We start from the raw sequence: 72089 nt of genomic DNA, 5'->3' as shown, positions 1-72089 counted from the left end.
ACAGTAAAATTAGCAATTTTCTGTAAATTGTGCAGATGCTTGCAGTATTGGGTGTATATTCTATATGTCCATCCATCTTTAGAAAGTTAGTGTGGTATATGTACATGCTCAGTGGTGGTCTTAGAAGAAGGAAGAAAGTTCGCCGATGTTGTATTGGAGGAAAACCGTTAATATGGATTTTAACTATATGTACAACTTAATAACTTGTTGGACTCATTTTTCTATTAAACGCAGACCTCTCAGCAATGTTGGCCTTAGGGCTGTGGGAGAGTTTAAAGGGACATTCCTGAGTTTGCTGCATTGTAAGATGTTTCCGACTAATACAATATGTCTACGATTAAACTTACATAGTAAATATATTTTCTAGTTTAGAATATCAGTGTCAATTTGTTTCTGGTCGTCTTAATATTTGTAAGAAGCCCAAACTGGATTTTGTCTTCAAATAATTTCGTAAAAATTATATTTTTAGAAATGAAATGAAATTTAACCTAGTACAAATATTAGAACGATCAGAAACACGTTTAATATACAGCCACTAATATTTTATGCAGAAAAAATATATTTGATATGTAATTACAATCGTTAAAAAGTCTTTGTTAATCGATAACATTTTAAAAAGTGCAGCAAACTTAGGAATGTTCCTTTAAGTGTTAAATTTATTAACAACAATATTAATACAATCATGTACAAAGTGCACTTGAATATATCATTAAAATATCCAAACATTTGTATTTAAAACTTGTTATAGTAGACATGTAAAGAACTTGTCGGGATTTGACGTATTGCTGACGAAAATGATGCTAGACGCGACTGTAGTTTCCATAAGTTTATATCTTATCATTTTCTCTCTAGCTATCTGTGCTATTGGTCCGTCAGCACAGGGATTAACGGTTACTAAAGGAGAAATTACTGACTCGTGACCTGTCAACTCCTACACGATTACAGTCGATGTGCACACAAAACATACCAGCTTTAAAGTTGGCTGCTTATTCACTACACCATTTCTTTGAATACCCTTTTCAAAGATCAAGATATGCAACATTACTGTTGTGCTGTAAATACATGTACATGCACTGTATGCTTTTACTGAGGCCTTAGACACTTGAATATGGATAGCAGTCATTGCCCTGTTCTAACTAGTATATTTTTGTTTCTAGACTGTAATTATAGTCTGTTGTTATCCAATTAGTGTATGTTTATTCATGTCGCAGAATATTTCACCATTACCAATGTATCCATTGCAGGTTCCAATAAGAATGGTTTTTGTATTGCATCATGTTTTGTTCTACATATATCTTAACCACAAACCTTAACGTTAGCGTATTTATAAATTGGAAATCATAAAAATAAAGTGAAGCATAAACAAGTATTGTTAAGGTGCAGTTTTGTGAGCTACCCAAGGTGAAAAATCTCTTCCAGGTGGTAATTCACCGAATTCTGATACGAGTATTTGTACCACTAGTGTTGACTGTTATCTGTAGATGACTTTTAACCGCCGAGCAGACCTTGATCATTACATTTGTGGTTAGATCTTCTATAAACACTCGTTTCTCTTTTCCTGTGGTATTAGCCTCTATAAACACTTGCCTCTCATTTCTACAAATCCAACAGCAGCAAACCCCCACCCCATCCCACCGATATTCAATGAGCGTAACAGTTTTGAACCATGTTATACAGTAGAACATATGACAGATGATCGACGAGCCAATGTCCGATATGTGGCTGCATTAGCAAACAAATTAAGACTGGTCTGTTGGTTCAGCTAACAGAAAGGGCATTACGTGTGTAATATCAAAATATCAAGGACTATAGGTCTACTAGGTCAGATTCAGCGTGTTGAAAATGTATTTACAGTATGACATATCATTAATCTTCTTTGCTTTTTTATGTTAAATGTTGATGCTATCATTTAATAGGTTTGTTTATGAGATATGGCCAATTTATTTTTATCTCCATGTGCATGTTGTTAGAAGTGAGGAATGTTGCATCACATTACACGTCATTCCGTTATCTCTCTGGGAATGATGTATGTGTAAGCTGTATCGGTTGAAGTGCTCCCTTTGTGGATGTTTGCAACATATCAAGTGTCTACACAAAAATCGTGTAGCACAAAATCAGTTATTTCCATCCAAATCTTTTAGTTTGTACAAGGCAGAGTCGAAAGGAAGTTTCCACAATGTCGTGACTGGTTCCATGAATGATTGGCGGTGTTTTCTCTATAGGGCGGACACAATGTCGTGACTGGTTCCATGAATGATTGGCGGTGTTTTCTCTATAAGGCGGACACAATGTCGTGACTGGTTCCATGAATGATTGGCGGTGTTTTCTCTATAGGGCAGACACAATGTCGTGACTGGTTCCATGAATGATTGGCGGTGTTTTCTCTATAGGGCAGACACAATGTCGTGACTGGTTCCATGAATGATTGGCGGTGTTTTCTCTATAGGGCAGACACAATGTCGTGACTGGTTCCATGAATGATTGGCGGTGTTTTCTCTATAGGGCAGACACAATGTCGTGACTGGTTCCATGAATGATTGGCGGTGTTTTCTCTATAGGGCAGACACTCCCAAGTACACTACCTTTTATTACAGGTAAATGTTCTAAATACACCTTTGAGGATTTCGTCAAAAACGAAATGTAAGCGTGCAGCTGTTAGCACAATAAATATTTCGTACCCCCATTTTTACAAATTCCTTTATCTGCTCTTGCTGACAACGGACATACCATTGTGTTAAAGGATGCAGTTTTATTATATATATTTTTTTGTATTTTTAAACACCCTATAGACGAGAAAAAATGTTTCTTGCTGAGGTATCTTTAAATATTCATTCGTTTATTCGTTTACGCATCCTACATTAGCGATTTCCGTTTAACTGCACAAACACCATCATTATTATTATTGCTTTGTTGGATCGTATGACAGTATACGGAAGTGATGCAATAAGACAACACGGTAGACGTCGTCCATGAAGACGTGACCGCTACACTGATTGCGATGCTGCACACAACCTGCCCCAGGGGGCAATCTGATGTCAACGTCTCTGCAATGTTGATCGCAAATATTTCCACTCTGACAAATTTCCTTCTTAATTCAATTGCTCAGACAACAGGAACGTTTACTGTATTATGATCATTTCCTCGACCACTATTTGCGATACTGCGATGCTTTATTCTGTCACGGACTCTTTTTTTTAGCGTCTGATAACATACAGCTGCTTCTGGAGCGCAAGCTTAATCTAAGACGACGGACAGTGTTTGATACTGGTACATTCCGTAAATTGTAAGATAACGAGGAAAAAAAGAAACAGGAGGATATCTTGTTCTGATTTAACCAGTAATGGGTGATGTTATCATAACTGAAAGCGACATGCTCCAGCATACCTACACCAGAGAATTGAGTTATAAGCGGTGTTTTTTTTATATAATGCATTTTATACTGTATCTAATTAGTTGCTTCTGCATTTAAGCTTATAGATACTGTTATCTACGTTCAGAAAACCCACATACTCCCTTTAAATAAAACGTGCATAACGTAGAATTTACGATTGATGATTTGTACAAATAATCATCTAAAAGCAACATAAAACACATTAGTTGGCAAGCATGCCCTTTTTACCCCGCAATGTGGGAGGGCGGGAGGCTGTTACTTTTGTTTTATACGAGTATGTTTTATATAAAATGGAACAGTTTGTTTTGTTTAAAGACACCACTAGAGCACATTGATTAATTAATCATCGGTTTTGGATTCAAACATTTGGTCATTCTGACACGTAGTCTTCAGAGGAAACCCGCGACATTTTTCCTAATGCAGCAAAGGATCTTTTATATGCACTTTCCCACAGACTGGAAAGCCTTTGACCAGTTGTGACGAACTGGTTGGAACGAAAGCAAGCCAATCAGTTGAATGGATCTACCGAGATGATACGATCCTGTGAGGCTAGCACATCATGCTAACACTCAATCGACTGAGCTAAATCCCGCCCCGTGTTTTAAGTAAGCGAGACATACTCTACAGGTTGAACTATACCAAATAAAATCCCATAGGCGACCATGTTAACGTTTGTGTTTAAAAAAAAAAACCCACTATATGCAATATACCAACCAAACTATGACCCATAAACATCAATACTACAACTCCTACCTCAAAGTATTAACTGCAGAAAATGGTACCTTTCATGGCTCATTTTCGGTATAACCAGATGTTTTTACAACACCCCTAGTTTCGCACAAAACCTGAGTACGTTTCTGTTACAGGTACCCCATACATGTTCCAAGCACAAGGCTACTTGACACAGTGGTACTAGATAAAATATAATTGCATAAATGTTTAGCCCAGATGAAACTAATGTTTTTTACAACCAATACACTCACATTTATAACCAATCACAGGACTTCTCTATCAAAAGTTCGGTGCACCTCGAACTTTGACCCAGCCGCAAATTATTTGGTTTAGTGCTACGTACAAGGCGAGAACTTCACCGCGGGAAGGATTTCTCCAATATTTCATGTTGGTAAATGGTTTCAAGACGTGATATTTGAGAGGAAGAGAGGGCGAGATTTAGCTCAGTCTGTGGAGCTTCAATCGAAGGATCGAACCTTCTCAGCAGTCCCATTGGGGCTTTCCGCCTTCTCATAAGTTGGAAGGGTTCATCGAAAAAAATGGAGCTATTTGAGTAATTTTGACTTAATTTTCGCAATTGTAGCTCAGTAATTTCCTATAATACTCTTAGTTCTTAAAATAGCGTTAGTCATACTAATGACAAAATACATGGTTTTAAAATATAATTCAATTTTTGAAAAACTTTGGCGACGCTTTTCTCTGCAGTTCGGAGAGGATAACCAACAATTTTTATGCCTAATAACTACCAAAAAGCACGGGACACAGCTAGAAAAAAAACACGTAATCAGTGTAAATCCGTAATACCAGCTGAATCTATTGTATACCAAAGAATGCTTTCGAAAAATTAAAGCACACAAAATTCTGTTAATCTTTGTTTCATTGTGACTTTAATTCCTGTTTTATACAAGTTATGGGGCGACAGGCAAATATAAAAAAGGTGGCAGGACAAAAATATGTGTGACTGGGAAGGGGGGGGGGGGGGGGGACATGCCTACCCCCAACCCGGCCTACCCCAGATGTGAATAGGGTGTCAAGACTGGCGAGTGAAGGGTTTTTTGTGAGGTTTTTTTTAGAAGGGGTGGGGGGAAACGGGTCCTGCTCCTCCAGATTTTTTTTTTATTTGCTCGGAGCAGGGGGCATTACGACCACCCCCTCACTCCCTGTATACACGCGCCTGGAACTACATGCAAAATGTTAATTTTGTCTTTTGTAATTTTATTATTGAATTTAAATTGTGAAAATAGTAAATTGCGATATGTTATTCTAAGCCATTTTTCACAAAATGTTGGAATATTAATATTTTAATTGCAAAAGAAATGTTATGATTGGATGTAAATGATTTTTTTCCTGGACAAACAGTACAATGGCTAACTTTTCTACTACAAAACAAAACCTAGACTAGCACAAATTCGACCATAGAAAAATTTACGAAAATTGGTACAAAGCCTATTTTTTATATATAAGTACTGTACTGTACTGTACTGTAGAGCGTTGTTAGTACTTTTAAATTACCTTTGTGTTAATGACCCACAGGTTGTGGTAGAGGTGTCGTGTAAGACATTATACAACATGATATATCCAAACAATGGCCGCTAAACTGCGTTATGATGTATGATTTAATATGAAATGTATTGCTAATAATAATGACACACCAATCCTAACTGGTCATAACATCTACATAAGTGTTAAGTAAACCGCTGGTAGTCACGATGTTATCAGTGCAGTTCCGTAATACTATTTTAATGTACGGTACTGTAATACAAAACTGTGATTTGGCCAAATGAAAAGGTACAAAGTTGGGTTAATCTAAAGGAAGGAAGGAAATGTTTTATTTAACGACGCACTCAACACATTTTATTTATAGTTATATGGCGTCGGACAAGTGGTTAAGGACCACACCGATATTGAGAGAGGAAACCCGCTGTCGCCACTTCATGGGCTACTCTTTTCGATTAGCAGCAAGTCGTGGTGCACTGTCTGGAGCGAGAAATAGTCCAATGGGCCCACCGACGGGGATCGACACTTCGGTACATTGTAAACTTTGGATATGTGGTGTCCAGTATGGAGAGAGAGAGACAGACAGAGAGAGAGAGAGAGAGAGAGAGAGAGAGAGAGAGAGAGAGAGAGAGAGAGAGAGAGAGAGAGAGAGAGAGAGAGAGAGAGAGAGAGGTGGGGTGACAGAGTAGCAGATACAGAGAGGGGGACCTTCTCTCGCCGTCACTCGACCATGCAAGTTCACATTGACCTTGACCTTGATAATAATCACTGTAAATGGCTCTGAGTGGAGTTTGAATCAAAGTTAGCATTGACGAAACGTTGGTTTTGGCCTATAATTCATACTGTAACGGTTTCAATAATTTCTTTTTACATGATATTTCACTTGCCATATATTAAGTATTATATATATATATATATATATATATATATATATATATATATATATATATATATATATATATATATATATATATATATATATATATATATATATATATATATATATATATATAGGCAACCTGAACTAAGATTTTAATAGCAATTTTTTATATTACAAATAACGTGCCAATAGTGAGTTAATGTCTTTAGTTTCCATTAACACAGTTAATTTTTCATGTATGAAATTCTGAAAACTCAAATTTGTAAAGAACTTAATTTTATTGTCATTTTGACATATTTATAGGGTGCTAAGTAGTTATACTGTAGACAAATTTGTAGTCTTATGCAAAATTTTAAGTACATTTGAAGAAACACTTTACCAAAGACATAATTAAATTTGTTGTCACTATTGTGCCTTCTGTTGTTATTTATACATAACAATAAGCTTGTTAAACATATTTTAGATCTCCAGATCAAATGTTTTTTTGTTTTTTTTAAATAATCACTTAGTTTGCTCTCATGAAGAGCATTTTAAGTTTATACTAGATTCAGAACCAATTGTTTCAGATTTAATTATCTGCCTTGGAGTAAGTTGATAAACATGACACGAGACCATATTATAGCTCATTTTAAAAGAAAAATGATATAAAAATAATATACAAATAACTTTATAACAATAAAATACGTGTAGTTAACTTAAAATGAAGAAATTACGCTAATCAGTATCAAAGTACGATTTATGCATATTTCTTCGTGAGCGTTCGGAAAAAAAGGGAAGTGACGTCAGAGCCGCTGTACTCTTCCATTGTTGTTAACTGTTTATATATGGAGTAAGGGGCTTACGATCTTTTCAGTCCAACAGTGCCGTACTGCGCGGCCTTTGGGTGTAAAAATAAACACTTTAAACGATCGGGATTGTCTTTTTATGGTTTTCCAAAGGATTGTATCCGAAGAAAGACGCGTGTATTTTATCGCAAAAGAAAAGATTGGACACAAACACCGCATAGTACTTTGGTGTCAGCCTATTTACAGCCCGGAGCCCGAACGTTACCCGGAGACAAATATAGTACTCGGTTGCGAATGCCGAGGTGTACATTGTACATATTTGGCACAAAGATACACCTCAGCATGATGTATTTATATATGTTAAAACAAAAATGTAGAATTTTTTATTTATTTATTTTTTTTGAAAAAAAAAGATTTTTCATGTTAGGGCTGTAGGCCTACATAACAAAATCTGTATTCACCGTCCGAAGAAGGAAACGTCAATAAGTAATTAAATATGGCATATACAAACATGGGATTTGGCATGAGGATACATCTCAGTACGATGTATTTAAATATGTTTTTAAAAAACGTGTAGAAAACAATAATAATTTTAAATAATGTTTTTAATCTTCGGGCGGAATACGTCACAAAAACGTTCCTCATCGCCCGAAGCCCCAAAGCAACACGAAGTTCAATACAAAATAAACCACTACTGTCGGTGTCGAAATAACTATTATGTTTCATCCACGGGCTGACTTGAGAATCGGAGTGTTGTTTTAGTTAATTGGTCCTTTCTTTCCGTGGCCTGCACATGTGATTCCTGATTGGCAGGTGTATATTGCAGGGTATCGACCAGGTAAGTGATTACCACGGTCTAGACATACGTACAAAATACGTGCCAGTTTTTTAAGATCACATGGTATTGTGGCGTAACCTGTCGCGACTATAGTACAATGTTAATGGACATTATCAGCCGCCCTGCTTCATTACTGTAAATAATGCTGTAAAACCCTTGATTAAGTAGACTTTCCCATCTAAAATTACAAAATTGACCATTTACGTAGTACCAAAGAAAAGAAAATTATCACTTGGGTATCGTGAGTGGTCGTTTTTACTCTAACGCACCCAACCAATAGGCCTAATAATATGCTACTTTTTTTTATGAGAGAAAAATACTATAACCCCATTTTGTTCTATTGATGCAAATAGAAATATATTTAGTTTAAAAGTTGATTATACTCTCAAATCATTTATGTTGTTTTACAAGCCAGGTTAATTAAAGTGAAGCGCCTTGTCGTAAATTACAGCGTTTGTTTACACTGTGCATACAGATTTCATTATGTACAGCCCGAACATAAAAAATGCGATATTTTCTAAAAAAAACCCACCCAAAAATGTTTGTCCTACATTTATATTTTTTACATATTTAAATACATCATATCGAGGTGTATCTTTATGCTAAATATGAACAGTATACACCTCGGCATTAGCATCCGAGTTTTGGTTTTGTCTCCGGGTTACTTTCGGGCTCCGGGCTGTAAATTGGTCGACCGGTCTGGTCTGGCACCATCAGTTTCTCCACCCTCCGACTCGCTATCCGTTTTTTCTTCAGTATCACTGTTGTAAGTAAATGTGTGTCTTTCTTCATTTACTAACAGCTCATATTGATACGGCAAAACGTTTTGCGAACGAACACTCATTGTTTTGGTAAGCTGTGCAAGTCTTTGATTCTTTATGCGTGGTACGGACTAATGCTTTTAAGTGTAAGGCGTCAGATCAAGCGACGCGTCTCTGACGTCACGGACCTCGTGATTGCCCTGCTCATTAAAGATCGGCAATTTCCGCTAAGAGCTCGTATCTGGGGTTCTTTTATGGAGATATTTTAAGTAATTAATTTTTTTTTTAATTTTTTTTTAGGTGATTCAATTTATAATTAATTGTACATGGTTGGTGCCAAATATGGTTTACGTGACATGTTTCCTTTAAAGCTGTATTATCCATTGTTACTAGCTAAATAAAATGCTGGATTACAGATTGTAGGAATACATCCAATATACATATTGTATTCATCTGGATTAGAAAATAATGCAAGAAAATAGATATTCGGGTAATTATGTCATTTAAAAATAGAGGGTTTTTTTCCCAGTAATTAATGAAAAATAAATGTGTGAAAGCTGGATGATGATTCCAGATATCACAAATATTAAAACCTCGAACTACAGTAGTCTATAAATAAAATATAGTCAGGAATATTGGTGGCTGCCAATGGTTTTGATGGTTCATTATGAAAATCAGCATGGGCGATGGATTTGAAATTCCCACACCTTGCAACTTGAAGACACCCACACCCAGCATACAGGATTTCTTCCCAATACTAATGTTCAGGACATTGAGTCATTACTTCATACAGTCACAGTCATGTTGGTGTTTCCCTTCTCATATTTCTTTACACTGTGTTTTTATTTTACTCTTGAATTTTTATATTGATGTTGATCATCAGTTCATGTTGTGACTTACCATAGTTTGACACCCATTAGCCGATGCATTTTTCGTGCTAGGGTGTCGTTAAACATTCATTCATTCATTCATGCATTCATTCATTCATTCATGCATTCATTCATTCCTTTCTCAGACAGTTTATTTTTTTAATACTGATAATTCTTTGATGTGCCTGTTAAGATCTTCATAATCTAGGGGTCAGTCAAGTGTATGTGTTTTAATGGAATTCTTTAAAGGAGTAGAGGTACTCTATCTTTGTTGTCTCTACATATACAACTGACTACACACACCCAACAGACAGTAAATATCTTCAGGAGTTTTATTTTAAAACATTTTGTTGTTGTGACGGAACATGCTCTTATTTTTTCGCCTGTGGCGATGTTAATTGTTTTAGAGGGCCGTGTGCAGCTTGGTTACGTAATACCCCCGCGCGACGGTGGTAGATCTGCGTCCCAATATGCACTTTGACCAGATGTGGAGGCCATGTGGCCAGTAGTTACGTAATACCTCCGGTAGTGCGGTTTACGACCGGGGTATTTCTAGCGAACTGGCGACAGTAAGTCTGGCCATCTAAGAAAATATACCGTCTCTGGGTGTTGTGGAAATATCACATGATAGGTGAGGTACCGCGTTGTGCCCCCAGGCGATATTCGCTGTCTCTGAGATTTTTCAATAAATAGATAGGATTTTAGAGATATCGAGGAGAAACATTGGAAGGCTCCCGGGGAACGTTGTCCGACTGGACTGGTAAATATATTTTTCTGCTCTGTTGTATAACCTTGATGTGATTGATGTGACTTTAAATATTTTAATACTGTATTGTACCAATATTCTTTAGACAGTGTCTCCGGTAATCTGACGAAGTAAATTGTAGGCTTCACTGTTCTAATATTTTTATACGGGTATTTGGTAAGATAAAGCTTAGCCGGTCATCCTAGAGGACCTAGGTAAACTGTATGTTATTGTCTTTATTGTGATAGGTACCAATATTAATTCTGTATTACAAGGTTACTGAATGAGTATTTAAGGGTTAATTAAAAATTAACCAGTTAGGAATAGAGTTGTAATTCCTTTATTAATTAAGTTCCCCTGGCAGCGTTTCTCAATTATCACACGTGTGTGTGTTGTATCACGGTGAAGTGATTAGAATATTGTGTAAACTAGACACCTAGTGATTAACTAATTAAGTGATTAGCTCTGGGTTATTATTATATTATTGTTTTTAATTAACTACTGCGGCAAGTACATTTGTCAGCGTAGTGTTAATACAGATTCCAAAGTGTATTGTGTTTTGTTGTGTTTTGTAGTGAACTAAACGTGCTATATATATATATATATATATATATATATATATATATATATATATATATATATATATATATTTATATAAGATCTTATCTCTGATTATACCTAGAGCCGAGCCACTCGGGTATTAGACTGCCCGATACAGAGAGATCTAATAGATATACAGTTAGGAGAGCTATTTGGATAATCGTGTTTTATTCAGTTACGGGTATTATAGGATCCCCGTGACAGTTGTTTAATATGACATATTGCATTTGTACAAAACTGCATGCAATATATATGCCTTATGAGGTGTACATTATATTAAGTTGCACTGTAGAAACAACAGTTTCAGTGAGGTTGTCAGTTTATGTCAGAATACACCATATCCTGGTTGTCATAAAAACACATAGCTGGACAATTTTTGAAAATCGTATGGGTAGTACTAAACCAAATAATTTCCGGCTGGGTCAAAGTTCGAAGAAAAGGGCACTTCAAAGAAAATTGAAAAAAGAATAACCCCCAAAAACATTCTCAAACTGGACACTTTATTTGTTTTAGAGAGGGACAAGTAACCGGGCAATGTAACTAAGTGGTACAGCGCTCTCTCGGTGCGCAGTCGGTGTGGGATCGATCCCCGTCGGTGGGCCTATTGGGCTATTTCTCGTTCCAGCCAGTGCACCACGACTGGTATATCAAAGTCCGTGGTATGTGCTACCCTGTCTGTGGGATGGTGCATATAAAAGATCCCTTGCTTCTAATCGAAAAGAGTAGCCAATGAAGTGGCAACAGCGAGTTTCCTCTCTCGATATCTGTGTGGTCCTTAACCATACGTCAGACGCCATATAACCGTAAATAAAATGTGTTGAGTGCGTCGTTAAATAAAACAGTTCCTTTCTTTAAGTCGATTGATAGGTTGCAGTTTTAGACACATATGTTACTATTGTTGACTATGGGATTTGATTTGGTAGTATACCCCCTGTAATATATTACACTGTAAATAAGAAATTGCTGTACCAGACGGCTGGGTTTTTTGTCGTCCGCAGCGGAAACTGGCTTTAATGACATTGTTATTATACTAAATTTGATGGGATTTTTTTTTATTCAGCTCTTTGACCGAATTATTAAACGATAGCGTCGAATTCATGTATGCTTAGTGACAGGTGTCACGTGTCAGTGTGGATTGTATACATTCTGTGTTTACTTTAATAAAGTGAGAAAACGGTAGACTCCAACTGTGGAGAAGAAAAAGCAGATTAAGATCATTTGTTTAAACTAAAACTATTTCAGTGAAAATGTAATTCTGCAGTTTTATTTCTGAAAAAGAAAGGAATACTTTCTTAAAGACACACCAGGACCATGTCTAGCTGGAGTTTTGTGGCGTGTAATATAAGGCAATCTATTATACAATACGCAAGGCCGTTTTAAAAGTTTCCCATCGTTCCGACCGCTTCTCCGCTTTTGATTTGTACTGCCTTCATTATACCCGATGCCGCCGCATTCGTAAGGATCTTTTTGCTCTCGGGTCCAATCGACTACCGTACACACAACGTGCTAAATATTGCATATAAAAATTAATTCCATAACTACAACTGTAATGGAGGTCGCCATATTTGTTACTCAACACAGACGTGGTTATATACACGGCGGTCGTTTATATAGCCTCGGCTAATGTGGGCTGACTATATTACACGGCGGCCGTATGTGTAGGGGAAAGCCAAGCGCAAGGCCAACAAACCATATCTAAACTATCCCGATTACATCTACTAGTGTTATATTGTATAAATAATGAGACGAGAAAGCGATGTGCCTGCGTGAGTTATTGTAGAAAAAGATATTTTACATAAATATTGAGCGAATTTAGATTAGACAGACTTCAAAAAGAGACGTCGATCTTTAAATGCAATAACATTACAGAAAGTATACACACGATGGCATACAGATACAATGAAAGATCAAATCAAAAGACTTGAAATCTAATAATTCCGTGGCAGTCCAAGTGGTATTAGGTTATCGTTGAAATGGTTATATATTATTAGAGCTAACATGTTCGTGATTTGTGTTCGCAAGGTAACAAAATCACGTCTACAATGCAACAATTGCATTTCACTTTTTGTTTGAAATTTAATTATTGTGAGGAAGACTAATTATATATTAATCACTCAGAATGCGCTGTATTCGTTCATGATTTATCTGGCCCCAGCTAGTTTTGCAAAAACAAATGAAATATCTGAAGAACAAAATCATAACCGACAAATAGGTTATGCAATTTTTCACTTCTCAGAAGCCTGTATTGTATCGTATCTCTGCGCGAGGTAGAGTCAAAAGGATGTTTTGACAATGTGACTGTGAATGTGACTGAGAATGAGAATCAATGTCGTGTTTCGTCTATAACTGATCTCTAGAGAAGTGCAACATCCTACTACGCATGTAGGAGGCTTGCCATATTCTTCCTACTTCGTTTGTAGGACCGTCACATCCTTTCTACTTTGCCTGTAGTAGGCATGCCACTCCGATGACGGATTTGACAAATCTACAGTGATAATGTTTTAAAAGTAAATTACATAATGTACTTAATATATAAAAAAAAAATTTATTGAAGCTAAGTGTTGAATTTGATATGAATCGATTTGTTAAATATATGTACTATTCAAATTTCTTATTTGAAACGATTTGAATACAAACGCTATGGAGGACGAATTTCATCTTCTTTTGTGTTTTTGTTTTAATATACATGTGTATGTTTTAATATCAAATATTGAAAAAATAGTATTGTCCGTGACCCTACTTTACAACGTTATCACCTTGTTATCACTGGAGTTAGCGCGGCAAACAACATATTTTCACGAGTTGTAGTTTATATATTTCCTATGAAGTTTCGCCAAGTGACGATTTCTTAGTCTAGATGTCCTCAGTTTTTATGCAGGTTGCACAGTTGAATACGCTTAGAGAACTGCTTATGGCTAATGCGCTTTTGGAACAAGATGAGTGAGTTGATATTTTTACAAATTTTCGCGAAATATCTACGTTGCCTTTTTACCAACTGTAACTACAACAAAAGCAAATAAAATTATTTATATTCGATTTAGTAAGCTAATGTCATGTTCAGATCTAAGATTGAGGTTTTTTTTTATCATATTATGTAAAGGGATGAAAAGGTTGCATAACATATGCTAGATATGAAAATTCAATAGATTTGAAGGCTTTACTGATTCACAAGCAATCGTACAAACCGGCGTAGTCTACATGTAAATACGTCTAACAAGGTAAGAAAGACCAAGAACAGATATTTTGGACAATAAATTTAATTTGATTTAATTCTGAACTCTAAAACCATCCGAATTTAACATCTGTAAATATGTTTTACACTTAGGTTCCATGGTCAAGAACAACGATTTGCAACAGTCTGATTCGAAAATCTAAAATCATCCCAATTGAACACACACTTGAATAAGTAACGAAATGTTTTGTTAAATGTTTGGTGTCTACCATACGGTTATTTAGACAGTCTAGAGTGAGAAAAAACCTGTTGCCGCCACACGCAGAAATGCAGAGAAGCATTTTTTTTTACATTCATACTGTTTTATATGACAGAAAATATCACGGCCTTAGATGTACTAATTATGGACCACTCACTGAGACGGAACAACCCGCGGGTCCATCGGCGGAGGGTGTGTGTGTGTGCGGGGGGGGGGGGGGGGGGGGGGGGGGGGGGAGTCTTCGACGAACACTACCACTTAAAAAAGGAAATGCTTTTTTTAATTATTATTTAACGACGCACTCAACACATTTTATTTACGGTTATATGGCGTTTGACATATGGTTAAGGACCACACAGATATTGACAGAGAAATCCCGCTGTCGCCACTTCATAGGCTACTCTTTTTGATATGCAGCAAGGGATCTTTTATATGCACCATCCCACAGACAGGGTAGCACATACCACGGACTTTGATATACCAGTCGTGGTGCACTGGCTGGAACGAGAAATAGTCCAATGGGCCCACCGACGGGGATCGATCCCACACCGACTGCGCATCGAGAGAGCGCTGTACCACTTAGTTACATTGCCCGGTTACTTATCCCTCTCTAAAACAAATAAAGTGTCCAGTTTGAGAATGTTTTTGGGGGTTATTCTTTTTTCAATTTTCTTTGAAGTGCCCTTTTCAGGACGTTGGTTCATGTGGCTATAGGCGTATGGGTTTCCCATTTTTGTATGGGGCAGGCTGCTTTTTGCCTGAATTAAAGGAAAACGCCCGAATCTGGATATTCATAATAGAATTACTGCCAAACAGCTATATAGTGTTACAAACGAATCACCCCGCATTTTGACATGGATTACAACCAATATGGTGGGTAAAATGATGGGAATACACGGTGAAAAGCTCATTTTGCCTGAATATCTCTATCTTTGTAATCTGCATTTGAGGATTTGTTCACGCACTAGGGTGACAGTTTCATACACCCCCCCCCCCCCCCACACACACACACACATGCCACACACACCTGTCCCGTACGGTTATGGATGTGCCTTTGGACCCCGCCTTAAAATATTTTCTAGGCCCGCTTTTGATTATATCCAATAAAGTTCAGATTGTTCAACAATATTTATTTTGGGCAAAAACTGATCTACTGCGTGAAAAAAAACCCCATCATTTATACCCCACCCCCACCCAAACACATTAAAGTTTGTTTTATTTAACGACACCAACAGAGCACATTGATTTATTAATCATCGGCTACTGGATGTCAAGCATTTGGTATTTTGACATATCGTCGTTGTGGAAACTTGTTACATTTTCCATTAGTACCAAGGAATCTTTTATATGCACCATCCCACGGTCAGGATAACATATACCACGGCCTTTGATGTACCAGTCGTCGTGCACTGGGTGGCTGGAACGAGAAGTAGTCCAATGAGGGATCGATTCTAGACGGACATCGCATCAGGCGAGCGCTCTACCACTGGGCTACGTCCCGTCCCCTCCTCCCGCCCCCGTCCCAACATATGCACATGATACTCGCGATTTGAACTGAAATCGAGCTCTAAACTCGTCAAAAAGTTACCGTGAGCTGAAGAAATCTGTCGGAGAAGTTAATTGATGGAAATGTCACTGACCTGTCGGCTGTGCGAGGGCTACACTGCCACATTACGCATCCTCACGCGTCTGTCGTGCACCTAACACCTCGTTACGATCCGTGATTTAATAGGAAATTTATTGCCAATAATATTGACGCACTAATCCTCTTTCATTATGACTGTAATGAGAGATCAAAGGACGCGAAGGTGAACTGCTACGGCAGACGACGTAACCTCCGTGCTTCCTGAATACCAGAGCCCCGTTCCACGAACTGACGAAGCGATCTTAGCACTATGATCACCTTAAGTGCATAACTACTTCGAAGATTGCTTCGTGGAACGGGGCCCAGAACTACGACACCAGCAGATCATTCATTTCATTTCAACTTATTTTCGTGCTTATACCCAATTAAGGTTCAAGCATATTGTCCTGGACACACACACCTCAGCTCTCTGGGCTGTCTGTCCAGGACAGTGGGTTAGTTGTTATTTGGTTAGTGGTTATTGAGAAAGAAGAAGGTGTAGTGGCTTTTCACCTACCCATTGAGCCCTTAAGAACTCGCTCTGGGTTGGAGCCGGTACCGGGCTGCGAACTCTGTACCTACCAGCCTGTGGACGCCTACATCTGATATCATCCCTGTCTTTACAGTGATTCATGAGTGCATGTCATCACAGTTTAAAACGGTTTAGATAGTTTGCTTTATATTTGCTTTATAATAGTGTAAAAGTGTAAATATAAAAGTGTCATGGAAGCAACCACGATCATGGAAGACATTGACTAACGTCCTTTCGACTCTGCCGTGTGCAGAGATACGATTTTAATATTGGAATACGGTTTTATCGTTCAGATTTACATTCTTTAGGGGGGAAAAAAGGAATCAAAATGACGTAAATAGAGGAGGCTTGTACGTGATTTTCCTGCCCACCCTACAACAAGGTATCATTTCGTTTGGTATAATGAATTGCAAAATGCTGTACCTTGGCTTGCGAAGATGACCCCACAACTGTATCACACACACACACACACACACACACACACACACACACACACACACACACACACACACACGCGCGCGCGGTCTTGGAGTGAAGTGTGCTTAAAGGCAACCAGTGTGATTATTTTTTTATCTAACAAGAGTGGGGGTTTTGCGATTAAAATTATATATTATTGTGATAACTTGGGCCAGAGGGTAAGTAAGTCTGAGTTAGGACCTCTAGGCATCCGCTATTCTAACCTTCACAGCCGTAAGACAGTAACCAATTATTCTCCATTGTCTTCTTGATGACGTCACTGCAAAACGACCTTGCGCGTTTTGTAACCTGGTACTTCCTGAAATATGTGTTTAGCACTCGTTCATTATCTAACAATGTGTCAACGTGTTTAGAGCGGGCGATAAACCGATTAGAAGATCAATACGTCAACACGGAGACGAGAACCCGCCTGTTAACATTGAGAGGGCTCCGATAACAGGTAGATCGGGGTGCTGGTTTTGACACGTGCCACGCGACTTCAGTCACGATAACGATAAAACTGGACCGGACAGTGAATCGCCAAAAGTTAATTTCAATGAGAAAAACCTGATCCAGTTTTATATAGTTATAACCATAAAGAACTTATCTTCGAGATAAAGCTATGGAGAGAGAGAGAGAGAGAGAGAGAGAGAGAGAGAGAGAGAGAGAGAGAGAGAGAGAGAGAGAGAGAGAGAGAGAGAGAGAGAGAGAGAGAGAATCTGTGCATATTTTCCTTGTTAGTAACTAGTTTATTCAAAGAGATAATAGTAAGAAATATTATTAAAGCAAACTTTTATAGTTTATTTGTTATGCTAATATATGTATATGTAAAAAAAAAAAAACCTATATATTGTATTAATATTAATGTGATTCTTGTGATGTAGGGGCGGGGCGTAGCCGGTCGTAAAGCGCTCGCTTGATGCGCGGTCTGTTTGGGTTCGATCTGCATCAGTGGGCCGTAGTATGTGCTATCCTGTCTGTGGGATGGGGTATATAAAAAAAACCTTGCTACTAATGGGAAACCTGTCCTGGACGGAGGAGACGGCGAAGGCCGGCACCTGCGCCCACGACAGGCGTGCACTACAACAGCTGGCTCTGAATGTGCACATAACACCCTATGATCTGACCTGACCTAATGGAAAAATGTAGCGGGTTTTCTCTAAGCAGTGGCGTAGGCAGGATTTTGCATTGTGTGTGTGTCGGGGAAGGGGGGGGGGGGGGCACCTGGCATCCAAGCAAACTGATATCGAGTAGTGGGATATGACACAGGAACCTTTGTAATGCTATTAATAAGAGAAAAGGTACAATGTTATCCAAACAATAAACAAATCTGATTTAAAGTCCTACTTACAAATGTCCCCCTAATTCCCCTGCCCCCCCCCCCCCCCCCCGGCTACGCCACTGTCTCTAAGACTGTCAAAATTACCATATGTTTGACACCCAATAGCCTATAATTAATAAACAATGTGATCTAGTGGTGTCGTTAAACAAAGCAAACTTTTCTTGTGGTGTTGACATTACAGAACATAAATGTGTGTCGGCGGTTTGTTCCAGTCGACCGTGTAGTTAATTAACTGTTAATGACCTGTAATCAGTTAACGTCATCAATTTAAGTTTCACTCCAAATTACCAGACTCGGGTGTCAGCATACTTCGATCACACTGACTGACAGACAGACACGTCGTAACACTGTCCACGCTACTGCAAGTGTAATTTCCTAAACAGTCAAAAAACTAAACATCGGTCAAAATACTCTCGTTGGGGTTACGTGTTCTCGCGAAGATCGAAGAACGCAAACACGAGTTCGAGAAGAAATCTTTCTCCTCCTTTGTTGTGAATCAACGAGCGGTAACCCCTCCTCCAATCAGAGTCAAACGGAGTCCGCGGCGTCGACCAATCACGGGGCAGCTGGCTCTTTGAGCCGTCTGCTGGTTTACTATTCACTGTGTGTTTTGTGTAGACGTCCAGCTGATAGCCCGCACTACGACCGCAGCTCTGTTATTGTCTAACTCGGCGGACAGAAGTTAGAACTCGAGAACTCTCGTGGATTACGGCCGCACCAGGGTGTACACGTGCATGCTGGGAACTCAGTGGTGGTCGCTCTGCCTCAGTTTGTTCATAATACACACTTAAAAGCACTTGTTCGTTCTGTTGCAAAGTTTTAAAAGGATAATCTACAAGGTTTTCAAGAAAATACAGTTTTACATACTTATAAGCATTGCTGAGTGGAGGTTTTCTGAGTCAAAGTCAGCAATCCAAGGTTTTCGAGAAATTACAGTTTTTAAATACTTACAAGCATCGCTGGGTGCAGGTTTTCCAAGGGAAAGTTAATAATCAACAATCTAAACGTTTTCAAGAAGTTGGTTTTTACATGCTTTAGTGCAGATTTTTACGATTTGAAAGTCATATGCATGGTGTTGACTGACGTCCTATAAATTCATACACGTGTAGGCCTATATATGTGGTGTGTTTGACCGTCTACAAAGTGTTGACATGGATACAAAGACATTTCTACAAGTTCCAGGCAAAGACGATGCCGACAAATACACGGCTTCCATTGAACTCTCGAACGCATGCCGCAAATTCTACAAATCACGCATGGAAACGGCCGAGGCCATGAAACAGAAGTGGGAGAAGACCCCGGTGTCTGCGACTGATGCCAACGGGAACGGAAAACAGAAGAACTCCATAGACCTGGCCATGGAACGCCTACGAGAGGAAATGGTGAGTTGTTTTTTACTATTGGTATTAATTATACCAGTGGTTAATACCAGGCACTTGTACAGGCGCTGTGAAATGCTGTCATCACATCCGCACTTAGCACGTGCTGTCGAGTAGGAGTGTCGAGTGTACGGTTGGTTATCATGTAGCAACTCTCAACATTATTTAACGTGATACTTGAGCCAGTTTAGGAATCAATGTACAAATATCTAACGTTACACTAGCGTGGACAAAAATATCGGCAGGCACAAATTTATATAGGCTGATTTTGTTTTTTAAACGAAGGAATTTAAACACTTTAAAGAGACTATCCAGAGTTTGTAGCCATTTTTCAAAAGGGTTTTTCGCAAATAAAAATCTGTTACTTTATTCAAATTATAATTTACTTACATTTTCTTGTTTAAATTATGAATATTAGTGCATTTCAGGACATCGTAATAGTTTGTTGTAGCTCTATATTGATTTGTGTCTACAATAATTTCGTACGTTTCTTCCAACAGCCAAACGAAATTTGAAAATATTTCGCCAAAGGTCATTCCAAAATTGAAATGTATGTATCCGTATGTTAAGTAGTGCGATACATCTGAGTTTTCTATATTTGTGTGTGTGTGTGTGAGAGAGAGAGAGAGAGAGAGAGAGAGAGAGAGAGAGAGAGAGAGAGAGAGAGAGAGAGAGAGAGAGAGAGAGAGAGAGAGAGAGAGAGATAATGGCAGGGTGGCGAGTGAATTTATATGAGCGTGATTCTGATCACGCTCATATAAATAACTTTTTTCATGTAATTCTCTCACCATGCGTTTATTCCCATGCCACTGTATATATTACCTATTATGTATTTTGTATCAAGTACTATGTATTATCCATTAATCATTGTGCATTGCCTTTTATGTATTATGTATGTATGATAATCTGTACTGTTCGAACTCTCTACAAGAGGAATAAAGAATATATATAGTGTTTTTAAAACTGGAAAAGTATGTTTATTTTGTTGGAGGGAACAAATGGAAGTCTTGATAGTGCTGAAAACTCGGGATAGACCTTTTAAATATATGTACTAGTACTAGTAGTTATTGGCATGTGGGACATATAAAAAAAAAAACAGACTTTATTTTATTGGTATCAAAGTTACTGTTTTATTATGCCAAAGATTTAGAAAACCAATCACACATGTGTTATCTCACAATCATTCCGATAATATGTTAGTTGAGCTGGGTGGTATTGACATTTCAGGTTCGGTATTGGTATTTTGGGGGTTATTTACCTCAGTGTCGGTACAGTTTTTGGGTGTGCCTGGCTCTAAATGCAAACCTGCATAATGTTCATATTATCCCGTCATCCAATATCACCATGTTCATGCAAACATTTGACATTCTGGATTTTCTGTGTTAAATTTCCTCCAGCTTTTGTTTGGAATATGATGCCCACACGCTCTTCTTGTCGGCCAGTTTGAGTTGAGAATAATGTCGTCGGGTATATTTTTATAGTGTTTTACTTAATGGCAAGTATATTTTTCAATGTCGAAATTTCGATATTTTAAAATTTGCTCGGTACGGTTAATCGGTATTGACACGATACCGATACATCGATACATAACGGTAGGTAACGGTATATTGCCCAGCTCAAGTTAGTAATTCGTGATCTGAGTCTATGAAAATTCAGTAAGCCACATATTTGTCGCAGTTTGAAAGTGAACTTTGTGTTATCACACCAGAACTTAAATATAGAACAGAATATGTTTAGCTTAAAAATAATTTAAAATAACAAGTTTCTTGTCGGGAGTCATTCAGGAGGCGAATTCAGATACAGGCTGTCATAGTTACCTTAGGTTAATCCTAGTTTGGGAAGAGTACTTTGGACCAACACGTATTCGAATACCAGGTCAGTCGATATTTGTATTTTAGGTGAGAACTTCAACATCAAAGTTTTCTTTAGTCTAATATATCTTCCCTCACATATAAAATCAAAGTTTGAGGTAAGACATATGAATTATGTTTTTGTCATGTAATAGAAAACACCCTGGGACGAATTTACGAAGCCTGATTTTGTTTAAGCATTGTAAATGTATGTAGTTGCACACGTGTAAGACATAAACAGGCTTTGTAAATTCGGTCTCCTGTTTTTAACACGACACAATAAAACAAATTTCCAGATGTGCATTTCCATATCTCGTGAAATATCATATACTACACTGGACACTGTAATTGCCCCGTGCTGCGTTTCAGACATCTTCTACTAATTCTGTCATATTTAATAACGCGACACCAGCCGCTGTGGACCAGTCTAGTGCTTGACACATCCGCAGTGAATGAACTCTACACGCTGTCCTCAAGCTGCCGTGTTTCCTCGTTATGACGTCAACGGCACGCGTAATTAGATTTTCTGGAAATGGAACCACTGCTATTATTACGCATTGTCTTCCGGCTGTTTACTAATTTAATTGGCTCTGTGACATTTATGTTAATAGTTAACTCAGTCGTAGCCAGCTTTGGAATGGTATAGGTTTATGACTCAACACAAAACTTTCTTCTCTCATTTCCATGGCCATGTGTCGCATTTATTTCATGTTTGAGTATTCAGTGACTAGCAATGTGCTTCTAACAAAGAGGGATGGTGTTCGTTAGTTTACAGTCATATAACTCATTGTTAATTCTTGAGATTATAATCACATAGGGCATAAAACTTACAAATGAGCTAATACTCGTTTTGCTGCTAATGCCAGTGTACCACCAGACGAAAATAAACCTCCAGAGACTTTTGTTTACATGACATACATAATGTTTAAGATATCAGGGCCACAATTTGGAACATGCATTTAAACATTAAACATGTGCTTGCGTATGATGTATATTCTGCTATATGGATGAACCATATCAAACCTATACAAGTATAACGATTATGTAAACATAGTGCCAACTCTTGTTTTATTTTGTTCATGTTCCAAGCTGTAATTTCTGGCGACAAACTTTGAAGTATATATATACTCTTTTTCAACGAACGAGACATCATATTTATCGTTATGTAAAGAAACGGACATATAAACCGACAAATAAAACAGATGGATGTACATGTATACAGTAAAAAATATATCACTCGGACATTCGAGGTTTTAAAAGTGTATATGTAAGTTAAATTTTAGAAGATGATTCATCAGAGTTGTAAGACTAAAAGACTCATAAAAAGATAGCACAACTTTATTAAAACGTGTCATGAGATGACACATCGCTGAGTTATGCCGCGTCATGTTTTAACCTGCCACAGACTTATATTTAACAGTCAATCCGTCAAACCAGTCACTTAGTCGAATTACTAAAAGGCATTTGCAATAATCACGAATACCAACTGAACAATGCAGTCTGTGTTATGGAACGAAGACTCAATGTAGAATCGGGCCACAGTATTTCACGCGTAGCCCAGTGGTAAAGCGGAAGCCTAGTGGTAAAGCGGTCGCTCGATGAGCGGTCGGTCTAGGATCGATCCCCGTCGGTGGGCCCATTCGGCTATTTCTCGTTCCAGCCAGTGCACCACGACTGACATATCAAAGGCTGTGGTATGTACTACCCTGTCTGGGATGGTGCATATAAAAGATCCCTTGCTGCTAATCGAAAAAGAGTAGCCCATGAAGTGGCGACAGCGTGTTTCCTCTCTCAATATCTGTGTGGTTCTTCTTGTTTAGAATATCAGTGTCTGTATATTCAATGTGTTTCTGGTCGTCTTAATATTTGTAAGAAGCTCAAACTGGATTTTGTCTTCAAATAATTTCGTACAAAATGAAATTTAATACAAATATTAGAAAAAAGTCACAAGAATAAAGAATCTTGGTCACTGTACCATTTGACAATCAAATTGGATTTTTAGTTGAATTTGCTCGTCACATATATTACCTCTTCCGAAACAAAAAAGAAAGAAATGTTTTATTTAACGACGCACTCAACACATTTTGTTTACGGTTATTCTTCCGAAACACGTTAACTTACAACATGTTAAATCATGAGACATAGAAGAACAATGAAAACCATACTTAAAACATGTTGTGTGTTACCGTTAATTTTCACTAAACCTCCGTAAAAAAGACTGTTATTTCTTTTTTTTATTATGTTTTGTTTTTAACCACTTGCTTCTTTATAGAATAAAGTTGAGCTTAGTGGATATAAGTTCAGCAAATGTCACTGTAATTGAAATGTAGCTTTGTTTAGCGACAGAAACAAAAACACATTTCAAATAATTTGACAATGACCCCTGTACATGTCTGGCACATACTGCGTGTTTATGCCAATTATTTGCGCTTCAAGTTCGCCGTATTGTCCAGAATGTCTGGCGTTACAGCGACAAAGACGGCGGTGACGTTTGTTACATGGTTTCATTCTGCAACGTGACTGTTAGCAGCATTGTTCACCCACACTTTGCGATGAGGATAAACATCCCCGGAGAATGGCGCACGTCTGACGTATTTCAGAGTGGAGTTGCAGACGTCGCCATGACACATGCAGTGAGAGAAAAAACACAAATATACTGTCGTCGTCCTTGTAGGGTGAACGCGCCGCTGATGATAACATATTTTCGTGGTAGTCATATTTTTGTGCTTATATCAAACTGTTGGTCTACCACACGGTCCTTGGCTGTCAACTCGGCTGCCCGGACTAACGGTCTACTCTAAAAACGGAAACTGACTGTTGCCACCTAGGCTTTAGTGAGATGTAGCTCAGAGGTAGATCGCTCGTTCGAGGTGGGGTGGGTCATAGAATCGATCGTCTTCAGTGGAGACACAAGTTTTTCTCTCGTGCCAACCAGTACTCGACGACTAGAAGCTGTGGGATCTCATCTCTTTAGCAGATCCTGTTTCTACACTCTGTAGTTAAAAAACGTTTGTTTTGTTTAACGACACCACTGGAACAAATTGATCTATTAATCAGCGGTTATTGGCTATTAAACATTTAGTTATTCTGGCATATAGTCTTTGTGAAGAAGCCCGCTACATGTTTCGATTAGTAATAAGGGATCCCACAGACAGGATAGCACATACCACTGGCTGGAACGATAAATAGTCCAATGGGTGCACAAAAACGGATCGATCCTAAACCGATCGCGCTTTAACACTGAGCTACGTTCCGCACCTACTCTTCGGAAATGCTGCCTTAATAAAATAATACCAGAGTAATTCTCTTTGAGTGGAAACTAATATATCAAAGAGCTTACATATATACTATTTCTGCCTATGGGAAAGGGCAACGATTCCTTTGTGCTTCTTGGTAGGCAATTTTGTAATAACGTGATGCCGTCTCTTTATCACAACAAAAATAGCATTGTGTTAGATGTATTTTAAATTGTACTAAGCTTTTGTCAAATACATATTATGTTTCTTTCCTAGCATTATCAGCAAGGGGTATTTTGTATGGCAGGATAGCGCATACTATATCATGTGATATACCAGTTGTGGAGCACTTGTAACGTGTATATAACACTTGATGTTAGTAATAACCAAAACCGACGTTGTTTAACTTCTCTATGAATGAGAACCAGCGTGTCACCGCGGGATGACCGTAACGGTGGTGCTGGGACCGACAACGGCGTCATCTACGGCGGCGACCGACGTGAGCTCGTCAACATTACACTTCCTCGCCATATGGACGTACCATTTTACCTGGTGACCGGTCCGCGCGATCTATATACGATCAAGTTAGCATGTAGGACTCTCATAATGACACCAGCGTGTTAACCTGCAGTAATGGGCAGCTACAGAAGCTGGTACGGCTTGGCGGAATATAGTAGACACGTAGACACTGAATATTACAGAAATCAGGTTTTATGCCATCTATTCTGAATGTATTCAGAAAAGGGGTCGGGACGTAGCCCAGAAGTAATGCTCTCGCCTGACGTGCGGTCGATCCCCTTGTCGGTGGTCCATTGGGCTATTCCTCGTTACAACCAGTGCATCGCGGTTGGTAAATCAAAGGTGTGTGCTATCCTGTCTGTGAAATGGTGCATATAAAAGATCCCTTGCTACTAATAGAAAAATGTTTCGGGTTTCTCTCTAAGACTAAGACTTACCAAATGTTTGACATTCAATAGCCGATGATTAATAAATCAATGTGTTCTAGTGCTGTCGTTAAGCAAAGCAAACTTTTAATTTTATGTATGCAGAAAAGGTATTAAGTTGGTGAATTTTTTTTATGACTAGTCTTAACACTACTGACACTAGTTCTAGATGTACATAATATATTTTGTATTTCGTTTAAAGCTGTTAAGAGTACCGGGGCAATCATTAGCCTATTTATGGGAGATACGTATGAGAGATACGATCTATGTGGTAAATGTGTGATATTAAAACGCAAATCAATCTGAGAGATCTACTACAAATATCAGCATGACGGAAAATAGATTTGATTAACCTATCGAAGACCGATACATAGATCTGTCATCAAACTGACATCAGATGTATCGGACTTATGATTTATAGAAATTTTAAATGTGTAAGTAATGTGTAATTCAAGGGTACAAAATCTGTAATAGCTGAGAATATTAGGATCAGTGTCTTTAAATTTTAATAGTATTGTGGTATTGTTTTAATCTAGCTGCGGATTTTACCATCTGTAGGTCAGTAATATCAGTAATCTGTATGACACCAAAGAGTACGATTTGGAAACACCATGACAACATTGTTCCCATGCAGATTAGTGTCTGTGTTGATCCCTCCGTGACCATGGTAACCCCTCGGAGGAGAGACAAGATAACAACAAACACGGAAGAAGCGGCCAGGACACGTCTGGGCTGCCACTGCGGATTGTCACAGGGCCGCCATATTTGATTAGCTCGGCTTTCGGGAAGTTACATTTAATTAAGACGAGTTCCTCCGACACTAAAGTAATAGAAGTTTTATGTGCTAAAAATGACGTGTTACAAAGAACACGATGGTGGAAAGGTTAAAAACGAATAGTTAAATAAGATGGCATTTAGGATTCGAGATTCAAATTAAGATGGACGTAAACTAAGTAGGACTATATAGACTAAACTAATACTTAAAATTGCATTATGGTAAAAGGAAAGTCATTCTATGTAAAACACTGACACACTCACAAGGGTTCTAAACGTTTCACGGTTGCATTATCGTAAAAGGAAAGTCGTTATCTGTAAAAAAAAAAACCCAAAAAACCCCGCACGCACACACACAATTGTAACTACGGGTGATTGTAGAACCAGACCTCGCCGGTTAAGGGGAGTCATCACTCTCGCTCCCCATCACTCCCCGGAGACTAGTTCAATGAGTAATTTTAAGCTACCCTTAGCATGTACATTTATATGATATCAGTATGGCAAATATCTTAAAAGGCTCAATACAAAGCAGTCGTACGGTAATCGTAAGCACCCATGTAACTATTAAAATCATGTGTGTGAAAATTTTAAATTGTGGTGTCAGATGTGTAGATCACCTTTACTGAAGTATTTCCCACCGTCCCATCCAGTGTCCCACGACAGGTTCATCAATGGTCGTATTATGTATTGTTTAGTCTAAGGGAAAATGCGTATGAAGGATCACTTGCTGCTTTACGATAGGAGTAGCATATGTGGTGACAGCGGGTTTCTCCTTTCCCTCTATTAACAGTCCATATAACCATGTTAGACACCAAATAGCCGTAATTTAACAGATAAGATAAGATAAAAATAAAAATGTATTGCATTTAAACATGATTTCACATGGGAACAGAGTGCACAAAATAACATCAAAAAGTTGCAATATCAAAAAACAATTAATGACTATAGTTTTATATACATATGCACATATACATGTATATCACTACTACAATCTATTCATTGTATGTAACGAGGTGTCATTGAACACAGTTTTTCTTTGCATTAGCCACAGACATTTCCGAACCATCTCGGATATATTCATTGATACCGAAAATCCATGTGCAAATTCATCAGTTGATTTCCGAAGCGATTATTGCTGAATGCTTAGCACGTCCAGGAGACACCACTCATAAGATATTTTAATAGTCGTAAATGCCTAAACAAGGCACAGTAGTTTTTCTTCGAAAGCCCAATCTCATAAAAGATACACTAGATTTGTTTTGATACACATACGTTTGTTTCGTTCTTGGGGGGAAAAAACCCAACATTATATCATTATTTATCTTCCAGTTACAGTTGCATCAATCTAATTAAAATTAGCTCCACTATTACATGTGGATCTAACAGTTGGAGCTCATGTCCACCAATCAAAACCTTACTTGCAGAATCCTGCCAGTGATTTAAAAATAATTTAAAAACATTCCGAATTATCCTGAGGGTATACGACATGTTTCGTGTGAATTACGAATGCCTTAAAACATGTTTTATTTTATAAAATAAATAATTTGTAATATAAAACTGAAGACTTGATTTAGTATTTTTTTTATTTTATTTTTTATAAATAAATAAATAATTTTTAATGTAAAATTGAAGACTGATAACCCACCCCGTACGTATTGGTATGGTTCGCTGTACTGCGGCCACTAAAATAGACTCCTCGATATTTTTAGAATTTGTATGCTCCCAAATAACGTTATAAAAGGCGAAGTGTGATTGGTCAATATTTAAATTATTATTTACAGACGAAATGTTACCTGGACATTGGGGACTACGCAGTGTTGTTAGTTTTAAATTACTGGCAGGATTCTGCAAGTACGGTTTTGATTGGTGGACATGAGCTCCAACTGGCTGGTGTTAGATCCACATGTAATAGTGGAGCTAATTTTAATTAGATTGCAGTTGCATCAGACCTATTCTAAATTTCCATCATAATTTAAGACACTTTGTCGCGCAGGTCGTGAGAAAGCGTCGCGATAGCAGGTATTTACGACACTAGTACTGCTAGTGTTAAGATCGATTCGTGGGATAGGGCAACTATCTGAAAATTATGTATGATAACAGATTCTGATGACAATTACTCTTCCTGGAAGTGCGGCGCCCTGCTCAATTTGTCAGGACAAAACAAGAATGTATTACACTCGAGCCGTTGTACAACGACATGGGAGGAATATACTTATACAATTTATAACATTCACGTGACAAGATGGTTGTTAATAAACATACAAAGACCAATAAATAAATTTCTGTAAGAACAATCTAGGTGAAACACAACACCAGACAGTAGACCACGTAGACTATCGCCACCTCGCGGTGTGAAATTCAGGCATCATGACCCTTCTCCCCGCCACTAACACAAGTATGCGTGGAACAGTACAAATATGCTGGGAATCTCACCACCATGCAGTTTGCGATCCTGGTTCAGGCAAGCGGTCTGAAATCCGACCACCAGGCAATTTAGGATCTCGCCACCATCCTGGCGATATGGAATGCCGGCACCTCCCACCCACCGGCGAACTGGCGTTCGTTCCACGGCGATAAGACGGACGGGCCAGGCGTCATGTTAATTAGTTCGAAAGGCACGTATGCCTTTGCATAACAGCACTTACCTGGCGGGCTGGGGGAAATATTAGACTGTTTGACCCATTCCAGCAAATTGATCGTGATAGAGGTCCGTGGAAGAATTTCATCATGCATGACAGGCTCTCCACGACGGCGTGTGCAGTTTACGTGTTTGGGGTTGGCTCGTCACAGTCCGTGACGTAAGGGTCCGGTGAAAAGCAAATGTTTCTTCATGGCCATTGAGCGGGTTATTTCAGAGTCCGCGTGTAAAACTGACAGGTTGGATCAACCAACGTGTATCCAATACAAGCTTGGGTGAGCTTTGTGGTCATACCTGACGGCTACCTACCAAGAACAAAGGCCGGGGTAATCCTCATTCAGTGAATGGAAAGGAATGTTTGTTTAATGACACCTCTGCACGTTTTAAATTACGGCTATTTGGTGTCGAACAGATGGTGGTGTTGACACTTGGGTGGGGGAAAAGAAGTCCCCTGTCGTCATATATGCGCTACTTCTACCTAAACAAAATAGCAAGAGACATTTTATACGCAATTTCCCCCATTAACAGAGCAGTAGGCCTACATAACACGGCAGTGACATGATAGGCAATCTTCCGTTCTATCGTAGTTCAGATTAGCTACATGCAACCTCACCATATGCAGTGAATCCAAAACGGTTGATTGATTGATTGATTGGTTTTGTTTATAAAAGATAAAACCCTACTTTTGATTAAAAATAAAATGTCTTACAACGTCAACAAAGAATAGTATTTATGAAAACAGACGTGGCTGTATAGTATAGATTAGAACGCACTAAGAAAGAAATATGTTTCTACATTTTATTATTGCAATGACTTATTCTTCAAGACGTAACATTAAGAAGGTTTAATAATTTTCTACTGCGTTTAATCGTATGACGTAAAATACCGCGTTTAATCATTTGACGTAAAATTAAGGTTTATTTGTTTTATACTGTAATACTTCTATACAGACGTAAAATTATGGTTTAATACTTTTATACTGCGCTTTATGCTGTTGTATTTTACTTTTAAAAAAAGCGGACTGAATTTTTGTATGCAATGTCGTAACATTGTAGGGTTTAAATTAAGTGAACTTGCTCTTGTGTTTGCAGAACAACATCGGCTGAAGAAAGCCTATAGTGTTAACATCAAACCGTTAGAAACCGTTATTTCTAAATTAAACTCAAACACTTGCCGCATTATGTTGTAAATCTAGGACCTGTTATTTCATCTCGGTACAGCATTTTTAACACATTGTGCTAGCGAGCTAATATTTGTTTACAACAGTGTCATATGACGCGGGTAAACACGCATTCACTGCTAGGTGGAAGGCACACATTAGACCAACCCCGCCAGGCACAAACATGCACATTTTGTAAATATGTAAAATTAGCCGACTAGTTTAATGCATTTTGAATTCTGCTAATATTGACGTGACCCTTGGCAAGTTTATGTCCCAAAAATGGGGCAGCATGACATAGAGGTCACACGTTCTAGGTCAGTTTTACACCGGGCAGCTGTACGCAGTTTACATATATTATTGTTATTAAAATGAAAAATCTCAGAGCGAACGTGCATATGCACATGCACATACGTATATACAGTTTACTAGTACATATATGCGCACACGTGGACACATACATTGAAACATACATTCATTTGAGTGGTTACGGTGGTGGTCTGGGAACTACGTGCGATTCAGGGTCGAATCCCAGCAACGAAATGAGATACAATTTGTAAGGAAAAAAGGGATTTTTATACCCCGTGTCCATGCGTTTATGTCTTTGTAAGTACTAGTCAAACCCGACATACATACAATATATTCATACATACATACATACATACATACATACATATACATTTTTAGTACTTTCATGTTAAAGGTTGAGATACACCGTCAATTATTTACAGTTAAAAGTAACTACGACTCTTGTTGGTATTAATGTGCATTGATTATTTATACAAATACAAGTACTATTATCTATTGCCAATAAACTACTATTCTTTTTTAGTGTGCAGTATACAGTAAAAATTGAAACCAGTATAGGGTACAGTTAAAATAAAAATTAAACTGCGACTTTGTACAAAACTGGGGGTCCTAATAAAACATTCTTTAAAAATCTTAAATGTTACATGACATTCCGTTCCCTTGCAGACATATTAATTGTAAGATTTCACACTGTTTTTTTGTATAGTGCTTGGGTGGTTTAATATACTATCAGTTGTATTGAAATGAGTTAACATTGTTGGTTATGGTGATTGGTTTGGTTCAGCGGAACCGACAGCGTTGGCGAGCGTATCCGGGATGTAGTTCGCTGTTTACGTTTCCGTGTAAGGTGGGCTACCTCTTGAGACTACTTATCGGAACAGATCGGTTTCCCCGCCCCCGTTCCAAGCCTAGTTCGCTCGTACTCTCCCTCGCCCCTGTCTGCCTGTCTTTGTCGTCCCGTCCCAACCACTGCTCTACAACTGGTATATCAAAGGTCGTGATGTGTACTATGCTATGGAGAAAGTACATGTAGAAGATTCATTGTTGCTAATGTGTTAGGATTAGCAAATGTTTAACATTCATCTACCAATATGTTCTAGTGTTGTTAAATAACCACAAGCACACTCTCTCTCTCTCTCTCTCTCTCTCTCTCTCTCTCTCTCTCTCTCTCTCTCTCTCTTCCTCCCCCTCTCTCCATCTCTTCCTCCCCTATCTCTCTCTCTTTCCCTCCCTCTCTCTTTCCCTGCCCCCCCCCCCACTCTCACACTCTCTCTCTCTCTCTCTCTCTCTCTCTCTCTCTCTCTCTCTTTTCTCTTCCTCCCCCTCTCTCCATCTCTTCCTCCCCATCTCTCTCTCTTTCCCTCCCTCTCTCTTTCCCTGCTCCCCCCACTCTCTCTCTCTCTCTCTCTCTCTCTCTCTCTCTCTCTCTCTCTCTCTCTCTCTCTCTCTCATATATTCAAAGTTATATTTTGTTTGGTCAGTCAAGGCTGGTGAGTTATTTAAGAGCAATAATGCTGTAGGCTCTTTAATGAAATATAATTACCTGTATGTAGTAGAGTGAGGTATATACATCAACGTCTAACCAAGCCAACTCAAACGAAACAGGTGCCATTGAAATCTCGGTAGAGCCAACTGATATCGATTTGTTTCATCTCAAAATTAATTACTTCGACTTTGATCTACCTAGTGATTGATACTGACTTGTTACCATTTAACAGTCTGCTGATAGCACAAGTGGAACATGTATATAATGACTTGAACTAATAGGACTGTAGACGCTCTGTTTTATTTATTTTCACACTTAGGCTAAGATTCAAACACGATGTAACACACACACACTCACACACACACACACGTTCTTCTCTATGTCACACACCCGCATCTCTCTCAAATACTCTCTCTCTCTCTCTCTCTCTCTCTCTCTCTCTCTCTCTCTCTCTCTCTCTCTCTCTCTCTCTCTTGATCACCATCAATGTAAAATTCTAAAATTACTAACTAAAATAGTGTAAACATCAATGAAACAATCACATTTGTGAATGACACAAAGAAGCATATTAACATTAAAGACCAAACAATAGAATCTTCAAAAAGACAAAAATAAACGCTATGGTCAGATCATGATAACAGTGTATGGAGCTGTGGTAAACAAACCAATATTGAACCGAATTATCAAGACAAAACAAAACAACAAAGTAAACAGCCCCGAACAATCAACAACATACCAAAAATAAAATCTTTAAAAGGACAAAAACAACGGCTGTAGTCAGACTATGAAAACAGTGTAAAAAGCCGTGGTAAACAAACCAATATTGCACAAAACGAAAAACATATTTGAAAATATTGTCACAGACGCTTATAGAACTTGTTTTAAAACATTTAAGAGATACCGAATATGCGCTATATTCGCCACTCTCGAAGACAACCCATGAGAATGCTGCTACTTGGAGGGGCGAGTCAGGCCAAGGTATCAGACTCTTCAGATCACTCAGGCTGGTACAACCGCTGTTGGGTCTTAATCTCAGTATATAATATTACACGAACATCAGAATTCGAAAGCAATGAATGAATGAATGAATGAATGTTTAACGACACCTCAACACGAAAACTACATCGGCTATTTTGTGTTAAACTATGGTAAATGTTAAATATTATGTAATTCGAAAGCATTGCCATTGTACATGATATACGTAATGTCCACAAAGATCAAATAATATTATATTATGAATTTATATCATACAACCAATTGAGGCCGAATTTACAGAGCCTGTTTTAGACTTAGACGCGTGTACCTACGTACATTTACAATGCTTAAACACCTGCGTTTGAAAAAAAAAACAAGCTTAGTAAATTTGGACCTTACATTTTAAGTAGAGGAAGGTTTCATGTTTTCAATATCAAACATGCGTATTGTATTTACAAGTGTTATACTTATGAACAATACGAAATAAAATATTTATATTGCATTTACCTTTCAAGCGGCAAAACGTTTATTGTATTCTATGTTTTTTCAAACAATGCATGAACCGTTTATTTTATGAATATATATATATTGATCTATATGAATGTATATGAATATATAAAATATATAAATATACATTTTGTGAAATATTTGTCAAGTAAAGATGATTAATACTAATTAGGTATAAGGCCCGGCGTCTGAAAATAGGCAACTTTTTTTCAAATATCTTTTAAGCACATATTTAAAAGACTTAATTATTAAAAATAACCACACACAAAATATTGCCATCTGCGATTAACTTAATATATGTTTATTAATGCCAAACCCTTTAAATATACACCATTGTATTAAGTTAAATAAGTTTATAATTAAGGCTCAAATAGTCAGACAAAATAGTATACGTACTTAATTTAACTTTGTTATTTTAATTTTGTATTCAATCTTAACATCAATGTTAATTAATTAGATGTGTATTATGTGTATGCATTGTAATGTATTTATGTGTTGAACACGCTGTGAAGTTATCGGCAATCCAAAAAAACAAATAACCCCACCAACATATTCATATAACAATACTATCCTATACATAACAATGTTAAAGTTTGTTTTGTTTAACGACACTACTAGAGCACATTGATTTATTAATCATCGGCTAATAGATGTCAAACATTTGGTAATATTGAAATATAGTCTTAGAGAGGAAACCCACTACAATGTTGTTTTCATTAGTAGCAAGGGATATTTTATATGTACCATCCCACAGACAGGATAGCACATACCACAGCCATCGATATACCAGTCGTGGTGCACAAGCTAGGATAAGAAATAGCCCAATGGGCCCAATGAATACATCCCAGACCGAGCGTGCATCAGGCGAACGCTTTACCACTGGCTACAGTCGTGGTGCACAAGCTAGGATAAGAAATAGCCCAATGGGCCCACCTACGGGGATCGATCCCAGACCGAACATGCAGCAGACTTGCACTTTACCACTGGCTATGTCCAGCCTTTATACAAGACAAAGTCCAATAGATAATTTTACAAATGTGTATCAACACGCACGTACGAATTAATTTCTAAAAAGCTGCAGCGGTACTAGTAACGGTCTGCTACAGGTGCACATGTTCTCACTTACCAATCATCATGAGTACAGTGTTGTACTGTCAGTCTCGTTCGCTTTACTTCACCGAGGTGTTGAAAACATTTCACAAAGCCATCAGTCACTAATGGTTCTGCCATAACAAAGTGTACTATTTATACATAACATTATTTTGAAAGCGTTCGTGAATTTGCATGTTATAACTATTAGGTCTAATCTAATCGAGGTCATGGCGTTGGTGATGATGGTTCAATGAAAATGATAACGGTGATGATTTAGCTGCTTCATTTCCCTGTTTATATCGGTATAAGGTTCAATGTCCTATTCTGGTTTCTAGATAGGAAAGGGAATTCATTTTAGTTAATGACACCTCAGCATATTTTAAACTAGTTACAGCTTGTGGGTGTCTTATATATACATCGTGATATACATCTTGACACTTGATCTACAGAATTGAAGAGGAAATGCATTACCGCCACACAGCCTACTCCTAGCGGAAATCAGCAGCGAATATTGTTTATGCACTGGCCTGTGAGGTTCCAGTTGCTGAAGCCTGAATGGGACGGGGGGGAGGGTGGGGGGGGGGGGGGAGCTTTCCAATTATGTATTATTAAATATGGCAATCTCTATGACAGAATGAGGATTCTTTATGTATCTCATAGGTTAAGACGAACACAACAAATGCCGGAGCAGGTGGAATACTGTTCAAAACATAAGAAAATTCTGCTGCTGTTGGAAAAGTAATGTCCCTTTTATTATACAGATTTGTTCAGTGGCTGTTGCTTTGAATATCTGTACAAAGATCAAAGTATGAAACTGGCGATGTTTCTTTTATTTGTATATATATATGTATTCAGTAGCAAGTTTTTCCTCTGGATTCCTAATTCACATTGCAAGTTTAATGTATGAACAACGCACAATTACCCATATATCCGTCTACAAGACAGTTATAACATATTGAGTTTAACACAAACAATTTAACTACTGAGTAATAAATAGTATTTTGACATGGATTTTATTCAGAAAGGCTATGTATGTTTAAATCATTCAGCACTTCATGTACTGCCAAAGATGTGAAGCAAGCGGCCACAAAATGACCGTCCATTTAGCGAGCGGTATGTAGCAGAGTTGTAGAGCGCTTGTCTGAGTTGTGATAATAGACCCAATAGATATTTTGCCAATGCCCCACGACTGGTATACCAAAGGCCGCGGTGTGTGTTTTCCTGTATACGAGGTAGAAGCCGGTGTCATGTCATGTACACAAACGGTGTGATGATAATCGTATGGTAGGCACCAAACAGTCGTAATTTCAGATGTGATGAGGTGTCGGTAAACATAATATATTCATGATCTAAATATTAAAAAACAAAACTTTTAAATTACTCTTACAACTTTATTCCATTTCACCATGCTCTGAGAGTTAGACTAGACCCCTACCCCTGTCTTCCGAAACATTCTTGTAACAATCTGTGCAGTCTCTGTATTTCCCTGCACCCATCTGGCACCATTGTTCCCTGACGAAAATAAAGCTGGTCTAGCCAACGGCACTAAATATTAATCGCCGGTAGCAAAGGAAAGGGGAAGCGGTTTGAATTTTTAAAAAATAATTTAGAACACAGAAGGAAGGAAGGAAAAATGAAATATTGTGAGCCAAAACAATGTGTAGCCCCGACAGAAAGGTTAATTGGTCTAACACGATAATTAAAATTGATTGACTAGATTACTATTTTATTTTAAGAAACATTCAATCAGTTGGTATGTGTTTTTTATTTGACAGTGTCAAATGGTCATCAGTGCGATTTATTTGAAAGTTCCAGGTGTCTTATGTTACGATATCCTCTTCCGGGTCTTAAAATAATAACATTTCTTCTTTTTGGTAAACAGAAGCTGACAGCGATTGCATTTCAGTAATTAAAGCTATTATATATATTTTTTCATATGCGTGTATAAGAATGTTTAATATGTGAAAGGAAAAGATATGAATATTTGTATAATGACAACTTAGCAGAAAACCGTTTTGATGGGTGTGTCTGTTTTAGCATTAGTAAAAATAAGTTTAAAAAACAAACAAATATGTTATACCTCAATGGTTAAAATTAAAATATGTCTTTTTAAGTTTCCATATACATGTATATACACTTGTGTATTTGAATGTTTGGTACATTGGAATCAGTGGGTTTTGATCAGCCTTTGTACACGATGCTCAGCTGGGTGTGATTTAGCCGTTTTGATCGACTCTGTTTTAGAATGATATTGTGTTATAGCCATAGATTATTACAATACCTCAATAGTTAGTACTAAAATATGCTTTTGCATATGCATGTACAAGCATTTGAACGTTTGATATATGGAAATCGCTTTTAGGAATTTTATTTATTAAATGTTAATTATGAAATATCACAAGCGAAAACCAAAATATGCTATACCATATTCATGCGCATGTATTTGAACGTTGGGTACACTGAATTCTGTGGATCATGAAAACCATCTGTACGCCATTCTCAGATGGTTGTAATTTGGCCGCTTTGATGGATGTGTCGTTTTAGGAATTGTTTGTATCTATTAAAATAATGTTAATTATGAAATATGAGTAGTTAAATTTAAAATATGCCTTTCCGTGTCACTTTGTGCATATGTTTGAACGTTTGATACACAAAATTCAAAGATCTTGATAATGCTGTGTACACCATTCTCAGATAGTTGTGATTTAGTGGTTTTGGGCGTGCCTCTTTTATCTAGTTAATGTCAATTATATTACCTCAATAATTGAAACTATAATATTCTCGAAATGTTTGATACGGAAATCAGTGAATCTCGATAAGATTCTGTACCCCATTCACAGATGGTTGTAATTTAGTGGTTTTGACGGACGGGCCTGTGTGTGAGATAATTACAGACAGATGCATCTATTGGCATTTGCTGTTTCTCTAGTAGCTGAGTGCGACAGGTGTGACTTCCTAGTCTCTTTCACACCTTCTAATCCCTTGAGAGTGAGAGGCCGACAAGGGGAGATTACTGCCTTCGTGCACAGCTGGTCTGATTAAATATTACTAGTACTTCTATTATCAGTATGTACCGACTATATGGAATGATAAGGGGATGGATATTCTATACCACTATCCCGTGCAATATCAGAAGAAAATAACATGCGCATCCCATTTGACGATAGCAGGTTTCCTCTCTCATTCTAATACATTAATCTAGATTGTGGCAAACAGCTGATGTAGTTGAGTAACGTTCCTAGAGAGCGTGCTAAGACTTAATTGGTTTTATTTGCGATGTAAGTTAATATCGTTGATAAAGTTGCAATGTAAAACTGCACCAATGAGACATAATTGAAACAAATCCGTAGGGTGTGGATGTGATGTCTTGGTTGATCCGGTGTGGCTTCTCTTGCTTTTGTCTATCAGTGTATTGCACGCACTAATTCTTTGGTTAGTACTAGTATCTAGAACGCCACACCAACTCACAAAATTATTTGCTGAGATTACGTATGGGATCGATACATTTGTAGTTACAAACAAACTTGCTCAGACAGCCACCTGTCTAAAAGGGCTGACTTTGAATTGCCCTTTGGTGGCTTTTTAACACAGGTATGAATGTATTTATTACAGATAAATTTAATGTAAAAACACAACACAGCAAAATTTAGCAATTAGAAATGTGATAATGGACCTTTACAATAAGAATGAATAGTAGTCGTTGGCATTTCTGATACCTTATACTAAAATAATAATCTGAAATACAAAATCGTCGTTGCTTTCCAAATCATATGGCTGCACAATGCAGAGTCGAGGGGATGTTTTGACAATGCATTCGCGGCTCCCACGAATCTGTTATACTCTGTAGGTAAAATATTAATAAACAGTTCCTTCCGGCGTGCAGCATATTGACTGTGATGTTTGTATGCCTTTATAACTCAAATATTAATAAACATTATCATTTCCGGCGTATCGAATCTGAAGCCAATATTTCTGTGTTATACAAGAAGTTGTACTAAAGACCTTTCATTACCGGGTTTGTTCTCTCGAACAGAGAGGCAATTAACACACAAACCGTGAGTGATATAAACTGATCAAGCAACCCGCCATTAGACTGGCTAAGTGTTCGGTGTGGAAGTGTGCTCCACTGACCCTGCTGGCGTAACAAGTAGAATTCATTAATATTATCTAAGAGTTCTTTCACGGTTACCGCACATCGGTGAACACCCATTAGGACATGCTGGGCTAAATGTGTTACGAACATGTGTTTAGCGTTTACTCTCAAAGCGTGAACACCCAGTTTAACATGCCCCAAGATGATAACAATGTAACCAGCACCTTTGTGTGGAGGTACTGCACAATTGGTTTCTAGTAACGTGTCTCTGCCCATCAAATTTAAGGCATTTCCCTTGCGTGTATAACTTTTCGCATTTATATTCCATGGGTATTCAAGCACGCTATTCCGGGCACGTTGTTCACTTGTCTGGGCTATACCGTTTCCCCAAAGCAGAGGCTACTGGAATAATATACCAAAGGAAACGTACTGCCACCTCTACTTCTCACGATTAATACAAATAGTTATTTTAAATGCATTTCCTGCAAACAGGAGAGCACATACCTTTTTTTGGTGCTTTAAGATAGCTACCCTAAGTAAAGACATTTTGTTCTTCTGCAGCCATAATAAGATTTATTGCACTAAAAATACTGAACATTGTAAATTTTTATAGATATTCTGAAGCTATTTCATACGATCTTCTGTTAATCCAACACAGGTTTAAGTTCGTTGTGCATGGACACATAATTCATCTGTCTGAACAAAAAAACCCATGTTTCTGCAACATAAGCTAATTTTATTGGCAACTGGTAGCAACTAGCAAGATATATTTTATTTGAAAATTTAGGATAGTAGTTGGTAAATATATATAACTACATGCCAGTTGTTTCCCATGTTGTTTATTGCACGAGTTTATTGTACTATGAACGAGTGTTATAAATAACATGGGAGAACAAACGGTATGTTGTTTTGTATTTATTACACACCACCTTTGTTTATTATGATTACGTAAAGTTTAATTAAGTAACACAACTTACTTCGTGTAGAAAGTTAGTTGAATTTTGTGGAATTGACCAAATGAGTGAACACGTACTACGCATGTGAGATTTTGTATCACACACGTTTAATAAACAGTTTTTATTGCACAATCAGAATGACCTTTATTACCATAGTAAGATTAAATGGGTATGTGATAAATATCAAGACCAATACAGATTGAAAATATAAGCAACTTGTATGGCTTCAGAGAACAGACATAACATTTTAGCTTTGTTCAGACAGAAAGATTGGAATTGATGTTTGCAATATTGTTTATCATTTATGTTTGTGGTACTATTTACAAAAATATATTTATGTGTGAAAGGAAAAGAAACGAATGTTTGTATAATTACACCTTGACAAAACTTAATTTATCTCCAATATTTAGCGATAGAAATGTGAAGGTACAGTCACAAAGAAAGACAAGAACGAATTTGCTTATATTGTAATTTAAACAAAGTTGAAGACAAACATCATTTTTATTAGAATGTCCTATTATGATCACATTGGAATAAAATATATTAAAATGTAATGTATTATTGGAAGAAGCTATCTAGCTATAAATTAATAACATTATTAAGTGTAAAGAAGATTAAATAACTAAATAAACTAACTAAATACCTCTCTGAATGTTATAAACTAAGATCCACTTTAGTATAGTTAACCTGACGTATAGTTAACCTGACAATCATGGGTCTGTGCGTAAGTTAGCTACAAGTGCAATGGCTGTAAATAACTTTTTCTCGAAAAAAGATGTTAAAATTTGCTTAAAACCTGGGGTTTTTTTGTGGATATGTAAGAGAATAGAATAAAACATTCGTGTCCGTTAGTTACCATTTATCTTACAACTCGTTGTTTAAAAACGTATCAAACTCGCTTTGGCTCGTTAGGTACATTTTAAAACAACTAGTTGTGAGATAAATGGTATCTAATAGCCACTCATGTGTTAGGGAACTGCTGTCGTCAACTGTCCCCCTTCCCCTCAGTACTTACGGCTCCATTAATGTTTATTTTATTATTAATTATATAGTCACTTCCAGGCAACACTTTGTATAATGTTAGACAAGTATTACTATTTGGTGGCGTTAGTATATAAATACGGTCAATAAATGTAAATTTGTTAAATAAGGTCTGTAACACGAACATTACACAGACCCTCCCCAGCAACATATAGAGTTTAATAACATGTAATATTGTGAAGACGCTTTGTTCGTTAAGTGGCGGGATGTAGCCTTGTGGTAAAGGGTTCACCTGATGCGCGGTCGCCCTAGGATCGATCCGCGTAGTTGGGCTCATTGTGCTATTTCTCGTTATAGCCAGTGCACCACGATTGGTATAGCAAAGGTCGTGGTATGTGCTATCCTGTCAGTGGGATGGTGCATATAAAGGATCTCTTGGCAGTTGCTGCTAATGGAAAAATGTAACGGGTTTCCTCTCTAAGACTACATGTCAGAATTATGAAATAATCTCATATCCCAATGAGTAATAAGTCAATGTGCTCTAACTTTAACTTTACTTTGATTGTTATATACACCTACAAATGACTTGTGTTGATTAAACTGGTCGCACCACTAAGTACAAACTCAAGTACATGTTTCCTATGGGCGCCGCAGTCACGTTTACAGTTGGTGCCCAATATTAAGAAGGTACGGCATCAATTAGCCGTCCCCGAGTACGTTAGGTAGGCACAGTTTTAAAACAGTGACATAATATGAGATTAAATATGTCCACAAGCATGATAGTTTGCCTACAGGGCAGCCATAAAACTAAACACCCAGTTAACAGGCACATGTACTATTAAACTGTATCTGAGTTTGCCGTGTTCGTCGGGGATTTACGGTTAACAAGTCACAGCACTGATTTACTGTGCATGATGAAGTAACAGTGTGTTACAGTATTAATCTCTCAGCCAATGGAACATCGACAAAATGTTTTATAATTCAGTATTTGCAGTATCATGTCTAAACTAGAATGAGTTGGGAGGTGAGGTGGGGGGGGGGGGGGGGGGGGGGGAGAGAGTATAAAAATGAATCCATGATTTGGGGTCACTTTCAGGTAGTTAAAATAATGTTTGTTTTTGTTTAACAAGACCACTTAAGCACGATAATCAATCATCGGCTACTGGATGTCAAACATTTGGTAAATCTGAATCGTGGTCTTCAGAGGGAGCCCACTATGGCAGCAAGGGATCTTTTATATGAACATTCCACCAGACAGGACACGGCATTCCATATATCAGTCGTGGGGCACTGGTTGGTACGGGGAACAACAGGCAGAGATGACGTCCACTGACGGGCTTCAATCGTTCTGCGAAATCACCTCAGGCGAGCGCTCTACGACTTGGCTAGGTTTTGCCCCTCTAGATAAAAACGACACTTCCAAAACTGAACAGTGTTCCTCTTTCCGGGGGTTATAACTGTCTCCTGGCCACACTAGTTATGGTAATGATTTTCTTTGAAATGGGTACATCATTGTCCTTCCAGGGTTTAACAATGGGACGTTTGTAAGCGTTGTCTTTCTAACTCAGTAGTTCATGAACTGTTGGAAATTGCGTAATTGGTTTTTATACAGCTATCTATTTCAACAAAACGAGTGTTATATTCTTTTTAAAATTAGTTCAGCTCCTCTGAAAGGTTATGGCCACGGTCTAGGGTGTACCAAACACGGAGCCACATGTTAAGAATCAAGGTCGGTATCTCGTTTCTGTGTATCAGTTCATCTTCAGATCTAACACAATCGTCAGACACGGGAGAATCAAACTTACAATGTTTTCGTGTCGGGTCGACGTCAAGTCTTTTAACCTTTCTGACCGCTCGGAAATCCACGATGGTCGCCAGGGATGAAGCATTTTCAACATAGACTTAACAATAGCTGAACGCATTCTAATGAAACTAAGCCAAGAAACATTGAAAACAAAAGCGTGCGCTGGAATTTTAGCAGAATGGGGTCTATACTGCAAACAGCGAGCGAAGTTTATATAGGGTCGGGTTATGCTCCCACGAAAAATACACTGTACAAAAAAAGAAATGTTGCTTAAGCAGAGGGGTTCGATTCCCGAAAGACACGCACGCGCGCGCACACAAGCACACGCACCTGCATATCCAAGATTGTCATCACAGTTTAAATATTTAACGGTTTAATGTTAACTGACTGGAGCTCAACCAGCAATAGTATTAGTTGTATAACTGTTCTACACAGCATCGTGTTGCTACTTGTAACATAATGCAAGTAAACCCCCCCCCCCCCCCCCCCCCCCCCCCCCCCCCCCCCACCCCCCCCCCCCCCCCCCCCCCCCCCCCCCCCCCCCCCCCCCCCCCCCCCCACCCCCCCCCCCCCCCCGTCTTGGACACATCAGCCGGGAAATTCGGAGGATGTGCCTAAGACAGACGTGCTTGAACCGTAAGTGGGTATAAACACATATCAGCTGGTTGATAGATTGATTGGCTGGTTAACATAGTTGATGATAATCTTGGACCTGCGTTAGTTTAGCCTTTTTTATTTCTCGTATGAGACGTGATGCTGGATTTGGTGAGGTTTTAACCGATGCAGTTGGTAATAAAGTACATGACACGAGAGATCGCGCTTGCCCGTGATGGACGTATTTAAAACCAATACAAAATAGTAAACTTCATTAATCTCCGTAACACAACACGGCGGACAGCGCGCGGCTGTGATGGAAGTACCTTAATTCAATAGAAGCTATTGAACTTCGTTAGTCTCTTCGTGACCTGCGATTTGTCAGCCATAGAAGCCAGACTTTTCCTGCTCATTAATCCTCATAGAAATCAAGGTTCAAACTTCCTGTTTGTTGAATATTGCAATGAATGCACCGGTTTACAAACATTTTTGAGGTATTATTAGTCGTACATTTATAGAACTAAGTGGATGTTATCAGCCCATGTCTTGTATAGGCCTCTCCCCTGTTTGGACAGAACTGTCTGGCGAAGTCAGAAGTTGTGCCTTCGACAGGCATGCTCGAACAGTTCTCTAATGGAAGCATGCCAAACATTACCCACACCCACATAGAGCTCTCCTGTTTGGGACAGAACTGTCTGGCGAAGTCAGAGGTTGTGCCCATGACAGGCGTGCTTGAACAGTTCTCTAATGGAAGCATGCCAAACATTACCCACACCCACATAGAGCTCTCCTGTTTGGGACAGAACTGTCTGGCGAAGTCAGAAGTTGTGCCCTCGACAGGCATGCTTGAACAGTTCTCTAATGGAAGCATGCCAAACATTACCCACACCCTACACATACCCACATAGACCTCTTCTGTTTGGGACAGAACACTCTGGCGAAGTCAGAGGTTGTGCCCATGACAGGCGTGCTTGAACAGTTCTCTGAAGCATGCCAAACATTACCTACACCCACACATCTACCTCTACCTCCCCCCCCCCCCCCCCCCCGCATACTCCCGAGCCTCGTTCGGACTGTATGTGCCAACCTTTCACCAGCCAGTCAGTGCGATCTCGCGTTGTACCCCCTTAACCATTTCCTGTCTATACAAAGGAGGTGGCAGTAGTCTGAACCGGCGCCCAAGACAAGCGTGCGCTATAACGGACTGCTCTGAGTGGTCACGTTAAAACACTTGTTTACTGACCGTTCACCTCTATGACGAAGGTATAGATTGTGTCTACGACAGGCGTGCTTAAACAGTTATCTGATGAGTTTAAAAAGTTTGTTTTGTTTAACGACACCACTAGAGCATTTAATTAATCATCGGCTACTGAGTTCTCTGATGAAAGCATACCAAAAATTACACACCCGGTTAAGCGGTTCATAATGTGGTTCTATAGATGCTGTAGTGATGTTTAATATGCTTGGGATCATTCATCTGTAGCGACTTTTAGATTCAATAACAGCTTTTTGATTTAGATATCTAGGAGTGCTAAGGAAGACATCTGACATCTGCCATTGCTAAAATTCACATATTTGATATTTATTATAGGCTCTAAGGTTCTTATTAGCAACTATTAGAAAAATAATACTGTTACTAACAATCACCAATAAAACAACAAAAACGCACAACCACAGCGATTTTGTTACACTCTGGTCCACATGTCACAATTGTGTAGTGTCCAACTCTAGATAAATACTACAATTAGCTTCTAAAGCACCTCTATAGTGGCTGATTAAACAATATGTTTAATATTAGTTTTGTTAGCGCAGACGTCAAACAAAGAGTTAATGAGCACGACTGTTCGTCAGCTCTTCGTTTTGGCTAGCACACAACTCAATGTAAGTCAACAGATTAATGTTTTTTGCCAAGATGGCCGCTTCAACATTTGGTTATAGTTTGGTTAAGTTTGGTAAATGTCACATTTCTACTTGTTTCGTGGTAAAAATATCACTCTGGCAATATGTGGTTTATTGATGAATGTATGTGTTAGTTTTTAAATCTACAGTTACAATTTAGTAAAGGTTCGACTAACTTTAGGTTAAAGTTTGATTAACATTTCTCCTGCTGACCTTGGTATTTAGATCATTTAAGGGATTGACGGCATCCTTCTTAGTTTCATATTTTGAATTTTGATTTAAAATATTCAATTACTTTTAACTTTCAAATTCATGATGAATTGGTATTGTATTTGATGATATTTTTTAACAAATGTTTAAACGGCCCGTAAACGTCAGCCCGTGGCAAGGCAGAAATATAACAAACATGTTGGAACCTAATTCTTTGAAATAAATAAAAGCACATTGCCATTCAGTTTCGTTAGTCCTTGACCGCACGAGAAGACACCATAATACATGTACTCTGCATGGCGATGAGTTATGGAATATATTATAAACTGTTATGGCGAGGGAATGTGCTGTTAGATGAGGTCAGTGTCCTCTGTCCCCACATTTTTCTAACTGCCTAGCACTAATCTACAGCACTACTGTAGATTGATTTATCCTCCACTGTCCAGTATATAAAATACAGAACATCATGTCTTGGCTATTCTAATTTGTCACTTGATTCAGTGTAGCAGTCATATTTGTGAAAAGATGTGCTTGTATTCTTTCTCACTTCTGCTGACTTGCATAAAAACCTGAACGGGGTTGTATGTCATATCTGTCTCGGGTAAATGACTGTGTTGACAAGAATCCCACGCCCAATATAAATTAGCACGGTGCTCGCCATAAAGCGACACGTTTTGCATGTAGACGAGCGATTGACATGGACTAAAACACAAGAAGTGGCCGCTAAGAGCTGCAGGCCAGTCCAGGGTGGGAATGTGACCATACATCACAGCATGGGCAACATGCGCGCGGAATGCTCATCAGCGCAACTTACAAATGATGAACTTTTTCTCAACTTGACTCGTGTTTGACTCGTGGGTGTTTCCCAACATTTATCTGAATGCTGGCTGGTCGCGCGGTTAGAACATATATTCAGTTTGAACCCATGTTTTCTGTAGAGTTCATCATGATACATGCATAATTAGGTGTCGATTTAGGCGGGGGTGGGGTGGGGGGGGGGGGGGGGGGGGGGGGGGGGGGTGAGGGTCTAAGGAGCTTGGGCATCTACTGTTACTCAGAGTGAATTGTCTTGTTTATCAACCCCACCGAATTATGAATTATATTACTACCCCTAATACAAACCACTAGACCTGCGACTGCACGATAGCCGTTTCATAAATGAGAGTATATTCAGTTTAAAGCCATATTGCCTGTAAAGTTTATTATTATATAATCAGGTGTGGATTTAGGTGGGGTTGAGGGTCCAATGTGTTTGGGTAACTAATGTTAGTAATGTGTTTGAATGAACTTCGGTGATGTGTCTTTTTTTATCAATGTCGCCGAATTGTACTACACTACCCCAAGAAAAAAACTCGACCTGCCAGTGAACGATGGGTGTTTCAAGTAAAACACATTAGACCCAGGAATGCACGATGGCTGATCAAATGGGTATACTATGTAATAAAAGAAAGTGGGGTGGGGTGGAGACGACTTCAACAAAATACGTTCGTATGAATTTCATTTTCATTTGCTTTCATTGCCAGAGCTGCATGACCCCTCTCCAGTGACATTGTTCAAGCAACAATTCTACTACTTCTAGACATAAAGCAGGATTGGATAGAGGATTTGTCCAGGGAGGGTATGGAAATAGCATTTATGGTATTCCAGAATAGACCAATATGTGTTATGCATATGGCAATCTTCCAAACAAACCCACCCAGTCCACCAATGTAATGCATATCCCCCGCAAAGAAATGAATTCATTGGGTTTTATAATTTTTTTTTTTTTAAATTGCAACACTAGGAACGATCGTTAAAGTTGCTATATCGCCATCATATCGTAAAATGCAGAATGCAAACAGAAATATATTGTTATTATTAAACACATATTCCTTTTTTTCCCCCTCTGTCTTATTGTACAAGCAAACAGTGTCTTGTAAGCGTTCAACCTAACCTAGGTTGGCGACCGCAACTCGTTCGAAGAACGTTGTGTTATTGGAAGCACGGACAAAAGGATGTATTGTCCAATAAATGGTCCCCTTGAGAGTGGCTGTCCTCCTATAGACGAGGAGGCATTAGCTAGAGATTCGTGAAATCAACCATTTTGCTAAATACCCATTCGACTCTGCATTGTGCATTGATACGGTATTGAACACGAATAACGGTCCTGTCGTTTAGATGTACTGTGATCCATAATATGAGACTGTTTCGAAGCGGATACTTGGCTCATTTTTTGTTTTTCAAGCTGGCGCCTGACCACATAACGTCTATCTGATAAGGTAGGTTCCGTAACTCTTTAAAGGGAGATCACTGAACGGAAATATGTCACGAATGTGCAGACAGCTGATGTATTATATCATTTTTAATACGCAATGAATAATTCACACACTTTAAAAAAAAAATATTATACAGGGACTCTTTGATTCCGATTAGCTTAACGACATGTTTATTACTTGAGTTTCTTGAGTTATGTATGTTCGGTCTTGTTGATAAAACTATTTACATTGACTGGTAGCGGAATGCGTTAGTGGATCACAGGAAATACTCTTCTGTTTTCCCCCATTCCAGCCAGTGCCCTACGACTCGTGTGCTAGAGGATATAGTACATGCTATTCTGTATCTGGTAAAGTCCAAATTAAAGGAAAGGAAAGGAAATAAATGTTTGTTTAATGACATCTCAGCATATTTACGGTTATCTAACACACGGTTATTGCGACACTTCATGTCAGAAGATATTATTTCAAAATCTTAGGTAACCGCAAGTCGGCTCAGGTGATTTTTACCTATTGTTCGGTTACGTGGATTGCATTTGTGTAACCTGTTCCGTTAACTCAAATTTGCATTAATGACATTATTTCCAGCATATAGTGTAATTTAAGCAAAATAAAAATATATAATAAAATATATTTTACTACATTTCTTTATTAAACAGTTTCTTTGATACTTGGTAAACGGTCTCTCAGAACATGTAACGGTTTACCACGTAACCGATTGGTGGTTCGTGTGAATTTAAATGTGCGTAACCGACACGCGAATAGAACGACGTTCGCGTGAAACATTGTGTCCTGCATTTCATTTCCGTTTCGCAACAGCATGCAATAAAATCATCCCAACCACAATTTGCAAACTTGAACATCTATTTTAAACTGGTCCTTGACTGATGCCTGGCTGTACGTTTAACAATAAATACAAATCTTTCCTTTGATGAGGTGTTAAGACATGGCGAGATGTTTGTTAAAGCTTTCGCCGAAGTGAATACGTGTTTGACAAAGTATACTCTGAGATCTGTTTTCCCTGGAAAACACCATGAGAGTTACGGACATTCCTAAGAGCTTGTTGATGATGAAGTTTCCTATTTCCACTCAAAAATTAATCATGCTCCTGTTAGAACTCCTCCCTGGCCCCAAGGAGTCGGAGCGGGTTCGCCCCGACGGCAGCTGACCGGTGAACAACAGATGGTGGTCCGATCCGAATTCGCAGACGACATCGCTTACATTTTGATGGAGCTGGCGCATGGCCGACGTTTGGGCCCAACGGCAACAAAGAGCAGACGAGATACTCTGTATTCCCGCCAGTTCTGAGTGATGTTTCCATATTGTGTGTCTGGTGCTGCAGTAGCTTCCTATTGTGAAGTAATCCCGATTTGCGGGGAAATCATTGAACTTTGTTACCAGACTGACTTGGTATTTGACGCTTCTTTTGACTTTATGTCCTCGTTAATGGACAGATAAATATCTTGAGGATCTTGTTACAACTGATAGATTATGTTTATTTTATGAGTAAAAGTATTCTGCATCACGTTTAGGGCTGGTAGGTGCTGGGTTCGTATCCAAAGACCGACTCAAACATAGAGTGACTGATTACCGTGTTAAAGTCTCTGTCTCTGTCTCTCTTTCTCTCTCTCTGTATGGCTCTATGTCTGTCTGTCAGACTGTCTCACTCCGTCTCGTATATCAAACAGTCTGTCACTTTGTCTCTCTTTGTCTTTTTTTCCTTCCTCTCTCTCTCTCTCTCTCTCTCTCTCTCTCTCTCTCTCTCTCTCTCTCTCTCTCTCTCTCTCTCTCTCTCTCTCTCTCTCTCTCTCTCTCTCTCTCTCTCACACACACACACACACACACACACACACACACACACACACACACACACACACACACACACACCCCTACCTCTTTTCCGAACAGATCGACATGGATGAATGAATTAATGTACCAATGACTTAATGAATGAATAAATGAATTGACTATTTTTTTCCTCAGGATTACGGTGGCTTACAGAATTTGAATGAATGGATTTGATAACGCGTTATTAGTTAAAACATTTTATTTAACGCCCACTCATGTAATAGTTTCCAAAGTATGTGCATTTCTGTTAGGAAACTTTTTTATTATTACACAGATGGTCGACATCACATTCATTAGCAGTTTAAAAGAGGTCTCTCCCCTTTTTTTATTGGCCTTTCTGTTTTCTGTATTTCAACCAATAACTGACGAGTTTTTTAATGAACTCATGATACTGGTATTTTATGCGGAGCTAACGACCGCGTGGCGACTGTTTTCTTGACGATAATGCAGACGGTATGGAATTGCCACAGCGAAGTTAAAGTAACCCTGACGGTTCGTCTGATAAAACGTCAGCGGCAGACAACATCCAATGGCGGTATCTCCAGAACTATCGCAGGACTTATTTACGAAACAACCAAAACTGGCGGACTTATCGAGAGGTTAAGCTCCCTAATCGTAAATGTTTTAATTCGATAACGACAAGTGTAAGCTAGTAATGGCGATGATGATGTAGTTTGTGTCAGACTGAAGGAGTGTTATCTCTCCAGCGACCCTGTAAGACATAGAACACTGAGGTGTCACTGAAACTATTTTGTACAGATAAGATAAAGATAAAAACTGTATAAACATTTCCACATACGGAACTGGATGAAAAACATGTTACATGTATGTACAAACCAAAAAAAAAAAACCCAGGTTGTTTGTTTTGTTTAACGACACCACTAGAGCACATTGATTTATGAATTATCGGCTACTGGATGTCAGACATTTGGTAATTTTGACTCGTAGTCTTAGAGAGGAAGGAAACTCGCTACATTTTGCCATTAGTAGCAAGGGATCTTTTATGTACACAGAGAGGGTAGTACATACCACAGCCTTTGTTACACCAGTTGTGGAGCACTGGATGGAATGAGAAATAGCCCAATGGGACCACCGACGAGGATCAGCCGCGCACCAGACGAGCGCTTTACAACTAGGCTACATCCCGCCCCGTATGTGATACGCTGTCGACCTCTAGGCTGGAAGGTGATCCAGTTCGTGTCCCAATACCAGACCCATCTCAGTGGGGAGGCAAGGCCAATACACCGACTTCGTTTTCATACCGCAAACAAGTAATCACTGAGTGTTCAAAATCAAGTCGCTCTCTTCAACCAGTTGGCCCCGTCGGTGGACTCATCGCGTTATTTCTCTTACAGCTAGTTCTTCAGGACTGGTGTATCGTGTGTGGGATGCTGCATATAAAAGATGCCTTGCTGCTAATCGGAAAGAACAGCCCATTGCATGGCGGCAGCGGGTTTTCGTTCTCCTTATCTGTGTGGTCCTTAACCATATGTCCGACGCCAGATAACCTTAATTAAAATGAGGTGCTAGGGTCGAAGGATCCATTCTCTGATTGGGTTTTCCCTCGTCCTAGTCAGTGCACCACAACTGGTATATCAAAGGTAGTTGTATGTGCTGTCTTGTTTGTAATATTCCTTGCTGCTAATGGGAAAATGTAGAGGTTTGATTCTAAGTTTATATGTCAGTTTTGCCAAATATGATTAATGCGCTTTAATGATGTTGTGTAACAAAACACACTTTAACTTTTAACCAACCAGTTGACTTGATTTTGGTCACTGTCCACAGTCCCGGACAGACAGTTATTTTGGCTAATGTGTGTGCCAAGGAATGGTTGTTTAATTGAAAGACAAATTGCAGTCATCAGCAACTATTATATAGATTTAGGTATAGAATTTGCGTTGTAACATTCTACGAACACACATTTTGGAGAAATTAATACAAATTTCAAGAACAATGGTACTTGAAAGAGTTGTACTGGATGAAATAAAGTTGTATATATTTTATTTCCCAGAAAAAAAACAAAATTTGACAATAAAGATTATCTCATTTATCACCAATGACAGGATTGGTAGTATTAAATGCGCCATCATAATATAGGTTCACATCGAACTTTGAACCAGTATAGTGCTACTATAAATGAGCTACAATCCGCCCCCTTCTTGTGCGAGACAACCTTTACCAACACCCACCAAAACCCCCCACCTCCAACCGCCCCTAACATTGCTAGTTCACTGAACCGTACTGACCATGGATGTCAAACTATATAGAACGCAGGTCACGACCTCGGTGTGTTTTGACTTATTCGCTTTGCACGTTTGACACTGATACACTCACTGTACACACTGATTACTGCTGCCAACCGTGGGTCTCATCTGAAGTATTTTAATACCAGGCATTAATAGTTTATTGGTTAATGAGTCCTTTGTGTGCTAACCTGTCCACGTCGTGATCCCAGTCAGAACTTAATTTGTACGGTATCATGTTTGCAATGTTTGACGTTTTATTAATTGCGATACGATTCCATGTTTGACACTCCAACACCTTCATACACCCCTCCTCCACCCAAAGAAGAAATAAAGAAATTGGAACTAATCAATTGCAATTATTAAGCTATGGATTAAGCATCCATTCGATTCCATCCATATAAACTCAGCGACATAATTATTTGCACTGCATCATCAGATTTAAATAGCTAATTTGTTTTGTCTTTTAAACCAAAAAAAAGAAGGCCATTTGTGTATACATCGTGAATAAATATTTATGCAATCGGAGCATACAGTACTGGCCAAATGTTGCAAACCCTGCCAGTGATAACATATCAGGTGATTCATAAAACATGTAGCACTTTTGAAAGTGCACAAAATCAATATATAATATACTGATAGTCGAATTTTGACTTTGAAGAAGCTTAACATTTATTTTACATCTATAATACGCAAGGCCGTTTAACACTTTACAATCGTTCTGGTTGCTTTTCCTCTTTTAATTTGCACTGTCGACGGCCTTCTTTGTACTTATGTACTTATTTGGTGCCATATTTCGCACACGGGACGGGACGTAGCCCAGTGGTACAGCGCTTGCTTGATGCGGGGTCCATTTGAGATTGATCCCCGTCGGTGGGCCCTTTGGGCTATTTCTCGTGCCAGCCAGTGCACCACGACTGGTATATCAAATGCCATGATTTTTTTATTTTTTTGTTGGGGGGGGGGGGGTTGGGGGGGGGGGGAGCCCAGTGGCCACCACACTCCTAAACTTCCGTTTAGTAAAAGAAAAGAAAAAGAAAATCTTCTACAACAGCCAGGAAGCTATTTTTCCAGGATGAGATGCATTTCCGTACTTCTTTAAGTGGTTCAAGGGTTTTTCAGTCAAGCATATGGAGATTTCCTTGTTAAGTTCTACCATCAACTTGTCCGCACGATTACCCGACCTTCTCGGAGAGAATCCTCAATAGCCCATATGGTTTGCAGTTGGGGGCTTAAAAAGGAAACCACAAAATGTTGAAAAGAAAACTCTCGAAGAAAGGAAGTGCTTTCCATTCTAAAATAAAAAGAAGACTACTGCGGGCTGTGGTGGGCCAGTTAACAATCATTTTCTCTGTTTCAGTACGTGCAGTACACGTTTACTTTCTCAATGGTATAGTGTTTCTTTACAGTACCTTTTGTATGGCATCATTGTAAAACAAGTTACTAAGCTTTATATCAACAACACAATAAACTGGTTTTGCGAAAATTCTCTGTGTTGAATAATGTTTTCTGCTACCCAGTCTCAAAACGTGAGTCTACCAGGCTACAGATTTTCGAAGGTATCTTAACGCTACGATATCGTAAAACAGTCGTAAGCTGTGGCGTCACGACACATGCCATAGCCTACAACGACCTTGCCATATCGTAGCGCTAAGATATCTTCAAACTCTGGAGGAAACTGCAGATTACGGTGTACGGGTTCGTTTATATTACTGTCACCCCCGCCCGACGCCCCCACCCCCTTCCCCCACCCCCTTCCCCCACACACGCCATCCCCCATCAGTTATTTTAGCCTAGGCATGTACATTGCCTAAAGAATGTTTCATGCTTTCGTTAAACTGTCTTTTCAGGTTTCCAATTGCAATTATTTCCGTCAAATCGTTGGTCATGCTTCCAAGCCGGATCCGAGTGGAAAGCGGAACGCATGTTGGGACATTTTGGGCTTCAACAACGTATCGTGTCACCGTGACATTTACTCTCTGCCTTAGTTAAAAGACCCCCACTTTATACAGGACCTTGTTCGGCTCGACATCTGCATATGTAAAATACCGCAGAGCACCGAACGCTTTAAGCGGTAATCTACTTTGTGGAATCTATCAATCTTAATTTGATTTCGAGACGTGCTCCATACAGCGACGAGTTGATTATCGTGTCGGGTTTCTGCCCCGTGTCAAACCGGCTACAGTTTGTCGGGAGCTTTTCCAACCGGCCGATAAATTGGTTGTAAGATGAAGACGATAAATCATTGTCATGGTCTAAAATGCTGACACATCAATAAAGTAAAATTAATAGACCACCTGAAGGATTTACTGACGTTAATTCTACGCGTAATAAATATCCCCAAAACAGGGCCGTAGCTGGGTGGGTGGGGGTTGGTGGAGGGTGGACAGATGAATTCTGCACATACCTAAAACTCGAATGATTAAGAAGAGAATTTTCTTTTAAGTCTGGTATCGATCCCTGTCGGTGGACCCATTGGGCTATTTTCTCGTTCCAGCCAGTGCACCACGACTGGTGTACCAAAGTCTGTGGCATGTGCTATCCTGTATGTGGGATGGTGCATATAAAAGATCCCTTGCTACTAACCAAAACATTTAGCGGATTTCCTCTCAATAATATGTCAAAATTACTGAATGTTTGACATCCAGTAGGCGATGATTAATAAATCAATGTGGTCTAGTGGTATCTTTAAACAAAACAAACTTTTAACTTTCATTATAATGTAAATATATTCAGGGAATAGTAGACATATCGAATGTAGCAAGGATAAGTCACTTAACTTAAAGTGTCGACATATCAAAGTTCTTGCGGAATAAGAAAGATACGTATTGGTGCATAAAAGCAACCTATGGTGCGTACGGGTGTATAGATGCTACCCTGGGTAAGTATAGGGACGCAAAATGTTACCCATGGTATGTATAGGCGAGTTAAATGATATACAGGGAACATGTGGGTGCATAAAACGTACCCAGGGTATGTGTGGGGACACAAAAGCTATCCAGAGTACCCATCGGTACATAGCAGGTACCCTGGGTATGTATTTGTGTATTAAAGCTACCCACATGTGAATATATCGCCCCTACCCAGGGCACAAATTCAACTAGTGAATTTGGAAAAGTGTAGGTGAAAATAGAATTGACATTGTGTTAAGATGCAAATTGGCCTTTCTAGGTCGTTCCAATGACATGTACGTTTTAAACAGAGCCTTTCAAATTTGAACAACATTGCTTATGACAAAGATCAAAAATATATATTTAAAAAATACAAACAAAAAACCCTTCTTATTTAATTCTCTTTTTTTTCGGGGGAGGGGGGCACAGTGGGTCCGGTTTCCTGGACTCCCTAGATGGGTCCGTTAGTTTACTGCATTATTTGTACATGTTAATGTCATTGAATTACTTAATGTGCCAACTAGTGCTTCACAACTGGCATATCAAACCCCGGTGTGATTAGTGTATATGCAGTCTTGTCTGCGAGAAAGTAGTTTTATTTGTTAATCGAAAAATAATGTGCTTCGGTGGCATCTTTAAACACAGATTTCCTTACGTTTCACCTCTGTGATAATAAAAAAACCCCGTCCAAGTCACAAAATATCCTTCCATTTCAGTTTTGTCTATCAAATGGCATGTCTGCCTTATGGGACGTCTGTCTTATGGGAGTGAACCGTTAATGTCATTGAATTACTTAATGTGCCAACTAGTGCTTCACAACTGGCATATCAAACCCCGGTGTGATTAGTGTATATGCAGTCTTGTCTGCGAGAAAGTAGTTTTATTTGTTAATCGAAAAATAATGTGCTTCGGTGGCATCTTTAAACACAGATTTCCTTACGTTTCACCTCTGTGATAATAAAAAAACCGTCCAAGTCACAAAATATCCTTCCATTTCACCTCTATGATAATAAGATACCCGTCAACTCACAGGTCATAATTCTGAACCAGATTTGTTTTCCAGCATAGCATATGTTAATGAGAAAATCTGTGAGTTGACCTGCCCCACGCTGCGTGCGGTATGATTAGTCCCGCGCCCGGGTCTATTGTTTCAGCCAGAACCGTAATGGAAATTCACAAAGGGGAATCAGGTATATATGATCATTGAAATAGCTGCCAATGGGCCGGCCCGCATGACACGGCGACGACCCCGGGTTAATAGCAGAATCGTTTTGTAATTTATATACTCCGCTAATGACGGCTTTAATGCGTTTCTTCACTCGGGTGAAAGGTGAAAAAAGAAATAGTGAACGCCGCACATGATCAGAGCGCTAACAGATGTAGAGTAGCCGCCGTTGCCGCAAACGCTGTCACCGCAACAAAGACTCGAACGTATACGAGATTTGTCCGTGCTTTCACCTGGCTGACGACCGAGCTGTGTGTTTCATAAGTTTGAGCGGAATGTTGCTTAGTGCTAGAACGGCCGTCTGAAGTGCGAAGGAGCCCAGGGTCCATCCCCATCACTGGACGAAGTATGTTTAGTCAGTTCCCCGCAATTGGTATATGACAGTATATTCTTACACAGTGTGACATTGGTACATGTATGGACATTAACTGTTTTTAATAAAAATAACACTGTGTGACATTGGCATATGTATGTTCTTGCACGTTAAAAATACAATGATACATTGATATGTGTATGAATTTACACACACATTAAAAATAACTGTGTGACATTGGTATACACATATGTCCTTACACACATTAAAAATCATACTGTGTGACATTGGCATATATAAATATACACATGTTCATAAACACACGTTATAAAGAACATTTTATAAGATTGGTTTATGCATCTTCTTACACATACGTTGTAGCAGACACTGTTATGAATTTGTATAACACACATTATCCCACATATATCGAGGACGGACTGAGAGACACATTTGGATCCTCCACGGACATGACTCAACTGTCTACGTATTGACTGGTTTACAGAATGCGTTACTTGGAAGATGCGTACCCAGCACCCGAACTGAACGACATTTCGTTTGTACGACATTTCGTGACCAACATTCCGCTCCTTGTTTCCTTGCAATCTTTGTATTTATAATGATTAAGTCGCCAAACGGACTTCCTATTTTGTTTTATCATTCCCGTTTTAATGGGTCAAATATGCTACACTACTCTATCAGTGTTAATAACAGTATTTACAAGCATTGAAAGTAACACTGTTTACAAACAGTCCTTTAATGACTATATCTAGCCATAGGATATAGTGTCACAGTTTATAATGTACACGTAAATGGATGTTTATCTTTATCTTTATCCGGCTCCGAGTACACAATTGCAATGCACTCAGGGGAAGCTGGACAAAAGAATACCAGCCTACTCTATCCCACTCCCAAAGACTTGCTGCTGGTGGTCTACTTGGTATTTGGTGACACGGAAGAGGACGCCGTCAACTACAACAATTTCTGGAAAAAAACTCGGAACAACAGCACCTTGCCTACCGGTGTTTACAAAATTTCACGCGTCTCCCCTGGGTTGTCATGCCACGACCAGAAACGGTCAGGCCCTTTCTAAGGGCCCTATGGGCAACCTAGGCAGACACCCCAGCATCACAGAGGTCTAATTAACGAGCTACTCTCGACTCACTAAATCAAAACCTATGTTAGCTGCGGAACTTTCTCTTTCGACCAACCGTTCAAAATTGCACCTTTTTCTCTTTGGCATTATACTTGCTCCTTCATAATTCCATAGCACCATCAGACACCTCCCCCCCCCCCCCCCCCCCCTCCGCCTGTTACCGATCACGGTAGGGCTGCTGGTGCTTCCTTGCACCTGTCAGTGAAGGCGGTCCCTCCTCCTCCACACCCCCACCTTTCCTGTCCTGGACGGAGGAGCCGGCCAAGGCTGGCTCTTGTTCCCAGGACAGGCGTGCGCTACAACAGCTTGTTCTGAATGTGCACGTAAAGCCCTATGACCTGACCTGACGTCATGACCGGCCTCGGTGGTGTAGTGGTTAAGCGAATGGAATTAAGGCTTGTAGGTACTGGGTTCGCGTCTCGGTACAGGCGAATTTAACGACTTAATGGATAGGTGTAAGACCACTACACAGACTTCTCTCCCACAAACCTCTAATCCTCTGTCCTGGACAGACAGCATAGTTAGCTGACGTGTCTGTCCAGGACAGCGTGTTTGAACCTTAATTGAATATTAGCACCATGTGTCTGCTCTTAACGCGTTAAACTGTTGCCTAATTGTTTATCCAGCAAACCCCTGAATTAAGACTTGTATTTATTAAACATTCAGTACACCACGACTGGTATATCAAAGGCCGTGGTATGTGCTATTCTGTCTGTTGGGTGGTGCATATAAAATATCCCTTGTTACTAATGGAAGAAATGTAGCGGGTTTCCTCTCTAAGACTATATGTCAAAATTACCAAATATGTGACATCCAATAGCCGATGATTAATAAATTAATGTGTTCTAGTGGTGTCATTAAACAAAACAAACTTCTTCTTCTTTATTAAACATTCAATAAATAATTAAATTTTTTTAAAACATGGACACCGTATTGTGTGAAATGTTTATTGTATTTAACAAGGCAGCCGCAAACACCTCTAGCAAATTTAAATCTTAAATTACAGGGTGTTTAGAGATGCAATTTCATACTAAATCACTCCCTTTCCCATCCCATCCCTTTTCCTTGTTCCTTGAAGGCTATTAAAGGTTACAGCTTTCTCGTTATTTCTTTTCCTTTCTACTATTTGAACCCGCTTCCTTTACAAACTCATATCACGCCCAAACAAAGACGTCATATTATTATTATTATGTTTATACTTCATTTCCTTCCGATATTGGTTTGTGTAATGCTCAATTAATTGTATTGTAAGACCATGCTTTCAAGGCACCCCAACATTGACATTACCACACTGACAATGTAATAATTAATTGTATTGTAAGACCATGCTTTCAAGGCACCCCAACATTGACATTACCACACTGACAATGTAATAATTAAAAAAATAATGTAATGATAAAAAATAATGTGTTGTCCATTTCAACATGTTTTTGTCAAGTACACCGGCACTCGCTCATTGTTGGAGATCATTTCCTTTGTTTGTTTCCTGGTGTAATCATTAAGTTAAGGTTTACACAATATTATTTGTTCCTTTATACAGTCAGATTATCAATATTTTCTTTGAGAGATCAATGGCGCGCTGCATCGTTCCCGTTGTCGATGTTGATGACAGTCTGTCAAACTGTGACCTTGTGTGGCTTTTTATTTACACCACGGTTTGCAGAAAACAATGGTTTTAAGGTTCAGAGAACCAAAGAAGGGGATATTTGTATAATGACACCTCAGTGTATTTTATATTAGGATATATTTATGTCTAAGTTAAGAGAGGAAACCCGCTGCCACCACATAGGCTACTGCTAGCGAAAAGCAGCAGTAGAGGTTATTGCTATTCGTAACTGGTTGGGATTGGGACACGGTCCACTGCGAACGATCGATCACACGACCCATCGCACCCCAGGCGTAGGGTCTCTACAAGTACACGAGTACTCCGGCACGGGTCTCGGGCACGGGCCGAGTCTTGCAAGACTCGAGTCCGTTCTCAGGACTCGAGTACCCGTGCAAGGAAGAGCACTCTCATTTAATTATATTTGTTACGTGATTTTTGTCATATGCTCGCAGCCGGTTACATTGTAGAGCTATGAGACATGGGGGGAAATCAAAAGTCGAGTGTGTGGAATACAATACAATGACATGATTTGACATACATGTTCAACGCTGGAGGTAAGATGCTTACGTCATTCCTTAGTCTCATTTCGTGTACGTGTCGGGTACTCGGGTCCGGGTCGAGTTGTCCATCGAGTACCAGAGTGCAATATGTTGACTCATAGAGGCCCTATTCAGGCGAGCGTCTGGTGGTAATATTAATATTATAAAATAGGATCAACGAAGCAAACAGTCCAGATGACTTGCTAAATTTCCAGATCCGAACAGAAACCAATATGCACGATATTTTTTGTTTGTTTGTTTGTTTTGTTGTTGTTTTTTGTTGTTTTTTTTGTTGGGTTTTTTTGTGTGTTTTTTTTGTTTTTGTGGGTGGGTTGGTGTTGATGTTTGTTTTAAATAGTTACAATATCGCGTCACTACAGAATAAATTTAGTCTTGTTTTTCTGTTTCGATTGAAATGTGTTTTTCTGACAAACAAACAACAACTTATATCATAAAAGAAAATGCTTGTGTGAGCGTGTTTTCGGTGGAAACCCTACCTATATAGGAGTTGTGCATTTCTGGCGGGACGTAGCCCAGTGGTAAAGCCATCGGCTGATGCGCGGTCGGTTTAGGATTGATTCCCGTCAGTGCGCCTATTGGGCTATTTCTTGTTCCAGCCAGTGCACCACGACTAGTATATATATATATATATCAAAGGCCGTGGTATGAGCTACCCTGTCTGTGGGATGATGCGTATAAAAATGCCTTGCTACAGTACTAATGGAGGGGCGGGCTTTAGCCAAGTCGGTTGAATGCTCGCATTGCAGGATCGGACCACCTCGGTAGATCCATTCAGCTGATTAGGGTTTGTTCTCGTTCTAACCAGTGCACCACAACTGGTCAAAAGCCGTGGTACATGCTTTCCTATCTGTGGGAAAGTACGTATAAAAAAAAACTTTTGCATTAGGAAAACGCACAAAAGACATTTTATTTATGGTTATATGACGTCGGACATATGGTTAAAGACCACACGATATTGAGGGAGCAAACCCGCTGTCGCCACTTCATGGGCTACTCCTTTCGATTAGCAGCAAGGAATCGTTTATATGCACCATCCCATAGACAGGATAGCACATACCACGGCCTTCGATGTGCCAGTCGTGGTGCACTGGCTGGAGCGAGAAATAGCCCAATGGGCCGACTGACGGGGATCGATCCTAAACCGATCGCGCATCAAGCGAGCGCTTTACCACCGGGCTACACATCGCCCACGTGCACATCAAAGACCGTGGTATATGTTGTCCTGATTATGGAAAAGTGTATATTCGGTAGAAATAGCCTAAAATGTTGCGGCATCGAATTTTGTCTTTAAATCCCTCACCATAGGACAACCTGTCGAAATAACCATATCATAAACACCAAACAGTTGAAATTTAAAACGGCACCACGCTATCATTCGTAATGTCGTCACTAGTATCTTAATGTAATCCGATTTACAAAATATTATGATAAATGCTGTTTTCGTTGTTTTCTATTGAGCTCTGTCCGGTGATAGTTTTGATTTAGTAAACTAGTCTTGGAGTGGCAGTCCTCTTTGTGGTGGTGCAAGAAGGTTGAAATCTCCAGTAAAGGATCTTCTCGGGAGTTGATGTTCTCCTATAGGCGAAGGACTTGATAAAAATTCATAGGATCAACCACTATTTCGCCAAATGCCCATTCGACTCTGTATTGTTTTGAGAAACGGCCCTAACGATGTATTTGACGACTACAGCTGGGTTTACCTTTGTTGTATCTAAGTTAACTAACCCCCACTTTGTATATTATTTCTTATTAAAATATTGTTATTACAAAAGTTGTAACAGCGTTTGTAAGTGTGCTATGTAGTTACACGGGAAAGGATACATAATAGCAAAATAAGACGGTTCTCTGGCTTATGGGTGGATAATTCAATATTTTTGGTGTCATTGGTAGCACAGACAGGATAGCACATACCACGGCTGGAACGAGAAATAGCCCAATGGGCCCACCGACGGGGATCGATCCTAAACCGACCGCGCATCACGCGAGCGCTTTACCACTGGGCTACGTCCCGCCCCGCCACTTATTGTTACTTTCATGCAAGTGACTGTACGTTCAAAAAGTGGTAGCCACCTATTCTGTATGATATCATGTAAATGTTTTCGCAATTTATTCTCTGAGGTGATATTTGAATTGAATATCACGAATTAACCAACGGTGATGTGCAACCAAAATGTGCTGAGGTGTCGTTGATGGAACATTTCGTTTCTTTCCTATCTTGACACGTGACCTTTTATACCAGTATTGGCTGAAGTAAATGGCCGTTGAACACAGTTTTGACTGTACGCATGAAAACCGTACTTTTATGTTACTGACTAAATACTTGACTATTTAACGAGCCCGCTGTAGACATATTCCTCGTGCTAAGTGTTATCTTTAACTGGGGAGAAATACATCGTGGTTGACGTGCCGCTCTCAGCAGGGTGTTACCAATCTGTCAGAACTCTTTCAAACTGGAGGTAATAAAATGCCAGATCGTCAACCCGATGACGAAGCCGTCTGCTATGTTGTAAGCGGCCACGACGAAACCGTCTGCTATGTTGTAAGCGGCCACGACGAAACCGTCTGCTATGTTGTAAGCGGCCACGACGAAACCGCTATCGTAGCCTACGGTAAGACTGGAATATGTCCAGTTTGGTTGATATGTTCAAATCGTAATGAATGACCACATGTTCAGTATTCAGTTTCATAAATCGTCCTATAAAACAGAAGACATTTATGAAAACTGGGTATCACTTTTGAATCATCACATACAAAAGCAGGCTTGTGCTGTATTGGCTCGAATGTCTTCTAGCCTTCTCTAGTTTATATGTTAGAGACGTGACAACATGATTATAAACAGGGGAGGCTAAAGGACACTCGAGCTAGTGCTGTATTAAATGGGTATTCATGATTTCTTTCATTGTTTTTGTATAACGACGCCACTAAAGCACGGCTGTTGGATGACAAAGATCTTTGTTTGTAATTCTGACACGTAGTCTTCACTAGAAACCCGGTACATTTTTCCGTTAGTAGCAAGGGATATTTTATATGCACCATCCCACAAACAGGACAGCATATACCACGGCATTTCATATACCAATAGTGGGGCATTGGTTGGGACAGTAAAAACCCAATGGGTCTGCTGATGAGCTTTACCGACTGAGCTAAATCCCTCCTCTTTATAAAACAACTAACAAGTTATTTACATACTGTAGCCTATATGTTAACTCCATTACTTGGTCCCAGTAACATAGTTTGACACCCAATAGCCGATGTAGTTTTCGTGCTGGGGTGTCGTTAAACGTCCATCCAGTCATTCATTACTTGGTCCTTGGACAAACGCTGAATAGCATTTAACAAGATAGGGAGCAGTATGGATCAGAATAGATCATTTCAAAGAGTTGACAAATATTTAGATGTGTATGGTAACTGGTTGCGAGGTGAACTTATTTAGATCGTTAGGGTGTGGCTCTACAGCAATGACGTCTTAGACTCTTCATATCGACAGTAAATGTAAATAATGCTATTAATAGTTGCATTAGTCTGTAACAAGATATCATATATAATTATGATTGCTTTTCAGAAGTCATGACTCTTTTAAATGAAATTACAGAACGTGAACATGTTGTTACCAGTATAATTGCTAATGATAGCGGCAGTACAGTGCGTGGCTGTTATACTGTTATACTGTTGTACGAGATGTGTTATGCCAATCACAAACCGTATTTGTCAGATGTCAGAAGTTGCGCCTGGGGCGAACGGACCTGAAGATTACATTTATATAGGCACGTAAATAGAGTAAAATGACAAACCTTAAATCATTAAAAAAAAATCTTCTTTTACCAGACCTGCACCATTATGCTGTACATATTGTATACAGATATATTGTATTTATTACACATGCTGATGAGTTGTAAAACTTGACACTGGTGGCGTGGTGGTTAAGTCTTAAGGTGGGTAGGATGTAGCCCAGTGGTAAAGCGCCAGCTTGATGCGCGGTCGGTCTAGGATCGAACACCGTCGGTGAGCCCATTGTGCTATTTCTCGTTCTAGTCAGTGCACCACTACTGGTATATCAAAGGCCGTGGTATGTGCTATCCTGTCTGTGGGATGGTGGATATAAAAAAATTCCCTTGCTACTGATGGAAAAATGTAGACTTTATGATAACATTACCAAATGTTTGACATCCATTAGCCTTTGGTTATTAAATTAATGTGCTCTCGTGGTGTCGTTAAACAAAACTATCTTTAAGTCTTAAGATTGATAGTCCTTGGTTCGCATCCCAACCAAAGCTAGTGATAAGAACTCAATAAGGCCATTACGCCGTTTTCTTATTACATACTCACTAACAACTAAACATTAACCCCTGACCTAGCCAGACAGCTGAGGTGTGTTACCAGGACAAGCGTGCATAGCCTTGATTGATTATAAATATAAAAAAAGGAGAAACATCGTAGTATTCTTAGATTTGAGTTATGCACGATGTGTTACCGTGAAGTATTTTATCTTGGTTTTTAAGGTAGGCCTGCATATTTATTTATCTGTTTCGCATACACGAGAAGCACATTATATTTGTCATAATTAATAAATTTAAGTAACACGTTATATGTAATGTCCGTGCGTCATAGTGTGTAAAAACCGAACCTATTTTGCTGTGCCTAATAACTGGGGTCAGCGACTTTAAATATGGATGTTTTGACGAATACACTGAGTGAATAATACGACGATAAAACCACAGACGCGTTACTGAACAGAGGCAATCACAAGGTGCTGGGATATCGATAAAACGTTGCCCACTTCAGTGTATGAATATGGAATATGTCAGCAACAGCGACTGTCGTGCTGGGTGACACAATGGGAGTCGCTCCATTATATATAATATAAAAAAATGCCTTTTGTTCTTGTCAACAGAGGTCGCTGTTTGTGTAACACTGTTGTCACATTATTAGTGTCAAATGGTGACTAATAATCCTACATTTGAGTATTTTTGGACATTGTACTTTATTTTCTGACACTTGATTGAAACATATTTTATTGCTTTTAAAAAAAAGGATTAGGCACAAGCTTTACAACTTATAAGGCCTTCTTAATAATACATACACGTCATTTATGTAATCTAAATATGAACAGAACTGAGAGAAAGAAACAAAGAAAGAAGGAAGGAAAGAAGAAAGGAAGTACTAAAAGTTATTTATTTATTCAATAATCAGACAGTAGGATTGCTACAATTAAAACACACAAACAGGGCATCGCAATGATTACGTAGAGTCTGTACCAAAAAATGTTCATACTAACACTTTCTTTAGTTTATGTGGGCATGGCGTGAATGGTTGACTTGTACCAAATCTAAAACGTCCGTGTCATAGGTCAGGGTACACTGAACATTAAAGAACGCAGTAAGAGAAACTGCAGCTCGGGTTGATTTTAATATATGACTGTGTTTATTTGTGAATACTATTATCGATACGCCATAAAGTTTCATATTTTTACATAGTGTACAGATATTATATATTGTACAAGTCGGAAATTGAAACTAGTACATAAAAATCCATCTGCAATTTTCTGTAAAAATTTGTATTAGTAATAAAAATCTTCTTTGAATCTTTTAAATGTCATATGACATCCCATTTAATTGCTTGCAGGTAGATTAAATGTGAGGTGTCACACTTTTAATAAGTGTACTGCCTGGGTGTATTGGCACGCAGCTTATATTAATTTTATTGGACATATTAACGTTACTAACAGTGGGTTCTGCTTTGGTGTAAAAGCACATAATATTTCTTACAGTATGTTACTGAAATCTTCAGTTGAAAATAGTTATTTGTAAATATATATTGTCAGCGATCAGCAAAGCTTTAAAAGAAACAGGGAAAAATACCCGAAAATAGATGAGAGAAAAGCACCCCTCCCCCATACATACATACATACATACACACACAGACAGCAGCATCCAATCGACAAAACAACACAACATCTCGACTCGTTTATCAAACACCGTAATATGTGCTATCCTGTCTGTTGGGTGGTGCATATAAAAGATCCCTTGCTACTAATAGAAAATATGACAGGTTTCCTCTCTAAGACTATGTGTCAAAATTATCAAAACTTCGACACCAAACAGCCGATCTTTAATAAATCAATGTGTTCTAGTTAAACAAAACATAACACACTTTATCTTTTCTTATTTTCTACCAAGGAGTAATGTCGTAGCTATCACGGGGTGGGACTGGGGTGGTGGCACCTGACCTTCAGTGGATTTAAAAAGCATACCATTTGATGACTCCCTCCAGATGTTATGTTAGCGTCTTACTGTTATCTACCCGTGACTCTGTGATCTCTGTGTTACCAGTAGTTATGGTGTGTTGTATCAACATGGCAAGATAAACCCAGGAATGCAATGTTATTAAAACTCACTTCGTCATAGCGTAATCGTGACCCAGTCTTAGCTAACCGTGGAATGTGTGACACGCCAGAACCTATTTCAGATAACACCTCACAAACCACTGACCACAGAGGTATGTTGTTACACAGGAAATAAACACTTTGAAAATCTATACAAGTACCCATTTGTATGAGTACACTGTTAACCTTTGTTTCAAGTATTTGTGTATTTAAACAGACTATCCTGTATTGGCTGCCATTGAAGGATTTTCTGAACAATAAAATCGTTTAACTTCTAAAATTGCGTTTTAAATATAGCTTCTGGTTGTCCTAATGTTTTTAAGTAGCCAAAACAGGATTTGCATTCCCAATAATTTCTTATTTTTCATTTCGATTCCATTCAGAACGTTTATTACAATTTCTACGTCATAGTGATTTTTATTCTAAAGTTTAATTTTATCTATCTGTGATATTTGTATTTTTTGCCCATTTGCACAATTCTTTACACTACGTTTTCATGTAACTTGAATTTTTATCTTGATGTTTGATGTTAAAGTGAAGTTTGACCGAGTAGAAACACTAACACGATCAGAAACACATTTCATACACAGCCACTGTTTTTCAACACATTTCATACACAGCCGCTGTTTTTCAACACATTTAATACACAGCCTCTGTTTTTCAACACGTTTAATACACAGCCGCTGTTTTTCAACACGTTTAATACAAATCCGCTGTTTATCAACACGTTTAATACACTGACGCTGTTTATCAACACGTTTAATACACTGCCGCTGTTTTTCAACACGTTTAATACACAGCCGCTGTTTTTCAACACGTTTAATACACAGCTGCTGTTTTTCAACACGTTTAATACACAGCCGCTGTTTTGTTTTGTTTTTTTTTTTTGTTTATGTAATTGTAGTCGTTAAACCGTTTCAATTTGCCAAACTCGGGACAGTCCTTCAATTTGCTAATATCTAGGTACTTAAAATCCAAAATGTTGCTGCTATTTTGTTTTTGTTTTAGTGGCTCATAGAAGCAATCACGACTTTGCGTAACATCCTTTTGACTCTGCCTTGTGCAAAGATACGATTTTGATATCATTTGTCGTTCAGATGTTTTGCAGTTTTCTAATTAAGGAAGGGAGGTAATAGAATGTCGACAGGTATGGTGGTGAGGGAGGAATCATGTTAATGATATAGCTATATTATGAAACATTGAAGGCTGATTGTGATATAAATGCTTGTAAGTACTACAAGATGCCAGGAAATGGGCTCTACAGTTATATGAGTTATATAAAATTAGTTATGTTTTTTCACCTCGATTAGTTCTTTTTTCACCTTTGTTATCATCAGGTTTTCACTATGAGTTCTTTGTTGGGAGGGGGAGGGGGCGGGGGGTGTATAATAATATTGCTTAGGGTGTTTTATACAGAGATACAGTTTTAAACATATTTAATTATCTTACATAGCTTTAAATTTGTGACGCTGGAATATAATAATATTTTCGATGATTCGTTATCCAGAAAATATGTATATGAGCAGCATGGGAGATAACTGTGGATATTTGTTCTTAATAGAAGTGGGGGTTTGAGTGTTTGCTTGTTTGGTTGGTTGGTTTGTGTCGGAGGTTTTTCATTTTAGTTTATTTATTTATTTTATTTTTTATTATGTTTTTTTTTGTTTTGTTTTTGTTTTGTTTTTTGGTCGTATTGTTTTTACTTATGTGCGAATCAGTAATATATTTAATTGTAAAATGAAACACGCTTTGATACACACTTACTAACACACGCTCGTGAGCGCATATATACACAAATCACGCATACAAAAAACCCACATGCATTGGAGCCACACACTCGACACACAACCCTTACGCACGCACACTGTTTTCTTCAAAACATGTCTACAAAAGTATTTTAGCTAAATAGCTAAATTATGTCTAAAGACTTCCTCCCTATATCTCCTTCCAGACGTCCCTTTTATCCTTCGTACTTAAAGCTTTGTGTGAGAAAGCAATAGTTACGTTTTTCAAGTGCTTGCCCTATCTATCTCTAGGTGTTGTGTAACACAGTATGCCCTTCAACCCTTGAACATTCATCTTGCGAAAGAAGACAGATTAAATCAGTGGCATTTAGCCCGCGAAACAAGCGAGTGGTCGTCTGTTATTTGAACCAAGTGTATCTTCTTTGTTGATCGTTGAAGCAGAATGTCCGTCAGTGCAGTGGAAATTAAGACCTGTCTCTTCAAAGCCATATAAAGGACAGGAATGTTCGTAACAACACCTCAGCACATTTTAAAAGAACTGCAAAGGGATCGTTGATATGCACTTTTCCTTATACACATTCTTTGAAGTCGTAGGGTACCGTGTGGGCGATCGATCATATGACTCATAGTTCCTCAGGTTATAGTTCTACTACTGATCCACCCCACCAAAAAAAAAGAAAAAGAAAAGAAAAAGTAAGATTAAATTAGTAGTATATAGTGCGCGAAAGACGTTACTGTCCGTCTGCTATTTGAACCAAGTGTACAATGTATCTTTATTGTTGATCACTGAAGTAGTAGCATGTCTGTCAGTGCATTGGGAATTAAGACTCGTCTCGTCAAGTGTGTATGACTCATCGTCGCTGTCTGCCAGTTTGTCAGTCTTGGATAACTCCGGGTGTTTCACGTAGAATGGTTTGTGTCATTTGTTCATTACAAATTACATTGTGTCTTCTTTAGAGTGACATGTATCTACAAATACCGATAAGCTCATCGGCTTATTCACGGCATAGGACATTTCAACACACAGCTTTTATCAGATTTCGTAGTCAGGTGCATTTATCCCGGTAAGCCAACGTAATGTAGCCTACAAACCAACCGAGCACTGCAGTCGTGTTGAGTCCTATTTTACAAATAGTTGATGACTGGGACACTAACCAACATGAACAGGAATGTTTGAAAACACAAATCTTAGAAATCGTCTTTTCCTTTTCTGTGGGGGACAGGATGGTTTTATCGCCTTTTGTATTGACATATGACACATTTCATAGGTTAAAAACACAGTTGTATGACATATTGAGCCACAATTGTTGGTTATACGACATATTGAGCCACAAATGTTGGTTATATGACATATTGAGCCATAAATATTGGTTATCGTTACTTTCAAAAAGTTTTTACTTTTTAAATATTGTCCTTGCCTCAATACCTACTTTGGCATTTCATGAATTGAATATATTCGCAGGCTCATGTTACCTTGCTCTACTTTTCTTTTCTTTTTTAAAAACATATTTTATTGCATAAACAACAAAAGGTTTGGGCATAAGTTTACCAACTTACTAGGCACTCTCTCCTATCAGTATGACGACGCTGTTCTTAGATGCTCTATATCCGTGAACGGGATGTACGTAAGGAACAGAAACCGTGACAGAGAGTAACGTTACTTTTCAGACCTCATCAATGGACCAGACTAACTTTCTAATGAAATATTTGATGACATCTAGTAATATCTATGAACGACGAATGTATATCTTGTTATAACCCGTGTCTAACTCTGTGTTCTTGTTTTACAGGCCTCTCTGATGGACCAGGACCTCTCTCTGATGAAGCAGCTGTTGACCTTGAACGAAAGTATCGAGGACCTGAAATGGCAGCGCAAGTATTACTACAGCTCCTTGCAGTCTAGCTCATGCGAGGGCAGCGATTGGTCAGTTTCCGAGACGGAAATGTACGATTCAGACAGCGACGTCCCCGCCAAGTATCCGACGCCGTCCAGTCTGTCCCTGCAGTCAGCGAAGAACAAGCGCTTCGGCAGCGACGACAGCACCACCGACAACGGCTTTGTACATTCTTCAGACCAGACTCTCAACCTTAATCTGAACACGAGCAAATTTCTCGAAACTGGGAAACGGTTTGTAGAAACTCAAATACTGGTCAACGGAAGTTCGTATAAAAGTTGTCACGGGGAACAAAATTCGTTCGACTCCGGAATTCATGACCCATGCTGTGAAGTAGAGATTCGGGTGTGAGATTATTTGTAATATATATACCTCCGTGACGTCATTATTTGTGATTTTGATAATGTTTTCGCCCGTTACTTGTGTTAGAAATGAAAGGTTTTCTTATCGAGTGTGAATGTGTGATGAATCTCAGATAATGTCAAGTTATGTCAATGAGCATGCCTGTTGCAGGCACTTGTTCCGACCACGTGTCTAAGATGGGGGAAACGATCTGGATGAGGAAAGGGAAGCATTTTTGTTACGACATTGGCAAGACATAAGTCGAATAATATTTATATAATGACTGTTTGTGTGATGTATTTGACCTTAGGACATCGCACATTTGAAACGAAGCTGCTGAATTCAGATGGAATGTGGCTGAAGTCGCATTTGAAATGCAATAAGCATGTGGAATGTAACCATGTTGTTAATACGGTTTACGGTGACATTTTGATCGACTGTAAAATTGCAAGTATCCATCATGTATTCGGAACGATGGCTTATTCGGAAGCTTGATAATTGCAACAGGTATACAACTAGTGTTTGACGAGGGTCTGAGTTTGTAAAATATGTTACAGTCTGGATCTGAGCACAGTCTTTGTGTAGAATCTAAAACCATGAAGCCTACATTCATTTGTTTGGAGTTAGAATCTAGACAAAGCTTGATGTCAGTTCCGACCGTAATCGTCTTTTTCAAACACGGGCCCAGATTAATAACGATATCAGATATTGGTATGAATGGATTATGCTTCCTATGATAATATAATGTGATGCTCCTTTAATTTATTATTTTACAACTGATGTCGTAACAAGATGTCATGCATTAGTAGATTTAGTAGGTCTGTAAATGTCAAGGTTCCATTTTGTGTAGAAATACCTTACGATATCAGACGTAGATCAAGAGAAGAGTGACACAAAATTAATTAGATGGCGAAGATGGGTCATACTTAGGAAAGGGCAGAGGGCAGTTGACCCCATCCAGAAAAATATGAAAACGATAATTTTCAAGTTTTAAAATTCCGTTTTAGCCAAACTTAGTTTAGGTTAGGTACAGCCCTGCGAAAGGTAATGATTAGGGAAGATAACGGAGGGGAACTGTTCGACTTCCACTAAGGATTGGTGAACGAACGATAGGGAGTAGGTGTAGTTGGCTGTGACCGGATATGACGTGTTTCCATATCGGTAACAAATCGCTTTTGTTCATCGAGAACATGACATGAATATTATGTATCACTGTGTGCTCGTGTTCCACGCAGATTGAGATACGCTTTACTGTCTATAGAGTTTTCAAAACGGATACAACAGTCTGTGAATTATGCTTTGGAATAATTGTATCTGTGTCATGACAAATGCAAGTCGGTCTACATACACTAAGGTTTCGCCATTGTAATTAGTGCAATACTTGTTTTCAACGGAGTTAATATGAGAATTATTATTCAGATCAATATCAAACAAAACATAACTACAGCAACATAATAAGCACCTGCTAGTCCTGTTATCTACTTAGGGTACAACAAATGCAAATCAAATATGTATATGGGTATATGTATAATTATGTATATGTATATGTATATGGAACTTATATGACGAAGCGGTTTTGACAAATGATATTCTGACCGGACGTTTTGTGGGGTTTGGGGTTTTGGTCCTGTTACATCATATAACATGTTAGATGGGTAACGTTTTAACACACAGAAAAACCCATATCTCAGGTGCACCTAATAGGTTTCCTTTACAGCTTCATTAATGCATCAACCGGCCTCGGTGGGTGGCGTCGTGGTTAGGCCATCGGTCTACAGGCTGGTAGGTACTGGGTTCGGATCCCAGTCGAGGCATGGGATTTTTAATCCAGATACCGACTCCAAAACCTGAGAGTGCTCCGCAAGGCTCAATGGGTAGGTGTAAACCACTTGCACCGACCACTGATCCATAACTGGTTCAACAAAGGCCATGGTTTGTGCTATCCTGCCTGTGGGAAGCGCAAATAAAAGATCCCTTGCTGCCTGTCGTAAAAGAGTAGCCTATGTGGCGACAGCGGGTTTCCTCTAAAAAAAACCATATGTTTGATGTCCAATAGCCGATGATACGATAAATAATCAATGTGCTCTAGTGGCATCGTTAAATAAAACGAACTTTACTTTTCATTAATGCATCGAGTAAGCGTATCCACACCTAAATATGTAACAGTTACACTAAGCTGTAGACTGGTTTCTGTACACAGCTGTAAGACAAAGAACCTGTATTATTATTACAGCACATTAAAGGCGCAGTGTCACGAAGAGACGA

General features: G+C 38.8%; 1 protein-coding gene across 1 annotated transcript; it reads left to right on the top strand.

Annotated features, from left to right (window-relative positions):
- The first annotated feature begins 18950 nt into the window (after nt 1–18950).
- LOC121376363 lies at nt 18951–71679 on the top strand. Its single transcript, XM_041504210.1, has 2 exons — nt 18951–19865; nt 69378–71679. The coding sequence occupies exons 1-2, from the start codon at nt 19635–19637 to the stop codon at nt 69831–69833; spliced, it is 687 nt and encodes a 228-aa protein (XP_041360144.1). The 5' UTR covers nt 18951–19634; the 3' UTR covers nt 69834–71679.
- The last annotated feature ends 410 nt before the right edge of the window (nt 71680–72089 follow it).

This window comes from Gigantopelta aegis, chromosome 6 (assembly GCF_016097555.1).
Source record: "Gigantopelta aegis isolate Gae_Host chromosome 6, Gae_host_genome, whole genome shotgun sequence".
Lineage (NCBI taxonomy): Eukaryota > Metazoa > Mollusca > Gastropoda > Neomphalida > Peltospiridae > Gigantopelta > Gigantopelta aegis.
The sequence above is the reverse complement of the archived record's forward strand: the minus strand, read 5'-3'. Positions and strand labels throughout refer to the sequence as shown.

What these genes read in the sequence shown, in the direction of transcription:
- LOC121376363 (XM_041504210.1), top strand. Translation starts at nt 19,635, where the DNA reads ATGGATACAAAGACATTTCTACAAGTTCCAGGCAAAGACGATGCCGAC. An exon ending in AACGCCTACGAGAGGAAATG is followed by an intron (nt 19,866 to 69,377) that starts GTGAGTTGTTTT and finishes CTTGTTTTACAG; the next exon opens with GCCTCTCTGATGGACCAGGA.